Raw genomic sequence first — 72,089 nt, forward strand, 5'->3', positions numbered from 1 at the left:
AAGTTTTGAAGGGGACGTATTAGGGGTTACGTAAGTGCTTCCCTAGGCGCGTGTTTGGGGATGTATTCATGGGTGTGCGAGTACAGTGTTTTATGTAGTGGTGTATGTGTCTGTACGTCTACCATGTAATCAAAAAATAGTGTGAAACACTTTCATAGGAACGCCAAAAACCTTTGTACATTCTTGAATTATACGACATATTGAGTATGGAACCCTTTGGAAATAGTAAATAAATAAAATATCATGTTTATAGTTGGATGACATGGAAAATGAAGATCGGGGAACACTTTACATGTTGTAGACTTACAATTGGTCATGAATGAGAGGAAAATAATGAATTAATTATGGACACAAGTAAAAAGATGAGTAAAGTTAAACTCGATCATGCATGGACATGGAATGGAATGTATGATCGATGAGATAGGCTAGTAATAGGTGTTGATCCTGCGGCAGTTTTGCCTGATCTGTCCGTCCATCCCGGTGAGCGGGCTGATGTTCCCCATCTTGATCATCGACGCCGCGAAGCTCCTGAAGAAGCTCTTCTGGCTGCCAGCGAAGCGGCGGACGAAGGGCGCGGTGGTGGCGGCGGCGTAGGGGTCGTCGGAGAGCATGACCTGGTCGGAGGGGAGCTTGGCGGTGCCGCGGAGGAGGCTGCCGTAGTAGTTGTTGTCGAACACGTCGGGGGTGACCGGGTCCAGGTTCTCCAGCGCGTCGTCCGGCTGCCCCGCCGTGCAGTTCTCCCGCGTGAACAGGCACTGCGCCCGCCCGAACGTGTGGGCGCCCTGGAGCGCCACGAGGTCGCCGTGGTCGAGGCCGACGGCGTCGAACTTGGCGACGAGGTCCTCGAGCGTGTCGGTGAAGCCGGGGAGGTTGTCGGCGCTGGGGATGTTGGTGGCGGTGGCGTCGCGGCGGCCGAGCTGGACGCGCCAGCGCGGGCCGCCGGCGAGGTCGACGGAGACCTGGGCGGCGATGGCGAGGATGTCGGCGCAGGAGACGACGCCCGGGCATGCCTTGTCGAGCTCGCACTTGATGTCGTCGACGACGTCGAACCCCCGGGCGGAGTTGTCGTTGGCCGGGACGCGCTTCTCGGTGTGGATCCCGGACGGCAGGTCGTCGTCGAGGAGGATGGAGGCGTCGCAGCCGTTGACGAAGCAGTCGTGGAAGTGGAGGCGGATGAGGGAGGCCGGGATGCGCGGGTCGGCGACGCGGGCGTCCTGGATCACGCGCCGCACCACGTCCTGCGCGCTGGGGCACGTCTCGTCGTAGAATCCGGCGCTGAGGCCGCCGCCGCCGCCGCCGGAGCCGGAGCTACTAGCAGGCCAGGCATTGGCTGGTGAGTGGCTGATCAGCGCTGCTGCGAGCAGTATCACCAACACTAGGAGAAGAGACGAGGTGGAGGAAGCTGGTGCAGCCATGGCGCGCAGCTATCGATCTGTTACACTAGCAAGCTAGCCTAGCAGTTTGTGTGGTGCTCAAGCTAGGGTTGGTTGGGTTTGCTAGCAGATGGGATGAAGAAGATGATGAGGAGTGGAGCACAGATTTATAGGGTTTGGATGTGTTCCTTGATCGATGATGCATCACATCATATCAAGGAAGCTGCAGTGTCGCCAGGTTGATGCTGCATGAATTGGTCGGCGCCAGCCGCGTGCTTACGTTTGACACGCTCCTACAAAAAAAAAAAAAACAAACTACTTACATCTTAGTTCTTCACATATTTTTATTTTACAAGTTGATCCCTAAGTAATCTAATTAATTGTAGTCATGAATGCTTGGATCCGCGCTATAATATCTCAGTGCCAATAGCATTATTAATTAGTAAAAGTTAGCATATAAACTCGTCCCGTCTAAAATAACAGCTTATCCTTCATTGTTGATGCTTATAAGCGAAGGATCTATTTCTACATTTAGTTTTATTTACGGATCGATTTGTGAATTGAGAATCTGAAATGGACTCATTTGCAAAAGAATATTAATTTCCTAGGAGTATTCGAAGTTCAGATACATGCATGATGCTGCTGATGCACGTAAATAGACGACACAGCCCATCTCCAGGCGTACGTGCTGACAAGCGTTGAGTTGGTCTAATTAATCATCTTAATGACTAGCTAATTATCTATCTATTATATACTAAAAATCCATTAAACTTCCTCAAAACGCTCTCACATCGCCACTTGGCGCTCTAATAAATTAAAGAAAGTCCTAGAAATTTTAAGAAGAAAGAAAAAGATATGACCATTGATTTTTATTTAAACTGGTGGACCCATAATTTTATACCGTTAGATTAGATTAATCTCTGGGTCCAAAGCTCTCTCCACGCACACGTACCTGCCACCTCCCGTAGGACCCTATTTCTTTTTTTTCCTTTTTATTGGTGGTTAAGATATTTAATGGCCTCTTTTTCTAACGTGAAGGCTGAGAGCGGACTATACACAGGTTGCACCCATGCACTTCGCATGCATTTGTGGTTTATACTTTTGAGTTGGACCTTTTAAAAATAAATAACAATATTTTAAGTGATTATGGCTTTTAAATTGTATATAACCAATTTGTGATCGATTTGAACCATTCTATGTATTTCTTTACTCAAACGATTTCAGGCGCATTGAACTATATTTCAAAGTAAAAGACAAATATTACACGTTGAACCCAAGACCACTAAATTAAAGACTATCATTAAAAATTCTCAAACTTTTATGGAACTGATATTTATCTTTTGAAAGAAAATCATGGGGAAAACATGCAAATTTTCCACCATTAGATATGCTTTAAGATACATGTGTGGAAGAGAGAAAAAATCAAATGGCGCATGGATACCAAGGATCGAACCAGCTATCGACGCGCAAAACGCTAGAGCATGTGTTCACTACCAAGCTTTGTAAATTTTTCTATTTTACAATAATAATTACATCTTTCTTGTACTGCAGTTACATACGAGTTACGAATATAATTACACTGCTATTATACTATAATTACATTTGCCAGAATTTTAGGGGGATTTTCTATCGAATGTTAGATAGACAGTCTCTATTTTTTAATCTAAATGACAACGATATGCCGTTAGAAATATATGCAATGCCTTTCTATCATTAGAAATATACACAATGCCTTTCTGCCAACTGTCCCACCACCCCTCTCCTCACCTCGTCTCATCTCCCCTTTACTCCTTATTTTTAAGTAGTTGAGATATTATTTTTAATTTATCATAATAAATCTCAAAAAAGCAACTTTTAGGTACCCAAACAATTATTATTCGCTCACACCGTTATATTTCTTACAATTAAATGCCGTAGGCTCTCCAGACCTTCCATTATATTTGAGAGATGAAGTGAATAATTAAAGTCATCAAACAAACATAATGAAATATCTGACGCCTCGAGAGAAGAATATTGGAGACATTGCTAGGCCTTTAGCCTGTCAGTCAACTTTGATTAAATTTATGGTGTGAGAAAAAAATCTACTTCGTAAGTATTCTTGAAAACAAAATATTTTGTGTTGGTTCATGTTCTAAAATTTTACTGGTCACTCAAATAATCATAAATATGTAAAATAAAAATAGGAAAGAAATTAGTCCTGCTACTATGAAATCATGCTATGTTAAAATAATTTTACTATATGATTTAACTAAGTATATTTATATTTATGAAGTAATATATTTTGTCTTTATTTCGTAAAAAGTCATACTATGAATGCACACACATATCTACGACTATTTCTAAAAGACTGGGCCGGCATATTTTGTGATTAAAGAAATCACCACGGATGCCTCACTATTGATGGGTACGTCACCTACAACTGAATGCACACACACATACCTACGACTATTTCCGAAAGACTGGGCCGGCATATTTTGAGATTAAAGAAATCACCACGGATGCCTCACTATTGATGGGTACGTCACCTACAACTGAATGCACACACACATACCTACGACTATTTTCGAAAGATTGGGCCGGCATATTTTGAGATTAAAGAAATCACCACGGATGCCTCACTATTGATGGATGGGTACGTCACCTACAACTGAAAGAACAATTAATCGTAAATGCAAGCACCCATATCAAGTAATAGGCAGATCGAGTTTCTTTTAAAGGCAGATCGAGTTGGTGCAGGTATGACGTATTGTACGCGGTAGCTTGCAGAGGTAAATTTGGACTAGAAAACTTAGTTAACCGAGATCGATCGATCGAGCTGAGTCACTAGCTAGCTAGGGAACTCATCTATATATTACACTACCAACTAAATATCACCATATATAATACTCCCTCCGTATTTTAATGTATGACGCCGTTGACTTTTCGACCAACGTTTGACTGTTTATTTTATTCAAAATTTTTGTGCAAATATGAAAATATTTATGTCATGCTTAAAGAATATTTGATGATGAATCAAGTTATAATAAAATAAATGATAATTACATAAATTTTTTGAATAAGACGAATGGTCAAACATTAAACAAAAAGTTAACAGCGTCATAGATTAAAATATGGAGGTTTCTTTCTGTGGAGATTATGGGTGCCCCATACCCACACGGCGTGGTTATCCGACTGGTTATAGGGGATAACTTATATCTATGGAATATGTAACGGATCATGACTTGGGTATTACGTTTCCTTTATATTATGGAATGGCCTAAAGTTCTGGTTTGATTATGTTGTCAAGTAGATTTAGGAAACCGATACCGTATTGGTTAAGGTTTCTATCTTGTAATCCTGCCCCCCATCCTATATAAGGTGGGCAGGAGGCCCTCTAGGGGGCATAAGCACATATGATCGTCATATCTATAATACACCCGGCGGATTCAAATTTCCAAACAGGAGTAGCGTATTACCTCTCATTGAGAGGGCCTGAAACTGTCTAAATCCTTGTCTCCGCATCCATCCACTTTTAGGACTCGTGCGCTACCCCCTTTTATTATTGCCGAATTCATGTTTCGACAGTTGGCGTGCCAGGTAGGGGTGCGCCGAGTTATCTATCAAGAAGTGAGATGGAACCAATTAGAAGTCCCCGAATCAGATTCAATCTAGCAAGGAAAATCAACCTCAGCAAGTGAGATCGCTCCAATCTGCGACGTCACCAATGGTGGTGAATCCTCAAGATTCAACTCGCCAAGATGCCGGTTGGAGCTGCTATACAGTTCGTAGCCAAAAGAATCGTCTGTATCCAAGAGATGTATCCAAGAGATCATCGGCCACGTCTCCAACTACCAGCCTGCACAACCCTGCTCGATCGTGCTGCTCTGCATGGAGGTCGGCCACGGGAGGCACCACTGCTATCTGGATAGGTGCCAATCCAGTTGTCGTCGTCGTCACCGTTTTCTGTTATGCTCGGTGAGATTGATTCCGCTGAGAACAGATCGGACGCTTTGAGTTAGACGCGGACTCGGCGCCTCGCCGGAGGCGTGTAGCAGCGTGTCATCCACCGCAGCCATCTATCAGCCGTGTGAAGACAGCTACTCGCCGGGATAACAATCACCCGTCAGCACATGCACTTGGACATGCATGGATCGGCTTTGCATCTACACGCATAAACACATGCATGCATGGATAAAAACTGCTTTCCGGCATCAGCAGATTTATCGTTCCAATCTATTATTATGATTATGATATTATTTTTAATCATAGATTGATCTGCCTTTTGATTCTTCTTTTTCTCTCGCGTGCATATACTGGCGTTTGATGGCTCCATGATTACCTCCGATGACGGCATCATGCTGAAGGACTGTCGGTTACAGGGGCAGATACACGCACAGTGGCATGCAATACTTTCAGACGCATGGACATGCAAATTAGCATGCGTATATGCTGCATGCATACATCAATATATATAGCATATAATATCTAATTGCTATTCTTAATCAGTCTGATTAATATATTGGGTATTTTTTGCATGTGAGATCATCGTTGGCCTATCCATCCGGCTGACGTCGCCCTGATCTGGCTGGAGCGAGCTGCTCACACGCATAATTTGCACTCTGCCGTATGCACATATATACACGCGTGCGAGCAGATTGGGAGCAAACATGTGTGAGGAAATATCCTAGCGTTTTCCAACCATCGCTGGGCCTCTTCATCTTCACCGACTGGCCGCCTCGTCAGCCGCCGACTAGTGTTTCCGCCTGCACAGCTGGCCTATTATGCCGCCGTTTGTTGGGCTTATATGTCTCCACCGCCGGCTTGCCTTCGCCACCGCCAACTGGTGTTTCTGCCTGCACGGCTGGCCTATTATGCCGCCGTTGTTGGGGGTCTACATCTTCACCGCCGGCTCGCCTCCGTCGCCGCCGACTGGTGTTTCCGCCTACACGGTCACACCATAGTTGTTGGGCGTCTACGTCTTCACAGCCGGCTTGCCTTCGCCGCCGTTGCCTACATGGCTGGTCTATTATGCCGCCGTTGATGGGCGTCTACGTTGTCACCGACCGGTCGTCTCGTCCGCTGCCGACTGGTGTTTCCGCCTACACGGCTGACCTATTATACCGCTGTTGTTGGGTGTCCACATCTTCACCAACCGGCTTGCCTTTGCTGCCGCCGATTGGTGTCTCCGCCTACACGGCTGGCCTATTATGTCACCGTTATTGGGCGTCTACGACTTCATTGCTGGCTTGCCTCTGTCGCCACCGACTGATGTTTCCGCCTATACGGATGGTGGACTCCGTCTCCGTTGATGGGCCTGGTCATCTACACCACCGGCTTGCTTCCGCCGCCGCTGACTGGTGTTTTCATTGCCATTGATGGACGACTTTGTTCCCACATCAGCCACCTCTGCCATCATCAAGAGGAATATTACAAAGCTAAGTCATCATTTTTTCTTATATGATATTTTCCTTTTCCTCTGCCTCACTACATCAAATGGTTCACCGTTGACTAGTGAGTCGGGAGCTACAGATATTATATCATATTTTTCAACAATTTTCATAATATTTATCTTGATTGCTTGCGAAATAATACGAGTAACAATAAAGTGCCTATCGAGTTATGGAGTTCTATCTTCCTATGCTTTCCGTTTGGTTTGTCAATGGATAGATAATTTATTTTCTACTCTTAATAATTGCAAAAGTACCTGAGTAGTAAACGTCAATCCATGAAACTTTGTTCCATTAATGGCGAACTCATGTCACTCATATGCATCTTTGGGAAGTGCCTAGGTTGACTCCCGATGCTTGGGGTCTATGACTAGTCGGGCAGAGTGTTTAAACGTACGGAGTCATCTGCTCAGGGAAATCAAAATTGACAAGAGGAGAAATACATATTTATAAATATTTTAAAATACTTGAATTTTTCTCGAGTATTATATTTACATCATATACTACTTATCCTATATGTTTGTTCTGTAGGATCCAGATCCAAATATGCATAAAAGGGATTCATGGCTTTAAGCTTATCTCTTACGCTCAAGGAATGGATCAGTCAGAACATCACCAACGGCTTGCCTTCGCCGCGGCCGACTAGTGTCACCGCCTGCACGGCTGGCCTATTGTGCCGCCGTTGTTGGGCGTTTACGTCTTCACCGTCGGCTTGCCTTCGCCACACACGACTGGTGTCACTACCTGCACGGCTGGCCTATTCTGCCGCCGTTGTCGGGCGTCTACGTCTTCACCGACCGGCTTGCCTTCGCCGCCGCCGACTGGTGTCTTCGCCTACACGGCTGGCCTATTATGCCGCCGTTGTTGGGCGTCTACGTCTTCACCGCCGGCTTGCCTTCGCCGCCACCGACTGGTATTTTCGCCTACACGGCTGGCCTATTATGCCGCCGTTATTGGGCGTCTACGTCTTCACCGCCGCTGACTGGTGTCACCGCCTGCACGGCTAGCCTATTATGCCGCCGTTGTTGGGCGTCTACGTCTTCACCGACTGGCTTGGCTTCGCCGCCGCCGACTAGTGTCTTCGCCTACACGGCTGGCCTATTATGCCGCCGTTGTTGGGCGTCTACGTCTTCACCGCCGGCTTGCCTTCGCTGCCGCCGACTAGTGTCTTCAGCTACACGGCTGGCCTATTATGCCGCCGTTGTTGGGTGTCTATGTCTTCACCGACTGGCCGCCTCATATGACGCCAACTGGAGTTATCGTCTTCACGGTTGGCCACCTCGTCGTCATCATTCTACTTCTTCCATCGCCGACTGGTCATGCCGCCGCCGGCTGGTGTTTTTATCTTCACAACTACGCGTCTTCGCTACCGATTTGCTTCTGTTGCTGCCGACTCATCTTCATTTCATCACGGCTATGCAACTTTATCACCATTATGGGGCGACTTCATCTTCATTATCTTCGGCACAGGCAAATTCTATTGCCTCTACTTTGCAAGATTTGCTACTTCACCAACCAAGACGTCTACAAGAGCTCCGACATCTCGGCATGCATCACGAAATATGATGCCGTGTTATTTTACTACAACAAGTGGTGTTCCAATATTCAATATTTCTACTCGGACATCTTCAACACGTATCTTCACTCAAGCAATGACTACTCGACGACAAGAAGCTACAGTTCTCGACTGTATATTCAGTTGTTTTCCAACTAACCAAAGAGTCGGGGGCTACACAAATACAAGACGAATACAAGACTCAAAATTCGACAAGTTTTTTTTGTCAAGCTGAAGCAATCAATTAATCAGCCTACGAGTCAACTCCAGAAGTCATTATCTTCATCTTTGCTTCGGAGCAAACATTCTACTTCAGCAACTCTTATTATTTCACCGGCAATTTTGGCTTCTGGATGACAGCAGATCTGCCAGGGCAGTGTGTGTTTTTCACGTCAATACTTAGCCTACTTGGGTAGATTACAACTTGATAGGTAGATTCCAAGGATGAAGCAGGAGGCAAGGAGTGTTCAAACTTTCAAGATGAAGAAGGCGGACCAAAACGGAAAAGTCACTCTTCCTAAAAGCTCGAGGAAGTACACCATTCGAGTGGGGGAAGATGCCAAGAAAAGATTCTGTGGGGACCACCTTCAACCACTCTTGCCAGCTGGTGCCCAAAAGACTATAATGACCTCCAAAATATACCAAAATGCCCCTATGTTTGCAAATGTGGCAAAGGCATTATAGTAAACTCACAAAGGCCCGTAGGGGCATAGATGTAATCTCACATGTATGACCGTGGATTAGAAAAGCCGGTCAAAATCCCGTAGCAGATAAGACATTTTTAATACAAAAGTAATCAGCAAAAAGTTGTGTGTACTGTTCGAGCTCATTTCTAAGTATAGGCGGGAGAGTTCACTTTTCCCGCCTATCCCCAAACTTGTCCGTAACCCAAGGTCACGACAAAATTCTTTCCTAGTGACCATCTTATTTGGTCATTACTTGACTTTGGTTTTTGGTTCATCCTTTATTTTACTCGATCGTATGTCAGGTAAGATTCTTAAGGTGCTATCAAACATATTTCTCGCATGGTACATGACATCAGTAGCCTAACGAATCTCGAAGTCTTTTTCAGTAAGTACTTATTGAGTAGTTCTTGAACGGCACATTTGGCACGTTCGTATTTTTCTTCCTCTTTCTTTCCTTCTTCTCTCAAAAAGAAAACTTTGCGTTTGCAAGACCAATTATATGAGTCTTGGCTTATCGACTAATGTTAATTGTTTAACTTTTAGCTAGGCTGTGTTCATTTGTGTGTGTTGGAAACAAATCTCCGATGCATGACGAAAAATAGAGTGGTCCATTAGCGCGTGATTATTCAAGTATTTGCTATTTTTTTGGATCAATATAATTTTTAAGCAACTTTTGAATAGAAACTTTTTGTAAAAAAACCATCATTTAGCAGTTTGAAAAGCGTATGCGTGGAACACGAGAGAGAGAGAGTTGAAAACACAGGCTGCCTAACATAACCTTAATGTTATATTCTAGAGTAAATTGCGTCTACGGTACATAAACATGATAGGTGGGTGTGATCTAGTGCAAAAACTTGAAAAATGAGCATATAGGTGCAACAACTTGACTAGCGCGTTCATTACTTTTTATTCCATATAAAAAAAGCCACCACTCTGGCTATCTCAAAAAGGATCTACATGTATTATATATTGCTTTCAATTAGTTAGTTATAATAATAAAATAATATGTCAATTTAAAACCGAAAGATATATGGTTATCAAAAATAAGTGCATGACTAATCAACATATTTATTATCTCAGGTTATGAACATGGTGAAACACGGAAATGAATCATGAGCCAACGATCTAGCAAAGCGTATAATTCCAGGATTAATCAACGTATGCATTAGTGTTTTGGAATAAAATATACATGATTGTAAAGTTTACTAGAGCGGGAGCGCGCTTTGCGCGCTGCACCAGCTTATCTGGATCAAAATGCGTTTGTTCTTTTTTGGGAAATTATCTGTGTTTTTCCTTTTTTGGAAAATTGGTTGTGTTTTTTTTTCCTGTTTTAGGTGGTGAAAAAGAATGAATTAGTTTGAAGCATTGAATTGTGAGCATTTGTGAATAAGGGTATCAAGATGGATAGCTTATTACTGTAACGGCAGGCATTTTACTCGAACTACTTAGATAGTATAAAGGCATGTCATTCAGCTAGACTGCATGCATATACATACTATGTTCTACAGCATTGGTAGCAGATGCAGTAGCATCTTAGATCATACAATGCTAAGGAAGGTAGATAAGGCAACACTTATATACAATGATAATCATGACAAAAAGCCATGAATAAAAGATCTTGGTTCCTTAGTCCTGGGTAATTTCACAACTGCCATCTGTCTTCTAGCTGGGACATAGCTTTGTACATATATATAAGAAAAAGTCTTGAGATGGATTGCACGTCGACAACTCATTCACTGTGTAGATGAATTAAGAGCTGTGAGATTAGGAATGCCTTTAAATTGCTAATTTGTTATGTGTAGATAGGTGAGTTTGTGTTTGAGGAGTAACCTGTCATTGCCTTTTTGCTGGGCATCATCCTTAAACAATTTCTTAGCAACCGGAGGTGTTGCTGTAGGTGTAGGCCTTCCTCTGTTTATTGAAACGATGTGTTAGTTACAATGGAAGAAATCTTTATTATTGGAATGCACCTAGGAGTGATCAAAGCACCTTTTTTTGGCTGGGGTATCTGTAGGGAAGGATGGGGTTGCTTGTTTGGCTTCTTCAGCAGTTTCTGGTAGTCCCTTTCCCTTGTAAAAGAAGTGGCAGTTAAGTCTTAATGAATGAGATGAAAGGAAAGAGATGTAGTAGTACCTTATTTTCAACAGTATCAGGCAGTACAACAATTGAAGATTTATCATGTGAGATGTTTTCTTTAGCTTTTGTGTCAGTTTTGGGCTTGCAAAATTAGGAAAGAAGTGAGAGTGGATGTAATTCAGTATGAGTGACTATAAGTTTAAGGGTGGCTATAAAGTGGTTACCTTATCATCAGTTTTAGGTTTGGTCTTGCTAGACTGCATGTGAGACACTGAGACAACAATGCTTTTCTTGGTAGGTGTTGAAGAACTTGATTTGCTAGTTGGGGTGTCCTGTGTTCCCTGAGCGATGATGAACTTGGTTGGTGTTGAGATGGTTTGTCTTGGTTGAATGGGCTGCTGTGATTCATTGCTTGTTTCATTTGGTGTTGGTGCTGTTTGGACAGAGCTGCTTGAGCTTGCTGAGACAATAGCTGATGTCACTTGTGAAGCATCTGGGGACATAAGGAGTAGTGGCTGGTTTGAAGCACCAGCGGATATAATGCTATTAACTTGTAGGCACTCTTGACTTCTCATAACAGTATCCCGCGTAAAGCTAACATTCCATGCAAAATTGTTGCCAATAAGTGACGTGATTTCACTTGGAATGTATTCACTGTTTGGTGGTTTTTCTTCAATGAGAGATTCTACGGGCCTGCGTAGTAGCCGTTGTGCGATCCTTCCGAAAATGATAAATGTAGCATTAGCATCATCATCGCCGGCAATTAATACTACTTTGTACCTGCATGAAAAATGGATATGGCTATAGCAATGTGTGGATGATAATTGCTAAAGATGTAAGAGGACAGAGCGTGTTCTGTTATGAACCTTGGATCTGGTATTCCGATGCTAGAACAGCTGGAGCATCTGTAGCTAGAGCCATATGGTTTTGAAGTTTTGTAGCATATTCGACATGAATTGTACCACCAAGAATATTCATTACATATCCTTCTGACAGTCACATTTACTATAAAACATGTTCCCTGCATAAGAAGACAATGAAAATATCATATTGGTAATTTTATAATCAAAAAGTGGATAGATGTAGTTAAGATGTGTTCTAGAGATAGTGTCAACCTTGTGTTTGTGAGGGTTGATATTAAGGATTTCTGCAATACTCTTTTCTTCTGGTACATCCTGGTTGTATCCTGTAACAGGCTCATCAACCCACTTGATTGGCTGAAAGTTTGTGCTAAAGCTACATAGAAGAATTGTATCTTAGATTAATGGATACTGTGAAAACCTTGAAGAATACAGTGGTGCACATAGATTGTAAGAATAACGTTAAATAAATTAAATTACCTCTCATTTAGTTCTGCTACTTCAGGAATATTTAGATTAATATACCATTTCCATGGTAAGCTTCCAGTTAGTGTAAGGCCTATATATGTGGAGGAAATTATTAGATATTGTTAGTTGCATGTAGTCAATACTACAGTAATTGAAAGTTTAGAAAGAAATGTACCTAATCCTCTGTAATCTTTCACAAGTGTTCCAACAAACACAGCAACTTGAGCTTGAGTTTGACCAGCATTGTATATGTCATCAGCATCAAAAGAGGTTGCTCTTTCTCCCCGGAGTGTGACAGGAAGAGTTGAATTGCTAGTTTTGTAGATTTGGAGGGGAAAAAGTGATTTAATTTTAATTGGAAGAGATGACTTAGTGTTAAGAATATGTGAGATAGTTTGTGTGAATGCTAGCGAAAAAGATTAAGTAAATAATAAACATGTAAATATTTAGTTGTACTAAACTAACCTTGCATCGCGGATCTGTAATGTCCTTTTTAAGCTCTTAGCGTTTCTGGACTTAGGACGTATTGTAGTGACTGCACCAACTTCAGTGATCACACCCATAATGTATGTTTGCATTGCATATAAATTTAATAAAATGATATGGCATTGGAGAAGATGTATATAACAATAATTGCAACATAATAAAAGTATGTTATTACCAACGTAGAATGATTTTTTCTCGACAAGGGAAGGAACATCTTCGAATGGTGTCAGTGAAAATGTAATACCAGGGAAATGAGGAGGGACATTAATGTGTTCTTCAAGTGTTGTCCATTTACTGAAGAGGATCATTAGGTTGTTTGCAACTAGCCTGTATGTTCTGTTTGTAGCCCTAACAGTGAATGAGTCAATGTAGTAAACCTTTTCTTCCTTAAGGAGAGGTTTCATCTTTTCTGTTATAGGGGGGTAAATTTGGGCATGTATGCTAGTCCCATGCAGATTATAAATACAAATCATGTTATCAAGAGAATTATTGGTATAGTAAGGCAAATATAGAAAATGGATTTGGCACGTAAATTATTACCATTTCATCGAGTAAGACAAGATCAGTGTGGAAAATTTTTGTATCATCGTTGAGATCAGTAAAGTTCCATAGCCTGGAGACCCTTGCAAGGATTCTTTTGTTTGAATCTCCAAACGATAGCTGTGAAATCAGTACATTCGCCATATGGAATCTGCAATAAGCACAAAATACTTTTAGTATAGACAAAACAACACTACTATATATGTACAAGAAAATGTTACTAAGAAGAACAGTACATATAACTGCAGCGGACAAATCATATACTATGTATATAGTATATGGTACATGTGAAGGAGGTATATTTATTCCAAAATATATGTACAAAATTGCTTCTTTTTTAGGGTAAAAGAGGTTAAGCATGGAGCGGCAAAGCCTGCAACAGAAAGGTATTTCAATTATTATTGATAATTTAAGAGAACACATAAACATGATATATGGAACAGTGTGTTGAAAAGCACCGCTGGCAATGTAGCGCTAAGCACTTCGGTGTAAACAATATTTCTTGTTTGTGTACCACATGATTCATCGTCATTCTCAATTAATATTTTTAAACCTAATCGGCTTGTTGCTCTTGAAATAGCAACGTACAATTGCCCATGTGTGAAAACAGGTTTTCTGAGATATACACCTACTCGTTGAAGTGTTTGACCTTGGCTTTTATTGATAGTCATTGAATAACAAACACGAACAGGGAATTGTCTTCTTTGTAATGTAAAAGGCCATTTCATTTTGGTAGTACTCAGTGTTATCCGAGGTATGTAAACAGTTTCACCGATGTTTGATCCAGTTAGTATGATACATTGAAGAATTCTTTCACCCAAACCTGTAACTAATAATCTTGTTCCATTACATAGCCCAATTGATTGATTCAGACTTCGAAGTAGCATGACCACAGCAGCTTCTTTAAGAATAAGTCTATGTGTAGGGAAGTTAGTGGCGTCTATTGAGTTAAGAAACTCAGGTGGATATAGCAAGTCAAAATCTGGTATTTGTTCAGAGCATTTTGATATTGTATCACAACTTGAGTATATTTTTGCATCTCCAGGAAGCAAACCAATAATATAGTCATTTATTTCATCAATTGTTGTATTATTAGGGCAAACAATTGCACGTGAAGCTAGGTATTCAGGATTTTTGTATGATGCAAGGAAATCAGGGTATACTTCGCTGACAATGGCATTTATTTTATCACCATCAGTTATAATGAGTAAATCATCAGGAATTGTGATCCATGTAGGATAGCTTTCACCTTCCTTTGCTATCATAGGTAAAGTGCCATCACCATCAGCCAAAACCCACTGGCTAAAATCATCCATGTCCTTTTTTTCATTTTCAGGTAGCATTGGATTAAGTAATCTCATGTTTATATTCATAGTTAATATTGTCACATGTTTCCATAAGTCTGAGTTTGTGACCGATGCATTGATTATAGCACGATGGGAGCCTTTAGGAACAACTGGCAATATTTGTCTGAAGTCACCACCCAGGACAACAGGTTTTCCTCCAAAAGGTATAATAGAATTCAAAGGGCATGTCTCAGAAAGTATATCACGTAATGTGCGGTCTAGTGCTTCAAAGCATCGCCTATGTGTCATTGGAGCTTCATCCCATATAATTAATGCAGTCTCAATTAAAAGCTCAGCAAGCATAGTTCCTCGTTTTACATTGCAAATACCTATTTCATCAATGTCAATTGGTATTTTAAATCGAGAATGAGCTGTTCTGCCTCTAGGTAATAGCAGTGACGCTACGCCCGATGAAGCGACGGCAAGAACAATTTTATTATGTGATCTAAGTTTTGCAATAATAGCATTCCACAGGAATGTTTTTTCAGTTCCACCATGGCCACACACAAAGAAAAAACCAGGTTGATTCGCAACAATACGAGAAGTTATGATGTCGAAAATGTTTTTTTGATCATTGTTCAATTGGTGTATCAAAGAATTTGCATGCATGCTTAACATAAGTGGATCAAGTGCAAGTTCTTCAATCAATCTATTATTACCAGGAATATGAGGTACAGACGATGGATGTGGCAGGTTAAAATCCTTTATATTACCACCACTATTCGCAAACACATTAGCAAGTTCATGGAGAAGAAGATTAAGCAAATGGTCAGGTGGAATGATACAATTCGGGTTATCCAATGCTTTTTTTAGTTTGCTATGTATATCATCTGTCATATATAACCAATACTTGTCAAACAATGATCGCACATCACTAACAGAGCAGTAAAGAAGTATAGTCACAAAAAGTTGTCTAAGCTGCTGTGAAGATGCAGAGACTATTGCTTCATCGAAAAGTAGATACCATTCATTGTCCCCCTCAAGGAGCCCTCGTGCCTCACATGCTTCTCTAAATGTGGCATAGACAATATTATTAAATGTACGCACATCAACATAACTTTGAGCGCCTTTAACAATCATTAACAACATGCGTAGGTAGTAAAGTTCACCAGCAGTTGGATGCACATAATATATTCTACCAATTTTTGCAGCAGGTGTTCGCTGGCACCATACTCTAGATGATGACTCCCATGATCACTCTTTCGGAAATTCACAGTATGTTAATGAACGGGCTTTAGAATATTTTTTGTTAGCTTCAAACCATTCAGTTAACATTGAACGCTTCGTAGCAGGACTTTCAAGCACTGCTCGTAAGTCCGATCCTTTCTCATATCTAACATAGTTTTTCCCAGGTAAGTGGACAACCAATCGTTCAACAGGAGGTACTCTATAATGTATATCAAATTCAAACAATCAATGAAGTGCCTCACAGGTCGAAACAAATCTTGCATCCATGTATTCTAATATTTCATCACGTGGAGCAAGGTCATGATTTGGTGATGCATTTGTTGTCTTAGCTGTTGTTTTGAAGTAGATTTTAGCTCGGTCTTGGCCTTTCGTGATATATTTAAATAAATATTTATCAAATTTGATTTGTTACACCACTCAACATTTATGTGTGCCTCGTATTTTTTAAGTAATTTCATGTTATAGGGGACAACAGATCTATTATCCAAGGGAATTCCATTTTTTATAATACATCGTCCATCATTTCTTCGTCTATAAATTGTAAAACTAGCTTCATCAATAATGGTTTCATCTTGAAAATCTTTAGGGTAGTTTTTTGAGCATTTATCGTTTTTTATGCAAGGACAACTTTTGTTTGCATCACCACAGGGACCATGCATCATGAACTCGCTAACCAATTCATATCCTAGTCGATCAGTGTCATAATCGGGTATTTCAGCACATATGAAGCCATCTATGATAGATGCTGACACGTCAGCAGTGGGAGCTGCAAGCCAAACCAAGCAATGTATGTGCGGAAGCCCACGTTTCTGGAACTCAACAATGTAGAGGACTATAATAACTTAAGAGAGAATACTATGAGTGTGCTATCCTTAATTCAATATATTCTATGGACCAAGAGGGTATAAGAATACCTACAAGAACTTTACCAAAAGTTCTGCCCTCTCTAATATCAGCTATGAATTCATTAACCTTCATATTAAATACACGAACAATGATATCGGCTCTATCAGATGGTTGTTGACCAGGCTCAAATCGAATCGCTTCAGCAATTTCTTTCCATTTTGAATTACATGTATATGTCACAAAGAGGTCAGGTGATCCATAAACACGGCATATTGCCATTGCATCTTGATAGTTCATCACCATATACCTTCTCCCTCCAGTGAAACTGGCAAGAAGTATGACACGCTTTCCAATTGAATCACCATCAGTGACACCTTTATCAATCGCATCTACGATCCCATCTACAGACTCACCACGTAACTCTTTTTGATGGTCAATGAAAAATTGTAGTCTATTAGCTTCAATTGTAGAAAATATATCAACATCAATTTGATCACTTAATCGACCATAACATGTCAAAGGATTTGGTTCATTTAGTCTATAGTGCATCATATATCTATAATATTCTGGTATTGTGACGTATTTTCTTCCAACTCCATCATAATTATTATATTTAATGCCAAGATGGAATCCGCGTTCACCATATGGGAATAACAAAGGGTATTGCAAGGCCATATAAGATGGGTGCAATGGAGAAATCTGGTGCAGTCCATGGTTTTTATCATACACAAGCATATCAAATTTGTATTCTTTTGTAGAAAATTCACCTACTATTATTCCACGATTTCACCACTTGTTGGTAGGTTATACTGAACATCGTCTTTTGCGTTGCAACCTAAAAGGCGAAGGGTTATTTGCTGATCACCATGTTCAGAAAGACGTTCTTTAGCATATCTTAAGTTTTGGACAAGGGCATTCTCAGCATCAAACATCGATGACAGGGCAGCAAGTATTTCAGGATCTGCTTTATCTACATTATCACCATCATTTTCAAATATATTTAGCCTGTTTTGTATTTCATTTTCTGCATCATAGATGTATAATTGAGCGAATTTTGGAGGTGAACCACGAGATGGCACAAGAGTACCAATTCGGTGGTGCACAACTCCATTGATCTTGAAAACATAAGGTGCATTCCCAGTATTAATCTATTTGTCAACAGTAGCACCCATTGAAGTGAAAGCAAACATTGAGTTATATGATCGTATTTGTCTCAAAAATCTTTTTGATCGTGCATCACCATTAAAGTTTAATAATGTTGCAAGTGGTTCAGGAGGAGGACGTAACTTAGGTAATTGTATTTGACCACCTTTGCAACATAGATTGTAAACTATTTTTCTTTTCGTGATAGCAGAAGTGCTTTTGACTCTTTCTTGGTACCAAAACATGGCACCACAATATGGGCATTCATATGTTGGAGGACCGTAGTATGATCTGTCTGGGTACAATGCTGCAATGCGTGTATTTAAGAATGTCAGAAAGTTTTTTTTCGGAACAAAAATAGCATAGTTTGTATTTAGTATAGTGTGCAAACTCTTTAGTGATTGAATATATTCTTTATCGGCCCGTGATGAACTACCGATGCTCTTAGTGTTGATAGCTGCAGTGTACAAATATAGGGGAAATGATGAACCTAGATACGAAGAATAACACGGTCCACATCTAAGAAAATTGAAATAGCATACCATGTCTACGGCCTTCAGTCAGCGACGAAGGTATTTTTGAACGCAAGAAGCAACGCCTTTGTCTATTTAATTTAGTCAATTCAGGTGTAAAATCCATGAGTGATCTCTTACGGTCACTTTGTTCACTCGCTTGATTTGGTATGATTATAGCATGTTCTATATGCATCACAGGTTGCCGAGAAAGAATATTTGCAACCCGTCTTTGTCGGCTAGCACGAACTCTGCGTACTCTATTGGTACTTTCTTCATTCATCTGTGAAAACATTTCACGCATACAGATTGAAGGAATTGAGGGAAGAAAATACAGGCCCCAACTTAAATCAAGAGATAAAACAACACATGGTCCGTTGTTCCATATTACATTATAGATGTTCATGATATTAAGTTAAGCATAGCTGCAGTCCTGCAGAAGGGCCTATATGGATTTAAAGTACGCACACATAGGAACAATAAAAAAAACTACAATGATATGAATCCGAGCTTACTATTGTCAATAAAATAACTAAACTATATTGAACAACATGCGCAAGTGATATCGTTAGAAAGTGATTGTCTGTATGATCGGCATGATTTAAACCGTCAAATACAACCTAGAAGCAGATTAAAGGGCAGATCGTCCTAACTTTCTGTGCACTACCATTGACTGAAAACTATAATCGTGCTCTACAAAATCATATAGTCAGTAGCTACAGGCTCGTGCGTAGTTTCAATGAGATCTGTCGTTTCACCAAAAAAAATAATGGCTACAACTCAACTGGGACAACAATGGATGGAACAAGTAGTTCTATGGCTGCAAGCAACCTATCATCATAATGAAATTCCCAAAGAAAAGAAGGGGTCGGAAGCATGAGCTGTCGTACAGCAATATTCAGTAGGGAAACATGAGAGACATCTATGGCTAACTACAAAGGAAGAAAGATGGCCATGGAAAGTTGGAAACATAAGCTTTGACCATATATCTAATGACGAAATACCGAGGAGAAGGTAAGAAGTATGTATATAAAAGAAGGCGACATACTATCATCGCAAGATAAAGTTGAGAAGAAAGCTATGCACACCCATCGACTTAACAGATAGTAAAAGGAACAAATTGATCGTTATAACAATTGTGACAATTGTAACTTGTAGCGTCTCTCTTTTGCTACTAATACCCAAAACTATAAGGGGAAGAAGGGATCACTTTCACTATATGCACACAGCATAGAACCATCTAATTATATAAAAAAAATGACAAAGCTAGGGAGGAACTGCAGTTGCACACACATAAACTTACTGGGGCACACATATACCATATAATATCATGCAAAGAATTAAACTACCAGAGAAATATAGTAATGTATTACAATAAAGAAGAAAATACCTTCAGCACAAAGGCAAACCGAACTGACAGGAAGGGGAAAAGGCAGGGAAACAAGAGCAATATCAACCCCTAATTAAACAATAGACTGAAACAGCAAGCTTCGCAGCAAGGAAAGAGAACCAACACTATCTTGAGCGAATAAACAACCAGAGCTGCATGGTACAAACATCATGGTTAGACACTAACAAGTTTAAATCTAACGTGTAACAGTAGAAGAACTCCTCAGAGAAATGCCAGACTGAACAGAAGGATGAACTGAAATTACCTGCCAAGTATTTTGTCACATCCTGATTTTCGTCTTAGGATTTATAAATTATTTAATAAATCATTATTAGAATTTATATTAAATGTTCATTAATTTACAAGTGAAGTTAAATGTGGGAAATAAAATTTCCTAAATATAAAGCACGGCTAGATTTAATTTTTATTAAATTCTCCATGGTTAATTATACTCTCTGGAATTTTCTCGGATTTTTCGGAGCTCAATTCCTAATTTTAATCATACAAAGAACATTTCAGTAATTATCCACATATTAAATTAATCATTAAATGGTCTGATTATAATTTTGTTAAATACTTTGAGGGTCCAAGTATTTTCAAGATTTTTCTTGAAATTATTTGAGCAATAGAAGTATTTTTAACAATTCAAAGATCATTTCAGTGATTAATTTAATTGGAAAAGTAATTAAAATTCACCTTTTCCTTTTCGGGCCGAATTAGGAAAAGTCCTCTCACTCTCGGCCCAGTCTCCTCTCAGCCTGCAGTCCTTTCCCTCTCTTTCCCGAAGTCTGCTTTTTGTCCCTCCTTTAATCAGTCCTTGGAAGTGGAAGCCTAGGAGAAGTCTGTTTTACATCCCCTCGCTACAGTACCTTCTTCTTCCTCCAGCCGGCCGGCTGCCAAGCCCGAGCCGCCGCCTCTCTCCGCCAAATCCGCCTCAATCGGTCGCCCTCGAGTCCGATTGCTTGAGGGGAAATCATCTCCTCCTTATCCTCTTCCTTTCCCCTAAGGTTTCGGAGATCAATTTTGCCCGGATAAACCAAATCGAATTAGTTTTGAGTTTATCTCTCCAAACTAACCCTAGTTTTTCCCGGCTTGATTTCTCGCGGTTGGAGTCCGATCTCTTCAATCCAAGCCTATAAATAGCATCTCCTTGGCGTCCCCTTTCGTTTGCCCCAACTCCCGAGTTCCCTCGTCGCTCGTAGTGCCGCCGCCGCGTCGTCTTAGTCGCCGCCGCCGCCGGCCGTCGTGCAGCCGCGTCGCGCCGCCGCCAGTGCCGTCGCCGACGCCTCTTTTCGCTGCCGTTGGGTGCGCACGGAGGAGGAGCAACCCGGCCGCCCCTTCGCAGCCGCCGAAGACCGCTGGAGCGCCGCCGTCGACGTTGACCCGAGCCGTGCCGCCGCTAGAGCTCGCCGCCGGCCACCATTCGTCGTCGTCTATCGCGTTTGCTAGTACAGGTGAGTTCGCGTCGTCGTCCTCTACGTGTAGATGCCTTTAGATAGCCCTGCCGACCTCTCTATCGCCGGCGAGGTCGTCGCCCGTGTCATGCCGGCGATGATGACGTCAGCATGACGTCATATTTCCTTTTTCCAGTTTATTTTCTAGATGCAAATAGATTAAAACTTCAGAAATTCATAACTAATTCATCGTAACTCCGATTCGAGTGGTTCAAGTTGCTAAATTTTTCTAAAATCGAGATCTACATGTTAAAAATATCCACATGTACTGTTTGTGCTTTTTTTTGTACTGCTTATTTGGTTTTTATTAGTCTTTTTCTTCGTTTTGCGTGTTAGCTTGTTGTTTCCGTCGTTGCGAAGGTTCGTGAGTGTGTCGGAAGTGTTCAAGAAGATTAATTGAAGACCGATTATTGCAAGGCAAGTCACACAGATCCTAAACACAATACTTTGAGCATGTTGATCCTATATTTAAATTCTCTATTTATTTCAACTGTGCATTTATTTTTGAATGTCACCGGGTGGTGTGAACCTATTCCTTTGTATTGGCAATTTGCATTGAATGCCCTATTCCTTGATACCTTGGGTAATAAATTGATTAGCTTGAACCTTATGTATTGGTTTGGTTCAGCTAAATGTTATATATATAATTGCTTAGCCATGCTTAGAAACATTAGCTCACTAATGGGATGAATCATATATACTACATTATTATTTATGGTTATATTTAATGTAGCTCACGATGGTTAATCGTGTTATGATAATTAATTGATAATTAAAACTTGTCAATGGTGGGTTGTGAGCACATGGTTGTGAAGGTCGTGCTCATGGCAATTAAGGACCGGTTCGCGAGCTACTGTTGTGAAACATTAACCGTACCAACCACAAGCCAGCGTGGGCAACGGCTTTATCTTTTGTATAGCATGATTCATTACGGGGTGCCAGACTGAGAAGCTGCGAGAAGTCCGTGGGGGTCGCTGGGGAGTCCATTGCCTCTCGTTTTGAGGGGGAGATTATGATCCAGGAATGGTGCACTGTGGTGAGTTGTGTTGTGCGAAGGGTATTGTCACGATTTCCCCCTTTGCAGTGCCGTGGTGGTACTTCGGGGCATGGCAACATGTGTGGAATCGTGTCTTGTGGGTACAGTGGTACACCTCTGGCCAGAGTAAAACTTTTCGAATAGCCGTGCCCGCGGTTATGGGCGGGTTGAGCAATGTTTTTCGTGATTAGTCTCACACCTCTCACAAATAATTATTGATGCAATAACTGGTAATAATTTGTTTAGCTCCTGGTTTGGAGTTAGATCTGTACAGCCGAGTATGGTTGTTCAGGATGGTTGGGCCTGTGCAGCATTGGGGTTCTGTTCAGTGTTGATTAAAATTGATGATTAATTACTCTACTGTTTTACTTCTCTTAAATGTTTGCTAAATGCTGCTTTTGCAAATGAGCCTATATTATGCCATCCTTTGGTATCCTTGTGCACTTGCATATTTGCTGTGTGGCTTGTTGAGTATTTCATATGCTCATTCTTGCAATAATCAATCAACCTCAGTTGAAGAAAAAGGATCCAGAAGGAGAAGACGTTTGGCTTATACCCCAGTTGAGCTGCCTGTGGGAGTGGAGCTGAAGCCATCGCTAGACCGTTATTCTGCTGCTGTTTTCTTTTCTTTTGTAAGTATGTAACGTTATTATTATGATGGATTTGTATATTGAATTGTCAGTTTGTGTACCTCGGCTGATTCCTGGACGAGGGTTTTATGCACAAATAAGTTCGGAAATTACTAGTGAATTTCCGAGCGTGACATATTTCCAGCAGCTCTTGCACGTCTAACTAAAAGTAATTAAGAACCTTTGAAGCTCCGATGCAACCCATGCAGATCTTCTCCCCTAACAAAATGGAAAGATCAAAGCAAATCAATAAGCAAATCAAGATTGAACACCATCGAAAGGAAGAGCAGCAATGAATCTTAATTTTTGAGGATTTTACTTTAAAAAAATATGCTCTAATAGATTTCCTACTCGGATGCTAAACTTGTGGAGTTTCTATCCCGTAATATTCGCTCTCAATACTGAGGCTGAGTGAGGGCTCCTCTCCCATTCCCAATCCTACGCTCCTACGTCTTCTCAGCCTGCGAGGAGCGAAAAATCATCTTTTTCACGTGGCTACGTCAAGCCGTCTCCAACCACCGCCGCTGACTCGATCTGGTCAGATCGAGCGCCCTCCGTCCAGGTCTCCACTGCTAGCATGGAGCCTCATCTTGTCGGCCCTCTCTTCCATGTCCACTGGGCCTGCGCCGATCTGGACCCGCCTTTTTCCCTAACGTCACGCTAGCCTCCTCCGCCTCGTCTCTTGATTTTCACCGCCGCCTGGGCTGCTACTACCTTCGTCTGCAGGCCTTCACCCCGCCGCCGAGGGGACGGCGCCTCCTCGCCGTCGGCCGGGGAACACGCCTTCTTCCTCGTCACTACTGGTCGAGACCCACCGCATACAGTCGTCACCATCAAATCGACTCCGCCGCCAGCAACCATGTCCCCTTCGCTGCCTCACTCCTAGTGGCAAGCACTCCAAGCTAGACACCTCAAGCGAACAGGCCTCCTGCCGTCCTGCCTCGTTGGTTCCTATGCTATGAGACCTTTTCTTTCTCTGTTTATCTGGTAGGAATGAGGAGGAAGAGAGGGTCTAGCAGCCTTGCAGGGTGAGAACTGAGAAGGGGTTGACCTGTTTGTGTGGTTATGCTAGCTTGGAACCTCCTATGCGTTGGACATATATCAAAGTATTGGTACTGTATCATTTTTTTTCTTGCTCAGAGAGAATTAAGTCACCCATGGTCTCACTCTCATGGACCTCTACACGTCAACAACATCGTCGGCACGCAGCAGGACAAATAAGTTGATTTCTTTTGGTAGCTTTACATCGGACTCACTTTTTTGTTTTAGGGATTTAATTTTACCTAATCTCTTGGAGGAATAAAAAATTTTACACATTAAATTTCATTTAGGATTCCCAAGATTATTTTTTTGAATGGAATTTAGAAAAAACTTTTGGTGATGCATATGTGCAAGAATGAAAGAATACACATCGAACGAACTTTTACCTTGCAATGATGGATGGACGATTGAGTAGAGGCAAAATGGATAGAGCTTTGGCAGGAAATAAACGGAGAACAGCAAATGTGAAGAAACCGATGAGACTGGAAAAGCAAAAGGGAAGGGAAAAAATGAAAAGCAAAGCAACAATTTTGTAGTGCTGTGGAGCAAGGGGAAAAAAATTAATTCAGACCCTACAAATTTACATCCACCAATAAGCAACAAGCACCTAAGCGTCTAATGGCAGACCGGCCCACTAATCAGCCAAACAGCTGTGTCTACTCAACTGTAGCACCGAATAAAATCGATAACATACACTGTAGCATATATCATCGCTAGACCAACACCAATGGAGTAGAACATAGCTCGGGCCCACAATACAGAGATGAAGGATGTGTAGGCAATGTCCACCATATAGGAACGATATGACCGAGGAGACCAGGAGTAATCTAGCCAATGGCATCTTGCATACTCTTGCAGTAGTGGAGTGGGCGCACAGTGCTCCCACTACAGACGTGGTCTTCGAAGCACGCATTAAAATCCACCCATAAACAAAAAAAAATGCTGTCACACAAGGACAAGGGAACGGCATGGACATATTCTACCACTGTGTGCATCAAACACTGGCTGGCTGTACACAGCAACAGCGAGAGAGAGCCATACACCACGCCTACCCAAAAACAAAGCAGCAACTTAGTATTAGCTGCTTGTGTTTTTCGTCGCCTGCTTGCGTTCTCTTTCGTCAACCATCCGCCTGTCAAGGTGGGCCTTGCTGAGTCTGTCTGCCATTGGTCCATTGCGGTGCCCGTATCGATGATTGCCAGAGCCACACGATGATGATCGAACGGTGTATGAACCAAGCAACCACATGACTCGAAACCCAGCCAAAATCCAGCGCCGGATGACGTGTCGGCACCAGCGAGGGCCACGCCAGGGCAAAAGCCATTTTGAGCCGCTAATCCAGCTGGTTTGAAGTATTTAAATAAATGTACCAGTCTACCCACGTGGCAAGCTCTTGTATAATAAAATGGCGATGTACGGACTCCATAAAATTAATGTCCATGAAGCCATAAAATAGGAACGCTTTAATTGTACCAGCCACCAAACAGAAACAAATAGATAAACTTTCCAATAATTTTTATTCCTTGCAAGGCACAGCCGCTTTCCTAGCCCATACTATACCAATTACTAATATTCTATGGAAAGCCTCTAATTACGTGTATGTAATCACATATGGAAATCAGCAACATGATATTTTGCGACAATCATAATTACACATGATCTTCTCTCTAGCATTTTATAAAATATATATATAAACTTTTTGTTTTGAGAATTACACAGTACAACGCAGACACTCACAACACACACTCACCCTTACGAACGCACGTACGCAAACCCTACCCCTATGAGCATCTTCACACACTCACCTCTATGAACGCACGTACGCAAACCCTACTCCTATTAGCATTTTTGAAGACTGGACCAGCAAATCATGGAGATTGACGAAGTCACCACAGGCGTCTCGCTGTCAACGAATACGTTGCTTACCACTGAAAGCACAATGTCGTTAAATTCTGGAAAATTCGCTCCCCATGGGAGTGAACCCAGGACATAAGGTGCTACTGAGGCTCTTTTAACCAATAGGCTAGATGCCCTTTCGCAAAATATATTGAAAAGCTAATTAACATAAAAATCCTACAAGTAAAAATCCAAAGTTGATGTCAAAATATCAATTTCCAAATGATATAAGCAATGTTTTCTAGTTCAAACATACATTTAAAATGCTGAAAGAATCTAGATATTGAAATTAGGGATGAGAAGACTGCTCTGAAACATGTGGAAACTACATATTTTTGCTTCCATATTTTTTGGAATCAGAATTGGAAATTCTGAAATCCGTCCCTAAATATTTAATACCGTTGACTTTTTTAAACTTGTTTGACCGTTCGTCTAATTCAAAAACTTTTGTGAAATATGTAAAACTATGTGTACATAAAATGATGAGGATGTAGGTCCCGATCTTCCGATAGGTATTGATAAACAACGATTTGGGCGAAGTCGCGACACAACTCGATCTGGCTTCTGAACGAACACGCTATTGAGCCCCGCAATTGCAGCACCACGTCTCCTCTGGTTATCAACCGTGCCGAAACCCAGTTGACCTCACCGAGAAGGTTAATCCCTGCATGCGAATCGAAGAACACAAGCAAGAATAAGATAGATTGCAACACAATTGCATATGAACGATTAAGCACTCGAATTTGGGGTTCCACAAACCGATCTAGCGGCGAAACTGTTCTTGACAGAATAATCTAAGCAAAACCCAACTCTAAACGATGACGGCTACTGAACAAATGTGATTAGGGACGTCCTAGGGTTGCCCTAGGGCGCACACCCCCTTGGGCTAAGCCCACAACACAATTACAAGGCCCAAAACACAAATCAGATTCGGACTGGATGAGGCACGTGGCTTGTTTTGCAAATTCCCGGCAGCTCGGTAGGAATTTTGACGTGGGACCAAAACCATCTGAAAGTACACTTCATAAGCTTTCTAACAAGTACTTATGGGCCCCGAAATTCCTTCTAGATCAGCAGCTAGATCCGTTTGAAGTTGATGCTGTCAAGAGGCCCGAATCCGAATCCAAAACGTGTAGAACTTCATTTCTTGTCTTCTATGGACCAAAAGTGACGTGGTTAGATGAAAGAAGAATTGGAGAAGGTCTTGGTTTGGTACCCAATCAACTTCTTCAATCATCCATGCTTTCCTTAAGCTCGGTCTCTTTTCTTTCGCCCAAGCAAGTACCTCTGCAAACGAAAACACACAAAACTCATTGTGTAGCAACATTTGTTCAAATATATAACAAGTAAATGTAATGTAGAACATATGCACCTTTGGTTTATTAATACATAAGGTAGTCATGGTTATATCCGAGCTAGTTGTGTCATCATCATAAATAAAGTATATTTAACAATGAATCAAATGACGAATTAATAATTATTTAAATTTTTTAAATAAGACGAATGGTCAAATATGTTTAAAAAAATCAACGGCGTCAAACATTTAGGGATGGAGTATCAAACACAAACACAAAGCAAACATGAATCAAAGCGAACATGGTAATGAATATTTATAGGAATATAAAACCCCATAAACTGAGCTTCGAAATTTTGTCTAAAGCAATAGATAAAAATTCCAAAACTTAGCAACTAACGATACTACGAGACCACTTTATCATAAGGAAATATCACAGATCACAGTTGACTTTGCCAAGTCCAAATTTTCATCTTTTGAGATAGTAAACACTTTCCTTAAAAAAATCTCAAAGTGAGAACACCACATCTCATACTGATATTTATAGGGCAGAAGTGCACATCTCAGTATCACGTATCACATTTATAAGTTATTAACAATACAACATCTCACGGAGGACAACTGACATTTATAGAGTAGGAAATGCACAACACACACTGGTGGAGAAACCATCTTTCGTCGGTCGGCCGATTTCCACAATAGTCCCGGATGCAATAAAAACCGGGGCTAAAGATGATCTTTAGTCCCGGTTCAAAAGGGTAACGGGCATATTTGATAACACCAACCGGGACTAAAGATTTAGTCCCGATTCGAATGCTGTCAGGGCATGTCAGGCCCCCCCGGGATCTTTAGTCCCGGTTGGTATTACCAACCGGGGCTAAAGATCCTGGTGTTCTTTAGGGACTAAAGTCCCACCCCTATATATATGTCTTCTTCCTCCTCCAGCTGCCCGAGCAAGCTTCAAAATTTCTTCAAAAACGAGGGGAGGTCATGCCAAAATTTTTATTGAATTTATTTTGGTGATTACATACAAATCGGAGGTGCCTAAAAGGTTTGCAACTTCATCCTCCAATGTTTTTTTTTGTCATACTACATTTGCACCTATGTTTTGCACACTTTTTTTGTCTCCAAAATTTAGTTGTAAGTTGATGAGAGAGAAAATGTGTGTGGGGAAGAAAGAATATATAGAAATTTAGTTCATTTGCTAAACAAGGTTTTATAAAATAGTTGAGAAGGAAAACTCTAGTGAAAGTTAATCTTAAATAATAGAAAACAAACTAAAATGAAAATTAAAAGAAGTAAAACACATTAAAATTAGTTTAAAACTTTACAAATAGTTTTTAAGAATTATTTGGTGTAATATTTTATGATTTTTGTATGAATAAAGATATCTTATAATTATTGTATGACTGTCATTATTGTAAGAATAATTATTTGTGTACGGTTTTTTTTGACTCATGTAGATGGATCGGCAATGGATGTACGCTGACCGGCGGTCCAAAGAGTTTATTGACGGCGTGCACTATTTTTTGAGAGTGGCCGAAGCTAACAGGCAAAGGGGTTTTATTTGTTGTCCATGCAATAAGTGTAAGAATCAGAAGGAGTATTCTGCATCTAGGACTATTCATTTCCACTTGTTTGTGTCGGGGTTCATGCCAAGCTATAATTGTTGGACATCCCACGAAGAGCAAGGTGTTGAAATGGAAGAAGATGAAGTGGAAGACGACAATATTCCGGACTTTGCTCAGTATGTTGGATTTGAAGAAAATCAAACGGGGGAGGAGGAAATAGCTGCTAATGGTAACGACGTTGCGGATGATCTTGGTCAGATGTTGCAGGACGCCAGGGAGGACTGCGAAAGTGAAAAGGAGGCCCATAAATTGGACAAGATGTTGGAGGACCACAGAACTTCGTTGTACCCAGGTTGCGAGCAGAGGCACAAAAAGTTTGATACCACTCTGGAGTTCTTGCCATGGAAGGCAAAAAATGGGGTTAGTGACAAGGCATTTGGCGATTTATTGAAACTCGTCAAGAACATTCTTCCGGGGGGAAACAAATTGCCCGAGACAACGTACGAGGCTAAGAAGATAGTCTGCCCGTTAGGACTGGAAGTTCATAAGATTCACGCATGTCCGAACGATTGTATCCTATATCGCGGTGAGGAGTATGAGAACCTAGAAGCATGCCCTGTTTGCAAAGCACTACGATACAAGATTAGACGAGACGATCCAGGAGAAGTTGACGGGCAGCTAACAAAGAAGAGAATTCCTGCTAAGGTGATGTGGTATTTCCCTATAATACCACGGCTAAGGCGTTTGTTCAGGAACAAGGGGAATGCTAGAATGTTGCGATGGCACGCTGAAGAGCGTCAACAGGACGGGATGCTGAGACACCCCGCCGATGGTTCGCAGTGGCGAAACATCGACAGAAAATTTAAAGAATTTGGAAAGGACGCACGAAACATACGGTTTGGTTTGAGTACGGATGGCATGAATCCTTTTGGAGAGATGAGCAGCGGCCATAGCACTTGGCCCGTTACGATGTGTATCTACAACCTCCCCCCTGGCTATGCATGAAGAGGAAGTACATAATGATGCCGATTATTATTCAATGCCCCAAGCAACCTGGTAACGACATCGATGTGTACCTAAGACCACTGGTCGAAGATCTTAAACAGTTGTGGAAGAAGGAAGGTGTCCCCGTGTAGGACGAGGACAAACAGGAGGAGTTTAACCTACGAGCGCTGCTGTTCGTAACCATCAACGATTGGCCTGCACTTAGCAACCTATCCGGACAGTCCAAAAAGGGGTACAAGGCTTGCACTCACTGTATGGATGAAACAGAAAGTACGTATCTTAAGTACTGTAGGAAGGTTGTATACATGGGTCATCGTCGATTCCTTGCAGCAAACCACCCGGTACGGAAGAAAGGCAAGCACTTCGAACATAAGGCCGACCACCGTACGAAGCCTAAACATCGTAGCGGGAAAACAGTGTTTGCTATGGTTAAAGATCTTAAAGTAGTGTTCGGAAAGGGGCTTGGAAGCCAGCCTATAGAGAGCGAAGATGGTCACGCGGTGATGTGGAAAAAGAACTCTATATTTTGGGAGTTACCATATTGGGAATTCTTGGACGTACGCCACGCAATCGACGTGATGCACCTCACTAAGAACCTTTGCGTAAACCTTCTTGGCTTCCTAGGTGTATACGGAAAGTCGAAAGATACACTGGAAGCACGTAATGATCTGAAGCATATGGAACAACACGGCGACCTTCACCCGGAACCAAAGGAGAAAGGAAGCCATTACTTGAGTCCAGCCAGCTACACTCTTAGCAAGGCAGAGAAGGAAAGTATGTTTGAATGCTTGGAGAGCATAAATGTACCGTCTGGATACTCCACGAATATCAAGCGAATAATAAGCACGAAGGAGAAGAAGTTCACAAAACTAAAGTCTCATGACTGTCACCTGTTGATGACACAACTGCTACCAGTTGTAATAAGGGGTATCCTTCCAGACAATGTCCGGGCAACAATAACAAAGCTATGTGCATTCATGAACGCAATTTCGCAGAAGGTCATCGATCCGGATAGATTAGAAGCCCTTCAGAATGAAGTGGTGCAATGTCTCGTCAGTTTTGAGTTGATATTTCCACCTTCATTTTTCAATATAATGACGCATCTGCTTTGTCACCTTGTGAAAGAGATCCATATTCTCGGGCCTGTGTACCTACACAACATGTTTCCTTTCGAGAGGTATATGGGCGTTCTGAAGAAATATGTTCGTAACCGTGCTCGTCCAGAGGCAAGCATCGCCAAGGGTTATGGAACAGAGGAGGTCATCGAATTTTGCGTAGAATTTATCGAAGACCTTCGCCCAATCGGGGTACCTGAATCACGCCATGAAGGGAGACTACGGGGAAAGGGAACTCTCGGAAGGAAAGCAATAATGATGGTAGACAACAATTTATTCCGTAAAGCCCATTTCACTGTTCTGCAACACTCTTCATTGGTAGCTCCTTACATCGAGGAGCACTTGGCTCTAGTTCGTGTCAGGAACATCGGTAAGTCCGATGCATGGATTACACGGCATCACATTGATACTTTCCCTACGTGGCTACGACAACATCTCATGGGTAACGAGTCGATCAACCAACAACTTGCCTTCCTGGCGAGGGGACCGTCTGGGTCGATCGCGACATTCCAGGGTTATGAGATCAATGGGTACACATTCTACACGAGAGCCCAAGACATGAAGAGCACGAACCAAAACAGCGCTGTTCGTGTCGATGCCATGGGACACGATGGAACAACTGCCACGTATTACGGTGCCATCGAGGATATATGGGAACTTGACTATGGTCCTCTCAAGGTTCCTCTGTTCCGGTGCCAATGGGTTAGGTTGACTGGTGGAGGCGTAATGATTGATGACAGTGGTATGACAACTGTTGACCTTAACAAGGTTGGATACACGGACGAACCTTTTGTCCTTGCCAATGATGTAACGCAAGTCTTTTTCGTGAAGGACATGTCTAGCAAAGGAAAGAAGGGCAGAGGGCCTGACGAGCCTAAGCGTCAAGTGGTTCTCCCAGGCAAAAGAAAAATCGTCGGAGTTGAGGACAAGACTGACGAGGATTACGATCAGTTGGATGGGCAACCCCCTTTCACGGTGACGATTGACCCTAGCATCCTCCTATCAAATGAAGACACCCCTTACTCACGCAGCGATCACAAGGAGGGAACAATAGTGAGGAGAAAGTACGTGCGGTCAACCGTCACCACCGATGTAATGCCGTAATTATTGTGTGCACGATGTAAACTATTTTGGATGTATTGATTATCCATATAAATCAATTGATGTATGGCATAATTTACTATCATTCATATGCTACATTTAATTGAATATCATTCATATGCTAATTATAATTGACTAGAGAATTTTTAAAAGTATTAAATCATTCATGTGGCATTTACAGATGTTAATTAGAGTTTTTCACAATTTAATTTACTATCTTTCATATGCTACTTATATATGACTATTCGAATTTTTAAAAGGTTTAAATCATGCATGTGGCATTTACATATGTTAATTAGAGTTTTTAACATTTAATTTTATATAATTCCTACGCTAAGTATATATGATGATTACAATTTTTATTAATTTTAAATCATGCAGTATGTACATACATATCTTAATTAGAGTTTTTACCAATTTAATAATATCATTCATATGCTAAGTATATATGATTATTGGAATTTTTATTAATTTTAAGTCATATATTTGCTTATTACGATTTATCCACTTAATTTATTACAGACAAAAATAATTTTTCGAAGTAATTGTCATTAATCTTTGTACTTTAAATAATGTTAATGCATTAACTTCTATTTTAGAAACACATATGTAAGCGAAAATAATATGCAGTGCTATAATCTTTAGTCTTGGTTCTTAACCCTAACCGGGTTTAAAAAGAATTTGGAAATAGCGGGGAAATATCTTTAGTCCCGGTTGATGAGAACAACCGGGACTAAAGATCGAGGGCTATATATATTCCCGATGCGCGCCCTCGTCTTCTCCACCAACACTTAACGTTTTCGGCCGATCGATCTCTCTCGGCCTCTCTCCTTTGCCGCCACTGCCTAGGGCAAATCCCCGCGCCGACGCCGCCGTATCTCGCCGTCGTCTCGAGCTTGTCGTCCTCGCCACCGCCTCCGCCTCCTCCGCCGCCGCCGCATCTCTGGGGTGAGAGCCGCCGCCGCCTCTCCCTTCATCGATCTTCGATCTCGATCTCTCTCTCCGTCGCGCCGCCCGCCACGAGACGCCGCGCCACGACGACGCCGCGCCACGCCGCCGCCTTTGCCGCCGCGCAATGCCGCCGTCGCATGCAACACCACGCCGCCGCCGCCGACGCCACGCCGCCGCCGCCATCGCCACGCCGCCGCGCCAAGCGCCGGCCCGATGCCGCCACACCGCCGTTAACGAACACGTGAACGAGAACGAACACGTCAACGTACGTTGCCACGAGAACGTGAACGAGAACGAGAACGATCGAACGAACGAGAGCGAGAACGAGAACGATCGAACGAATTAATGTGAACGAGAACGACAACGAACGTGAACGAGAACGAATGTGAATGAGAACGAGTGAACGAACGTGAACGTGAAATGCAATATATATATGTTACTTCGCATTTATCCTAATACATATTTTTTTGTATCTTGCAGAAAAGACGTGTTGTCGGAGTCGTCCCTCAAGCCGGAGTGGAAGAGCTAGCCCTAGAAGGAATTCGTGCAGGCAAGTGACGTAATAATATAAATGATTGTTATATTTGTAATGCAATTAAGAATATTAGACTTGTAATTAGATTTAGCATATAAGATTGTGTAGTGTTCTAATATTATTTGAGTTTTAATATAAGATTATTTTATTGCAAATTAGACTTAGTATTTAATTATTGACTACGGAATTGGTGCGACTCCTAGCAATTGACTATTGTAGTCTTAATTAGACTTAGCATATACGCACGAAACACTTAGCATACATGACTATTTTAGTCTTAGCATGTAATATTATTTGAGTTTTAATATAAGATTATTTTATTTGTAATTAGACTTAGTATATAATTATTGACTACGGAATTGGTGCGACTCCTAGCAATTGACAATTTTAGTCTTAATTAGACTTAGCATATACGACAGTTACACTTAGCATACATGACTCTTTCAGTCTTAGCATGTAATATTATTTGAGTTTTAATATAAGATTACTTTATTTGTAATTAGAATTATTATGTAATTATTGACTACGGAATTGGTGCGACTCCTAACAATTGACTAATGTAGTCTTAATTAGACTTAGCATATACGCACGAAACACTTAGCATATACATGACTATTTTAGTCTTAGCATGTAATGTTTTAATATAAGATTATTTTATTTGTAATTAGACTTAGTATATAATTATTTACTAGCTAGGGTTGTATAATATACGTCACCTAGACTTAGCTTATATCACGATTTGTAATTAGACTTAGCACGTAAGGTTGTGTAGGGTTCTAATGTACAACATTTACACTTAGCATACATGACTTAGATTGTTAAAACATAAATGTCTCGTGACTTAGCAGATGTTTCTTGTATCAACAGATGGCTGACCGCGATGAGGAACAGATATTGTACGATACAATCGCGGAGGGAAGCAGCCAGTACTGGAATGAAGAAGAGGGGAATGAGGATCCAAACCAGTACTTGAATGAGGAAGGGAACATGGAGAGGGATGCGGAGGGGAACCAGCAGGGACACGTGGAAAGGGATGTGGAGGGGAACCAGGAGGAGGAGGCTAGTGGTAGTCAACCCTCCATTGGACAGAAGAGGGCACGCGGGCAACGAGGTGCAGCGAAGAAGCTTGAGGGTCGGCACATCATAACGGAAGTGGAAGAAGATGGACGTCCTAGTGCCCCGGCCGAAGCCGCCAAGAACTATGTACGTCACAGCGGTAGGGTTGTGCGGGATAACGTGCCTGTCAGTACGGTGTACTGGCGAAGAACAAGGGCACGCGGACATCATGAGAGCTTTGTCCCAGATTCAGAGAAAGAGATGCTGTGGACCACAATGCTCGAGACATTCACCCTTCCCGCGGGTACAGAGGACAAAGTGAAAAGGTGGACTCTGAAGAAAATGGCAGAACAGTTTCAGAGCTTCAAGGGAGAGCTGTACAAGAAATATATCCTGAAGGGGCAGACACCGAACTTCGACACATTCCCGAAGCTAAGGGATCACTGGGACGAGTTTGTTGCATATAAGACAGGTGAACAAGGGCATGCGATGATGAAAAGAAACAAAGAAAATGCCGCCAAGAAGAAGTACCATCACCACTTGGGGTCAGGAGGCTATAGCGTCGCGATGCCGAAGTGGGAGGAGATGGAGGCTAGCTTGATTGAGAGGGGTATCGAACCGGCAACCGCCAATTGGCCGGAACGATCGAAGTTCTGCTACTATGCTCACGGTGGAACGCTCAACCCAGCTGATGGCTCACTGGTCTTCGGCGATCAGATACGAGAGGCTGCGCGACGACTAACAGATGCAGTGGAAGCCTCCTCTCAGGGCACGTTCTGACCGGATAGAGATAGGGACGAGCTGACACTCGCCCTGCAGACTCCAGAGCATCCAGGACGAACACGAGGGAAATGGGTGATTCCTTGGAAGATTGGTTTCAAGGAGGACATTCACACGTTCAGGAGTCAGGTGAGGAGTAAGAGAGATACCGAGGCGAAGATTGCAGATCTAGAGTTCCAGGTATCGAGCTACGAACTCAGCATGCAAGAGGAGGTGGCAAGGAAGGTTGATGAACGCATGGCCGCACATCGGTCCCATGATCCCTAGCCGACCATTCCTCCTGCAATGGTGAGCCTGTCAGGAAACCGTAGCAGCTGCGCCTCAACGGGGCAGGTAGGATCATAGAGCATGGACGCCATGCAAACACAGGACGAATCGACCTGTCCCGTTGATGACATCACTCAGCGGACACCATGTGAGCTGCATATTCCTTACAAGAACTTATCAATAAAGGTAAGCTCGTAGTTTATATATTTTAGATTTAGCCATTCCGCTAGTTGCTGCTTATATATGTTGATTACTAATAAATAATCTCTCACAGCATGAAGGTGGCGTCGGGAATGGCCATCCCAACGGACCCTTCAGGTACTTACCACTGCAGGCCGATTCCAGTAGGATACTCGAAGGTCGAAGTTGAGTTGGTCAAAGGCGCGTACGAGGACCTCGAGCTGGATTACCCAGGAGGAGACGGTGAGACGCATCTACGAGACACAAGCCATGCCATTATTCTATGGCGCAGGCGGTACATCATCCTCCCTGGGCGACAAGCGGCGTCTCGTGCACCATCTCCTCCGGCTCCGCCATCTCCTCCTCAGGATCCTGCACCGTCTCCTCCTCATGATCTGCCAGCACCGTCTCCACCTCAGGCTCCAGCACCGACTCCTCCTCAGGATCCTGCACCGACTCCTCCTCGGGCTCCTACACCTACTCCTCCGCAAGCTCCTCTTCCGGCACCTTCAAAGTCAAGGGCCCCCCCAGCTCCACCGCCTACCCACACAAGGGCAACGAAGAAGGCGAAAGTTGACGCCGCCAAGAACAAGGACCCGGGGTACGATTGCACGCCAGAGGAGCTTGACGCTTACGTTGCATCAGAAGTCAAGAGACAATTCAAGCCTCGAAGTCCAGAAAAGAAGATTCCTATAGACCCCAGTGTCAGGAACTTCTTCAGGGGTATGTCTGCATCTGTCAAGGAGGCCATCAAGCTATCGGACTATGAGCGAACGCTGAAGAAAGCATCTTCTGGAAAGTCCAAACCAGTCCCTCAGCTTGGAGAGCAACCAAACCAGGAGATCGAGCCGTTGGGTGACCGGTAAAGAAATGACGATAGAACAATTTATTACTGACAGCGGTCTAACTACAGATCAATTGCTAGGAGTCGCACCAATCGAAAAGGCGGAAGTGAAATACATGTACGAACTCGGTAAACCGCTTGTCAAGCCTGAGCTGCTGCAGTCCCTACCCACACAAATGTACAAGTTCCATTAGCTGTACATGGAGATGAGCGCCACCGGTAGAGAGATGATCGGAGCGAGGATCAGGGACACGGACTTCTTGTAAGGAGATGACATTCTCTGGATCAATTTCAGGGGAATCTACGAACTATACCAGCTGGACGCCCTCGACGTCTCTATTATGAGTTGCTGGATTTTGTAAGTATATCGTTCAGTTAGATTTCTTACTATACGTCTCCTTTAATTAATTAGGTCCTTGTATATAAATAAACTATAGAAAATAATATACTCCCTTTTATCGTTGTAGAATGGAGATTCAAAGGGCCCGACGGCGGAGGGTTTTCGATACTGGATTCATCGACCCTCGGAGAGTAAACGTCGCAATGCTCGACCAATATCCACAAGAAACAGAGGACAATCTCGTCCATCTCCTGAAGGCGCAGCATTACAAGACATTCATACTGTTGCCGTACAACACAGAGTTAGTTTAATTTTACTGTCTTCCTACATACCAAATTTCATTCCCGTACGAACTTGCTAAGTGTTTCATATGTAATGCATCCCACGCACATTGTAGATTCCACTGGGTGCTTTTACTCTTCGACCTGTCGGCCTGCACCGTCAACGTATATGACTCAATGGATAAAAAAGAGTCTACGTTTGACAAGGTTTTCGAACTTATAGACAGGTACCGTCATAAGTTCCTCTGTTAATTAAGAAAATCTTGTTATGTTAATTGCTACTACGAATCATAGCTTTAAACTCCATGTAGGGCTTGGTATCGGTTCCGTCATTTGGTCCACGGCAAATGGAGAGAAAGACTTAGGCGGAAGTTCAAATTTCCTGTGAGTACACATGCTCTACATTTATATTTCTCCGATTCAAATACATACAAGTGTATATTAATTAGATCTCTCGTTGTTTGTCATTTATTTGTAGTGCGCAAAGCAAAAGCAGGGAACTAACTTGTGCGGCTATTACGTTTGCGAGTATTGCCACTGCCTTGCAGACCAAATCATCACCACAAGAGAGCTCGATGTACGTACAAATAAATTCAAAATTTCATTACGTAACGATTTCTTGTTTAATTACTAATCAATTTCATACATTCATATAGTTTATTCGCATGAGGGATAACCTGACCACACACAAGGAATTTATCGCGGCGGTTCAAGAACAACTCATGGGATTCATCAACGAAGAAATCCTTGATCCCAAAGGTGAATTCTACTACGACAGAAACACAATTCACCGGTCCTTAGCTTCTGAGCTAGCAGCGAGTACTACTACTACGTCAAAATCGTAGCTAGCTAGGACATATAATGGATTGTAATTAATACATGACTACATATGTTTCTATATGCATGTGTACACATTTTCTATAATGTAAATATATTTTGGTCATATATATATATATATATATGTATATATGTATATATATGTATTGAATCATATATATGCATGGTTAGCAATAGGGCCATGCCAAAAAAAAAAGGTCAGCTCGATCTTTAGTCCCGATTGGTAACACCAACCGGGACTAAAGATGGCTCAGCCGGCCACGTGGCTGAGGCATCTTTAGTCCCGGTTATTTCACCCGGGACTAAAGATAGCGATCTTTAGTCCCGGATTGGTACTCCCGGTTTGGAAACCGGGACTAAAGAGGGTTACAAACCGGGGCTATAGAGGGTTTCTCCACCAGTGACAAACACAGTCATTCACTGACTCACACCACAGACTTAGTTCATTTCCGTTTCCAATAAAAAAAATTGAATTTGTTTCGGTGAAATTTTCTGGAAAGTTTTTGCTTTCCGACAGATAGTGCCCTTCTTGTGTCTCTGTTGTCGAGAAAAAATAAATCCAAATTCGTTTTCGATGATTTGTGAAAATATTCTGATAGACCCTTTTCTTTCTTTTTCGAAAACAGGTCTGGCATCAAAAAAACTTTCTGAACCTTTTTCAACCAATTTCAAATATACACTTATTGCAATTTTTTATGGGAAAAGCTCAGGTATTGCAAATTTGAGAATTTAAAATGACATGAAAAGCTATCTTTCTGAAAAACATGCATGACGTGGAATAACTAGTTCCCTAATTAATTCCCGCCGTGCATGATTAATTTGGCATGCATGTTACGTGTAATGCTCCTCTCCTTTCAAGCAATTAATTTTTTAATTGAACCATGAAAATACATATTTTAAATTAGAAAAAGAATTACGTATTAATGGTTAGGGGTAAGATGGAGCTCCTTTAAAAGGGGATCATAGCTCATACCGTCTCGGCATTGCTCCACTCCCTCGTCAGGCAACAGCAGCTGGTTCGTAACTGAAGTGAGGCAAGAGTCAACTACTGTCTACTGGTACGATGATTTTGTTCATATAATTTTTTTTAAATAGAGTACAAATCTAGACGTCCACAATGTGCATACACTTCTCTCTATTAACACACACAATCACACTCTATTCTTATGAGCAATTTCAAAAATCTGTACCGACATATATAAAGATTGACAAAGTAACTAAGACGTCTCGTTAATTCTTATGGACGGATACGCCGCCTACCACAAAAAAATTAGTCGTAAATACGAACACTTATGTTAAGTCTAGAACTTAAACTCTAGTAGATTGGTTGCACCACAATAAACGTAACAAGTTGATGCTTTTGTTTATATTTTTGCTTACGAGATGCTGACTTATTGTTAGAGCTAGATATAGAGAAGTATGAGCACTGTGGTGAGCAAGTCGGCGCCGGTAGTCGTCCGACCATCGGAGCCGCCGGTGAAGACTTCCAGCAGCAAGATCGTTCTCTCTCCACTGGACATGCCTCTTGCCATGGTGCCAATGACAGTGCTGCTTGCGTTCGAGCATCCCATCATCCATCACCATCAGCCCACGGCGGACACCATCAAGATGGCTCTCGCTCAAGCACTCGTCCACTACTATCCTATCGCCGGCCGTCTTTCCTGCAACGATGACGAAGACGGTGGCGGCGATTTCTACATCGACTGCACCAGCGAGCTCGGAGTCATGTTCGTGGCCGCGTCCGCCGACTGCACCATGGAGGAGCTCATGCGTGTCGCCGACAACCAACCTACCGACGACGAGACGGCGGTGGTGCAGCAGCTCGCCTTCAACTGCACGCCCGACGTCGGCGACGACGGCCCTCCTCCTCTGCTGTGGGTGCAGGTGACCACGCTATCCTGTGGAGGCTTCGTCGTCGGGGTGACATGGAGCCATGGCCTGGCTGACGGTGTCGGCATAGCACAGTTCATACAAGCCGTCGGCGAGCTTGCCCGTGGGCTGCCCTCGCCGTCCATCGTCCCGGTCAGGCAAGACGACATCGTCGCAACCCAAGTCGTACCTCCCTTCACCATGGCCCTTCTCCAGTTTCTACCCGGCCTCAAGCCATTAGACCTCACCTTCAACAACGTCACCGTCCCGACAAGCTTGATCAACCACATCCGACGATTCCGAGGACGACGAACCAACGACGATGGTGGGCAGCACTCCACCACCACCATCACGGCGTTCGAGGCAGTCGCCGCCGTGCTTTGGAAGTGCCGTACACGAGCGGTGATGGCGAGTCCAGAGGCTCCCGCCATACTAGTCTTCGTAGTGAACGCACGAAAGTACCTAGCAGGCGTCAACGACGGCTACTACGGGAACTGCAGCATGATGCACATGGCCATGGCGAAGAGCGGCGCGGTGGCGAACGGCGACATCATGGACGTTGTGGAGATCATACGGCGAGCCAAGGAGCGCATACCGGAGCAGTTCGGAGAAGGCAGCGACAGGATGGTACGGGAGCTCAGCGATGGGCAGCAGGTGGATGGATACGAGAGCTTGCTTTACTTGACATCATGGCGAAACATCGGGTTGGAGGAGGTGGATTTCGGCAGCGGGAAGACGGCGAGGGTGATGACTTACCCGCAGAGGATGCTCTTCTCTCTACTGGAGAAAACTACACCCATCTGCTTCATGCTCATGCCCATAAAGAAAGGGGCTAGGGTGATGTCTGGCGACCACGTCGACGCCTTCCAACAACAAATACTCAAGCTCAACGCCAATTATACCGCCACCTGATTAATTAGACACGCCAGCTACCTCTATATGTGTCTAGGATCATAAATAAAATAATTTGGTCAAAGGTAGTACTTGTGTTGTTGTTATGTACCTTCTTCATGTCATTTACCTTTACAATAAAATTATAAATGTATCGTGTGAGAATGGAAAATTTAATGGCCTCTCCAATCGGTATCCATCAATTGTATATATACTCCCTCCGTTTCAGGTTATAAGACGTTTTCACTTTGGTCAAAGTCAAACTGCTTTAAGTTTTACCAAGTTTGTAGAAAAAAATATTAACATTTTTAACCCAAGATAAATTTATTATAAAAATATACTTAATTATTGATTTGATTAAACTAATTTAGTATTATAAATATTACTATATTTGACTATAAACTTAGTCAAACTTTAAATAGTTTAACTTTAAACAAAGTCAAAATATCTTATAACCTGAAACGGATGGAGTATAACATTGTAACGAGTCATCTGTAATGGGTTACATACCACATATTTGTAACGGGCGACATTCGGGCCATTAGGGATTAGCACTCATCTACAATAACAACACTAGTTGATAAGCTGTTACAGATGTCAGCCATCTCATGTGTGCCGTTACAGATGTGTGCACCTTATCTGTAATGACTCTATTTTAGGAGCCGTTACATCTGTATCCCTCCTGTATAATTGCTCAACATTGGAAGCCGTTGCATATGATTTCTAGTTATAATCAACTCCAACTTACTCAAACTTCTTCTACCCGCCCACTCCCCCTGAATTCTCATTTCCCCTCCCCTCCTTCCCCATATCCGTCACCAGCTTGCAACTCTCTCCTTATCTCTGTTAACGGTCCTCACGTTGGTTGCCCCCTCCTCCCTCCCTCTTTTTCCTGTTTACGGCGATTGGCGCAGGTGGCGGTGGGGCCCAGAGCGACAACAGTGGCTGTGGGTGCAGCAGAGGTGAGCGGATCCACCGACGCCACTGCCTTGGGAGCTCCCTCTCCCCGTAGCCGGGATGGCATATATATCAACGGCTAAACTCGGCGACGGCGGTGAGCTGGCCTTGGAACCGCCATATCATGCGACAATGGGCGGCAGTGGCGAGCCTCGGCTGACGAAGGGCGTGGGCGTCGGCATGGTGATGGCTAGCGTGAGGGCTACGATGACGTTGACTACACGGTCACTAGGGTCCAACTAAGGTGAGCCACCTCCCTCAAGCTCGTGGCGCCTAGTGGTGGTTTGGATGACGAAGGGATGACACGGCTCACGGTGGTGTGGCAGCATCGCAGAGAGGAGATGGTAGTCGGGCTGAATGTCAATTCTCTGTGAGGATTCTGGGGGGCAAGGTGATTCTCATGTTCATGTTGTAGTGTTGATTCTCTGTGATGAATTCTTGTTCAGGTTCAACAAGTTTTTTGATGAGTTATGTGTTCTAAATGTTTCTAATGATGCTTTGCATTATCTGGTTAATTGGATCTTTTTTTAAAAAAGAAAATGTGCCACATCTATAACGGCTCTAGAGTAGCAACCGTGACATATATTTGTTTACTTAAAACCGTGTGGGAATGGCTGAGGATTAGGGCGCCACGTCATCATTTTTTTTTCAGAAAATCCCTTGTTCTTTTCGCTAATAGCGTGTACATCCCCGTTAACGTGGCCCGTTGGATCACATGCTAAGGTCGATCTGGCCGTCCACGTGTCCCAGCCTGACTACCCTTCCACCATCGTCAGATCGTTGGATTGGAAACGGACGGTCTGGATTCGCCAGCCCGTACAAACCCTAGCCGCCCGTCCTCTCCTCCCCACGCGCGCCGCCTTGCCCACCTCCTCCAATCGTGCCGCAGCCTCGCTGTCCTCCTTCCCTCGCGTGCGTCGTCGCCGCCGCCAACTCCCTCCTCCTCCACTCCCTCAACCTACTTGCGGTGCCGCCATTGCTGCCTCACTCCTCCTCCACTCCCTCAACCTACTCGCCGTGCCACCATTGCCGCTCCCTACCAATGAGCCGCCTGATCTCCCAGTGAGGAGGCCTTGGCCGCTGGATCCGGTGACCCCGTTCTCCTCGCCGGCGGATCCGGCGCTCCAGAGAAAGGAATGAGAACCGCCGGTACCGGCGGATCCGGCGTCCTAAAGAGGAACGAGAGCCGCCGTTGCCGCCCGGACGGGGTCAGCAGGCCACCGCCACCACCCTGTGTAGGCTCGAGCACGACCATGACGAAGACAACCGCGGCTCGGCGACGATGGTTGTCTGGTCATTCGTGCTTTCCTTTTTCCTTTGTCTCACGTTTTCCCCTCCCAGAAATCCTCCGCCGTCTGCTCATGGTCTCATGGAGCCTATGGCCAGCCGCCGCCTTCCCCTCGAGCTCGCGAAGCCGGAGCCGCTGCCTTCCTCTCAAGCTCGCTGAGCCAGCCGTTGCTGCCGCGGTGCGGAGCCAGTGGTTACCGTCGTTGTCTTCCCAGCGAGCTAGTGGCGGCTGCTGCCCCCTTCTTGCGAGTTCGATGTCCACTGTCGCCGCCATTTCGTCTCTTTCTCCATCCCACGAGAACTTGGTTCTGCAAGATCTGTGCCACATCGAGCGCCTACAAGCACGCGGCAACCAACAGGTGAAACTCGACATGGGTGGCAGCAGCCAAATCTCCTCCTGCTGATACTACTCCTCAAATTGATTTCTCAGTTCTCTTTACAGTCCTGCATCTCATGCTTTCTTCATATCAGGCTTATATGACTGGTGGAAATCTCTACTTGATTTTTCTGTGGTGCATGGTCAATCAAGTCTGAAGATATGAGGTTACAAATGCTTTACCTGCATTATGCTTCTGAAATTTCACTGTTAGAAGACCATATTTCGTTGATTCAAAACTCATTTTTATGTGCAGGCCTGCATCTATTTTTGGAACCACAGATTTCGCTGTTAGAAGGCCATATTCCGTTGATTCAAAACTTTTTTTTTTATGTGCAGCCTGCATTTATTTTTGGAAGCATAAACGAAAGGATCACATATGTATGTCTGTTTGCTAATTAATACCTTTTCCTGCAAATACACATACACCACTTGGATGTAGATACCCATTCTGCCTTGCTTTACATGTTAATTAACTTGATTGGGTAAATGTTTACTTCATTGATCGACCGGTATCTCAAAGTACAATCAGTAAGTGACTGAAGCTAATTCATTAGCCTTTTATGTCTATATATGATCATAAAAATATCTGTAGAGTGCATCAGACAAGCAAAAAGTATATGGCAAGAAGTGATAGCACATTTCTTAGGGAAGGGATTTATGAGTTCAATGTCAAAATCCTCTCTATCAGTCGCCTCGCATTTTTAACTTACCTAGGTTGCTTCCCTATTTTTTGCTACATAAGAACTATATGTATGTCACCACATCAGAGTTATTTATATTCACATGTTATATTCTAAATCCATATGTTGTTGAGATGTGTTCTTTAATTGATCTCTTCATCTCTATGCAGAGTATCCTATCATAACATTAACAATGTTAGATCATACTTTTAGTGGGAGTTGCATGGAGTTATTATTATCAAAGCTGTTATTATTATCAAAGCTATTGAAGGTATTGTACATTGTTACATCTCCTTCACCCTTTATAGGTTTCTATATTACAGATGCTCCTGCTATTGTTTTAATTCTTTTTCGACCAGTACAACCTGATTAGCTATTCTTACTAATTCTTTTTATACAAAAAAAATATTTAGACATGGATATTTACACCATCAAGTGTAAAATGTTACTTACACTGCTTGCATATGTAAGGGAAAAATACTGCCAGCTCCGTTCAAGTTCCCCAGAGCCATATAGACTATATTGCTATTTTGCTTGATCTTTAATCTTATGATAATGATTCTATGATTAAGGTTAATTATGTATATCGTCGTCATGTATCTTGCATTTCATTTGCTGAATAATACACAAATTGTTGTATAACAACATAACTACATAATTGAGCTTAATTTTTGTAAAGACCATCCAGTACAACTTCTGAGTTACATTGGTAACATAACAACCGGCGTTATTATACTGCTCTCATATGCTCTGATGAAATTTCTTCCATATATACATTGTACTTTGATAGCCTTTGTGTCTCTACTATTTGATCTCACCAATTCGTTTTTAAAGCTTTCTCCTGCTTGCATGAAGAGATTTTTTCTGTTGGTGTTGCTGAGTACGAAGAATTTGTTCATCCATGTGTTGCCAGTGCCTCTTCCAGTGTGATATGATGTGAATTGAGTATTCATGCTCTGTTAGCCTCTTTTAAGTAGCTAATGGAGGAAATGATTCTCACCATTTCAGTAGCTCCATTATGTCATTGATGATTGAGTTACACCCATTTAAAATATTTAGTTTCTACTTTAGTTACCTCATCAAGGTATATTGTTTCCACTGAGATTCACTTGAGATGGAATTTTAAACTAGCATTGATGTGTATCTTTCATGCCATCTCTACAAAACATGAAGGGCGCCAAAAGAATGTTATCAGTTGATTATGACTATATACACTGTTAGGATATGTCTTCAATCATTTTCTTTAAAAGAAGGATGGCTCCATTTTTGAGTCATGAAAACATTAGCAGTCTCGAGAATGACCTTCATTTATTCATGCTTCATCACATATTTCTATATTCTTTTTTTATTAGGTCGAAAAAGACATGGATGGATTGGATCCATCACGGAAAGCTGATTTCCTGTTCATATCTGAGACGAACGTAAATTTCTTTTGAAGGTACATTTCAATTTAGTTTGTGCATCAACTGTTCAATGGGAATGTTTTGCTAGACATATCCTAACCGTTACGATGCAAAGGTAAAGCAATATCATGAGTCCATTTTTTTTTTATATTTTGTCTTTCAGTTGGTTTGCTTTTACATGTCTGTGCTCAGATAGATTATTTCACTGTTTAGTTCACCAGTCTATTTTACACATGTTTTTTTCATTATTTGTGAAAGCACACTTTTAAATCCTAAAAGTTGTGCAGTCGATCTGTTTCGTCAAACTGTAGTGTAGCCTGCTACCACTGTGCTTTTACAAGCTCTTTGTTTCCGCATTGTATATTTTGCCGGCTACTTAAAAGGAACAGGGAAGAAAAAAATGGAACCTAACCTGAAGAAGTATATATGCATTGTAGAACTATAAGGCTTATGTTATTGCATCCATACTTTGGTTAAGTGATTATGCATGCTTTCGCTCATAAACTTTGCCACGTGGCCACATGGTAGCAGCACTTTGTACTACTCCACTCCAAAAAAGATAGAACTTTTGGTAGAAAAATTGGTTGCATGTGTTTAGAATTGTGATGCCAAGCGAAAATATTATCTCTCTATATAAGTGGTTGATACTATACTGTTTTAGCTGTACTAACATTACTATTAAAACTTTCTACTACCTTTGTCCCAAAATGTAAAAACTTCTGGCCCTATATCTTGAAAGGTATGTTTAGGTACACAGCTCAAAATTGCGATATATTTTGGGACGGAGGTAGTATAGTTTTTTTTAGGTGTACCGATGTCACTAACCGCACATAACGGAGGATTGTTGTTGACTAGGGCACTTGCATGTTGCACTTAAAAAACATCATTTTCTATCCGTTCATTTTAGCTTTGCATATGTTTAATATGGACCAACAGTAGGCATTTAGGTCTTCTGTTTTTAGCATCCAATAGTCCAATGTGATTCTAGCATATAGAGAAAAAAGGGGTAGCATTGAAACCTCTGTAAACTCATTGTAATTGACATGTAATTTGCCCCTTTTTTCTATTTATTCAAACTTCCGATACCTTTTGGTTTTCTCCTTTAGCCTATACACTATATTTTTGTATGTGCAATTTTTTTATAAGGGTAGTTTATGGGATATAGACGAAAAATAAACCAATGCTATGGGTGAATAGTATATGCATATTATTCCTCGAACATATTGGACTTCAATTGATTCAGGCGGTGCAGCGTAGCGTGCTTCTATTGCTAGTGAGTTTTATCTTTAACCAAGAGGAAGACCCTAGAACTGTCCCCTCTATGTGTAACGGCTGCTAATTTTAAGCTGTTATAGATGAGTTTTATCCTTAAGGGTCTCCGGCCGTTACAGATGATTGGACACATGTGTAACCAATTGTTTGTAATGCCTGCTGAGCCGTTACAGATAGATAGGTCTGTGCTATATGTTTCTTAATTTTTGGATGTTGAAAAATAATTTTAAATGTCTTGACCGTCAAGTGCACATATTCTACATTTTGTAATATATAAGCCACATTTGTACAAACTACGGTTAATTGGATCATGCTATTACAACTTCTTCGAATTAAAAAATACCATTACTATTCGTCTGTGTAGGGTTATGCTATTACAATTTGACAAAAATTAGAGATATGCTACTACTTACCTGCTCAATGCATTTAACAGAAAAACTATTGATCAGATCCACGATTTGATTGTATTATTAATTATATTTGTTGCAAATAAATCTTCAAAATAAGATCACACGTGGCTATATTTAGAATGAAAAAAATATATTTCTAACTGAAACATTTTCAATTTATACATGAATCATCTATCTATAACTATTGAAAGCGAAATCTTTACTGGATCATTAAAAAGTATGGCATGCAACTCTTACAAAGGAACTAATGAAACATAAAAATAATTACTCATTGAAATATCTAACTAATACTATATATGTGCAACATTTTTAAAGTCCATTGCACTATGGGAAAGATAAATCAAATCGGGAAGAAAGAGGAGGCGTCCAAAGTAGCGTCTGATTGGACGCTCGATGGAAAGCATTTCCGATTTCTTTTGGGCTGGTTTATTGTGGGCCAACTACTGTTGATAACTGGTTACTGTTTAGGGGGCCTCGTACTGTTTATGTGGTTGGCTGGTTACTGACGATGACCGTCTATTCACATGAGCAGGTCTTGTTCAATTTAGCTGGTGCCAAAGTCAGTTAAATTGTGTGCGGTGAGGACAACAGCGGGTTAAATACGTTGATGGATTCAACGGGTTTGTTTGATAATATCAAAAATATTCAGAATCTATGGGATTTGCATAAGAGAGATATATAAAATCTACGTTACTAAAAAGAAAGAGCAAACATTATGGTGATAATTTCTTCGAGTTATTCAAGGCAACGGTGAATTTTCTTGCAGTATCATGGGTTTACTCTACAGATGCGAGAAGCGGGAATATTGGATTTATTAGCTCAGTTCATAGGACAGAAGGAAGAAAGGTTTCTCTTAATTAATGTCTGATGAGTTTGATTTATCTATTTATTGATGACATATGTTATCTAGCCATAGATTAGATCAAGAAAAATTTAAGACGAAAGATGAAGGTGAAAATAGTCTTCAGGAAGTTTATAATGTGACACCTTGAAAGGATCAATTAAATTTCTATTGACAAGATGACTGTGGTGATAGGTGGGAAGGTGAGATACTATTAAAGGTGGAGTCAAGAGAAAAAGGTTGCATATATTGATAGGCGGAGTCTCTTGTTACGATGAGCCTATTGAACGCTTGTTGGGACGGCTTAATGTGAGCAGCAAAAGGACCAACTCAAGTCCGATTGTACACCGAAGTTCGAGTGTACGGGATAAATTTAGGTTGGTGTGTCATATTCGTTAAGGTGGGGTTTGTTACAATTTTTGTTAAATATGTGTATGTTATCGATTACAATTTAGGACTTGTGTTCTACTAGCTATAGAGCAATGGAGCAAGAGTTGGACTTTATCCTAGGCTCTTTCCTAAATAGAGATGCACACCTATTGTACCCGCATAGCGACCTAGCATAGGCGAGAAGGAGCGGCTACCTGTCGAAACATAAATTCGGCAATAATAAAAGGGGGTAGCGCATGAGACGTAAAGGTGGATGGATGCAGAGACAAAGGATTTAGACAGGTTCAGGCCCTCTCAATGAGAGGTAATACCCTACTCCTGTTTGGGGATTTGAATCCGCCGGGTATAGTATAGATCTGACGATCAGGTTGTCTCATGCCCCCTAGAGGGCCTCCTGCCCACCTTATATAGGATGGGGGCAGGATTATAATATAGAAACCTTAACAAATACGGTATCGGTTTCCTAAATCTACTTTACAATATTATCAAACTAGGACTTTAGGCCGTTCCGTAATATAAAGGAAACGTAATACCCAAGTCATGATCTGTTACATATTCCATAGATATAAGTTATCTCCTATAACTAGTCGGATAACCACGCTGTGTGGGTATGGGGTACCCATAATCTCCACAGTAGCCCCTGAGACCTTCACAGTCGAAAAGATAATCTTCTCTCGAACTAGATTACCCCAAAGCCGAGTGCTTCAATCATCTTCGCCATGGTCTCCCGAGTACTTTTACCAAATATGAAGACTGTGGAGGGCTGAAAAATAAAGTCAGGTGCATCGACTAGATGCACCTAATAGATGTAGCCCCGACTATGTGGTTAATTGAACAAACCAAGCATACAGTCAAGGAATAAATGATCCAACCAACCGAGTGGTTTCGATAATTATAGTCAACCAAGCGACTTGATATTAATATGTAGCATATGCGGTGTGAATCCCTGAATAATATGATCCGAGTGATATACCGACTGTTTGTAAAATATGATGAGTGTAATCTAAAGTTAGCTACATCATTGAAAACTCACATAGCAAAACAGCTATAAAGAAGCTTGTATGTTGTGAATAAAGAAATTTCCAAAGTATTGGGCATACGCCATGCGCACACTGGTTTAACAGATGTGCTTAAGTCCCTAAAAGACACATGGTTTCACCACACCCGGAAATATACAACATATGTGGTGTAAAATCCGAGTAAATAAACTCATAAAGGATTTACCAACCGCCTAGAAAATATCCAAGATATATAATCAGCCTAAGCCATAGTATTGGTCAATAAAAATGCACACTTACGTGGCGAAAAGCAATGATATTGTATCCAATCAATTGCTTGATAAACCCAAACAGCGCCATGACTATATAAAAAAGTCAGCGGGGCAGCTATATAAAGCTTTACTATTTGACACCTTTTAAGATGCATTGTACCAACTCCTAAAAAAGTTGAGTAACTGCGGTATAAAAGGATTTTAAGGTATTGGACACTTGATCACGCGCACTTTGGCCTAAGCAAAAAGTGCCTAAGTCCCTAAAAGAACGTGACAGGCCACACCTGAAAATATCGGCTGCAGACATATTAGGCCTAGGCCAAAAAATATGCCTTCGACACCCTTTAAAGGATGACGCATGTAACATGCTCCCGAGTAATATATCTTCCGGGTGATATAGACCAAGTGTAGGTCATATGAATAGCTTCTGATCTGAGTGATTATCCCTTATGGGATACTTCAAAATAGATATAAAAATTGAATCCCGACTGGCGCAAGTATTCGGTTGATAACCCTTACGGGTAATAATAAATAGTCCAGTCTTTGAGCATAGAAAATAGACCCATGATCATGAATTCATGTTGCATATATCCGGAACAAGTCCAAATTGAAGGTATGATACTTGTGTTTGAACTAGTAAGCCCCTGAGCATATAGCTTGTCCTTCTGTCGTAGTCACAATTGTCCATTGATGGTAGCTGACGCAGTTGGCATAGAGACAAGACGACCAATATAGAGATAATATTGCCCACCAGATGTGGCAAAAATATTGGTGGTAGTGAAGATAGTGATACTAATCAAAAGTGATGAAGTTGCACAGCCGTGGAGGCGAAGAAACCAGTCGGCAGCAGTCAGGTCAGCCATCAATGAAGATGAAGGCGCCCAGCGATAAAGTTGTGTAGCCATGGCAGCGAAATAATCAGTCGGTGACAGATGAGGCAAATCAAAGGCGATGACGAAATCCACCAATCATGAAGATGAAGAAAATAGTCGGCGACGACAAACATAACCGACAGTAATGATGATAAGCAGCAACAGAGATGATCAAATATGATGACGAAGTTGCCTATCAATAGCAGTAGAGTAAGCTATGATGAAGAGGCTTGACAGGATGTTGATGAAGATGACGATGTCGGTAATCCAGTCAATAGCGGTGTAGCAGCCAATGATAATGACGAAGACGCTCATCAGCATTTGCATAGTAGGTCAACCGTGAAGGTGAAATAATAAGTCGTCGAAGACACAGTCATCCATTAGCAACAGCGGAGATGTCAAGGCCGATGAAGCAGAGGTGCTGGTGATGATGCCAGTGACAATAATCTATTAAATTAATGTTATAGCTGTTGTAGATGCTTCACTTGGAGGAGAGTTGATGCTGTTGTCCAACTCGTCTAAACCGAAATATTTGAAGTTGTTGAAGTAGAATGTCTGCTCCGAAGCAAAGATGAAGATAATGACTCCTGGAGTTGACTCGTTGGTTGATTAATTGATTTCTTCAGCTTGACATAAAATTTGTCAAATTTTGAGCCTTGTATTTGTGTAGCCCCCCGACTCTTTGATTAGTTGGGAAACAACTGAACATAGAGTCGAGAACTGTAGCTTCTTGTCGTCGAATAGTCATTGCTTGATTGAAGATATGTGTTGAAGATTTCCAAGTAGAAATCCTGAATATTGGAGAGCCACTTGTTGTAGTAAAATAACACGGCATCGCATGCCGAGATGTCGAGGTTCACAAAGACATCGTGGTTAGTGAAGTAGCAAAACTTGCAAGGAAGCAGCAATAGAGTTTGCCGGTGCCGAAGATAATAAAGATGAAGTCACTTCACCATGATGACAAAGTTGCATTGCCGTGATAAAGTGAACACGAGTCGGAGGCAACAGAAGCAAACCGGTAGCGAAGATGCATAGTTGTGAAGATAAAAACACCAGTCGGCGGCGCCATAATAGAATGATGATGAAAACGCGCAGCCATGGAGGTGAACAAGCTAGTCAGCGTCAGACAAGGCGGCCAGCAATGAAAACGATGACATTCATCAGTAGTGGTAGTAGTATAAACCAGCCGTAGAGGCGAGGGCACTAGTCAGCAACAGACGAGATGACCGGCGGTGAAGACGATAAGGCCAATCAACACTGGCAGAATCATGCAGCCATGGAAGTGAAGAAACCAGTCGGTAGCAGACGTAGACAGCTTGCGTTGAAGATGATGACGCCTATTAGTGGTGGCGGCGACGTGGGCAACCGTGAAGACGATAGCACCAGTAGGCATCATACGAGGCGGTCGGTCGGTGAAGATGTAGACGTCCAACAACGGCGAACAGCCGTGCAGGCGGAGACACCAGTCGGCGGCGACGAAGGCAAGCCGGTGGTGATGTTCTGACTGATCCATTCCTGAAGCGTAGGAGATAAGCTTAAAGCCATGAATCCCTTTTATGCATATCTGGATCTGGATCCTACAGAACAAACATATAGGATGAGTAGTATCTGATGTAAATATAATACTCGAGAAAAATTCAAGCATTTTAAAATGTTAATAAATATGTATTTCTACTCTTGTCAATTTTGATTTCCCCGAGCAGATGACTCATTACGTTTAAACACTCTGCCCGACTAGTCATAGCCCCCAAGCACCAGGAGTCGGCTTAGGCACTTCCCAAATATGCATATGAGTGACATGAGTTCGTTATTAATGGAGCAAAGTTTCACAGATCAGAGTTTACTACTCGGGTACTTTTGCAATTGTTAAGAGCAGAAAATAAATTATCTTATCTCTATGGTTTTGAATTTTTCCGAGTAATACTTAGCACCTTGCGTTAATCGGTCCATCCAACGAGCCCCCGGGTGCTAGGAATCGGTCCGAAGGCAACTATCCATCGACAAACCAAACGGAAAGCATAGGAAGATAGAACTCCATAACTCAATAGGCACTTTTGTACTCAGATTATATCGCAAGCAATTAAGATAAATATTATGAAAATTGTTAAAAAATATGATATAACCTATGTAGCCCCCGACTCACTAGTCAACGGTGAACCAGTTGATGTAGTGAGGCAGAGGAAAAGGAAAATATCATATAAAGAAAATTAATGATGACTTAGCTTTGTAATATTCCTCCTGATGACGGCAGAGGTGGCTGATGTGGGAACAAAGTCGTCCATCAATGGCAATGAAAACACCAGTCAGCGGCGGCGGAAGCAAGCCGGTGGTGTAGATGACGAGGCCCATCAACGGCGGCGGAGTCCGCCAACCGTATAGGCGAAAACACCAGTCGACAGCGACGGAGGCAGGCCGGCGGTGAGGTCATAGACGCCCAACAACGGCGACATAATATGTCAGCCGTGCAGCCTGAAACACCAGTCGGCGGCGGCAGAGGCCAGCCGGTCGGTGAAGACGTGGACGCCCATGAACGGTGGTGTGACCAACCAACCGTATAGGCGAGGACACCAGTCGGCGGCGACGGAGGCAGGCCGGCGGTGAAGTCGTAGATGCCCAACAACAGCGACATAATATGTCAGCGTGCAGGCGGAAACACCAGTCAGCGGCGACGAAGCAAGCTAGTCGGTGAAGACGTAGATGCCCAACAACAGCGGCATAATAGGCCAGTCGTTCAGCCAGAGACACCAGTCGGCGGCGGCGAAGGCGAGCCGGTCGGTGAAGACGTAGACGCCCAACAATGGCGGCATAATATGCCAGCCGTGTAGGCGAGACACCAGTCGGCGGCGGCGAAGGCAAGCCGGCGGTGATGATGAAGATGCCCATCAACGGCGGCATAATAGGCCAGCCGTGTAGACGAAGACACCAGTCGGCGGCGGCGAAGGCGAGCCGGTCGGTGAAGACATAGACGCCCAACAATGGCGGCATAATATGCCAGCCGTGCAGGCGGAAACACCAGTCGGCGGCGACGAAGGCAAGCCGGTCGCGCAGGCGGAAACACCAGTCGGTGGCGGCGAAGGCAAGCCGGTCGGTGAAGACGTAGATGCCCAACAACGGCGGCAGAATAGGCCAGCCGTGTAGGCAGAGACACCAATCGACGACGGTGAAGGTAAGCCGGCGGTGATGATGAAGATGTCCATCAACGGTGGAGGTGACGTACCCGTCGACAGAGAAAACGGGTCCTCTGCGTCAAACCATGGTAGGTGCAGGTCATTGCCGTGGCCGTGTATATCATCCGCTCGACTCAACCTCAATCCAACCAATATATGCAAACACAGAAACACCAGGAAGAGTTGATTAGCGATCAAAAATATAAATGCTTAATATCTCATATGCATGGCATGATTAGATGAATCGTGAACGTTGATCCATGCACGTGTTTTGATGGCATGATTTTGCTAGCCACGGGAGCAGATAAGGCCGTGTCAATTGCTTGTCGATCAAATGCTGGTGCTTTTTCTTTGTCCGAGTCACAGCCAGGCTGAAAGCTTGACGATACATGATCGGACTCGCCAACAATCGACATAAAACAAAAGACAAAGGAAAGTCATCCATTAACCCGTGATTAGTCATCAAGAATAAAATATTGATAATCAATAGACAAGAAGGATTAAATTAACCAGGGAAGGGAAAAACAGACTCGGACTAATCCGGTCAGTATATCCATCCGGTGGCTTACGCAGCCTTCAACATCAGACACCCGGTGGGCGAGATTTGCCCAGCTAGTTGGCTCGGTTTCGCCGACTATACCTCCCGGCGACATGTCTATGTGAATTAAATCCCAGTCGCCGGCAGTCCCGAGTGCAATCAACAACAATTGATCTGATGTCCTGGTTGCTGGTCGCCTCGATCTCAGCCGGCATATAAAAACAAGAGATTAACAGTAGATTAATCAACAATTAAAAAATCAATCTAATGAAAGTTAAATTGGAACGACAAACCAGGATTAGGGATTTGAGCTATGAAACTCATTGAGATTAATCTCTGACACTTCTGAAGTGGAATCCATCGTACTTTTCGACATTTAATTCGACGCAACCCCTACCTGGCGCGCCAACTATCGAAATATAAATTCGGCAATAATAAAAGGGGTAGCGCACGAGACCTAAAAGTGGATGGATGCAGAGACAAAGGATTTAGACAGGTTCAGGCCCTCTCAATGAGAGGTAATACCCTACTCCTGTTTGGGGATTTGAATCCGCCGGGTATAGTATAAATCTGACGATCAGGTTGTCTCATGCCCCCTAGAGGGCCTCCTGCCCAGCTTATATAGGATGGGGGGCAGGATTACAAGATAGAAACCTTACCCAATACGGTATCGGTTTCCTAAATCTACTTTACAATATTATCAAACTAGGACTTTAGGCCGTTCCGTAATATAAAGGAAACGTAATATCCAAGTCATGATCTATTACATATTCCACAGATATAAGTTATCTCCTATAACTAGTCAGATAACCACGCCGTGTGGGTATGGGGTACCCATAATCTCCACACTACCCGCGGTGTCTGGACAAAGGTCGTTGTAACTCTGATACGCTGTAATATGCTGGATCAGGGAGGAACATCTGTTTATGCCATAATTTGGCTAGTAATTAGTTCATTTAGGCATGCCAGATTGTGTAGTTTAGCTTCACGATTCATTGAATGGCTTGCTTGAGAGTTGGTCAAATGTGTGTGCAGTTTGTTGGGTGGCTGTAGAATTTTACCTATTTTGGAGATATGCATATATGTATACAGACCATGCAGGTGCAGCCGGATGATTAGGAGTTTTGGATAGCCACAGCGGTGAATCGGGTGGACTGGTACGTGGTGAAGATTATAGAAGATCATCATTAGCCTGATTACATGCCTACGGTATCGACTCGAATAGGAAGGAAGGATGGACCCACCGAACATGAAGGGAGACCTATGGTGCCGGGTGTGGTGCCAGTATAAATTTACAGCTCCGACGTTGGCGAGAGGTCCGAACAATTTCAATCTACTATTTATCAATCTACTGTTTCCTATTCTTTACTTTCTGATCTTTTCTATTTTGTTAATCTTTACCGTTTTGCGCTGAAAAACGGTCGTGCTTCTTCACGAAAGCGAGAAGGTTATCCTTTACTAGTTTGCTCGGAAACTAGTCGTTCGTCGTCACGTAAGTACGATATTTATCTTTCTTGCTAATTTGCTTGTAAATTAGTCACTTGATTCCGTGAAAGTGAATTAATCTTGAAATCGGCTCTGCTAGCCGGTTTTGATCTATCGATTTTGGCGACTCTATTGATTGCACCTTAAATCGTTAGGTGATCTTGTGTTGACTAAAAAGCGTCAATATATTTTGGCGACTCCGCTGGGGACAAGTTTTGGCCGTAAACTTTTTGGCCGAAATCAGCCGATCTACCGCGGCATAGTTTCTCTATTTAATTTTTTTAATCTTCTCTGTAGATCGATTTTTGCCGTCGCCGGCGGTCTGTTCTGCCGAATTGTTTAATTCGGTGGGGAGGTAGCATGCAGGGCTAACAAATATTAAACAGTGCTTGATCAGGAAATTCAGGAGAGCTTTCACGGCTACACAGCAACCAAACCCAGGCATATAGGAGTAACACTTGATCTGTAAGTGCAAATTAATCTCTTTTGGATTTTGCTAGGTGTACGTATCAATTGCACCAGGAAAAGGCCAAGGCTTGCTGAAAATACATGGATGGGTACTGGAGTGCTACACCGCTACCTCACTACGTCAACTGCGAGGTAAATACTTTGTCTATTCCTTCAAATAATTTTGCAAGTCCTATAAATTCTCATATAAATGTTGCTAGATCTACTTTTAATGAATATATACTGCATCGGCTAATGATAGTTAAAATAATTATTTGAGCTCTTTAAATTATGAACACAGCATGTCACAGTCTATGCAAAGTAATTCATATACTATAAATTTTAATAATGCTAGCAATGTACGTGCACCTTTTGATTCACCGGTGATTATTTTGCAACCTATTACTACACAACAAATTTTGCCGATGAAAGAAATGTATGGACATGGTAATATTAGTTATCCAGTTGATTCTATTAATCCATTACATGCCATACCAAATATTTCTCAATCGGAGATTTCTTCTCGTGCTCATGGTTCATCTTGTATAATATCCAACGCTTATAATTCGGCCTCATGTGTTATTTATGATTATGGCCGAATTAATGAAAATTCAACGAGTATACATACAACTCTGTCTGATTTTGTGGCATATAGTGCATCACGTGAATCTCTCCAGACTTTCGGCAATTCTCATAGTTCATTGCCGAAAGAACGTGTTGATGTCCCCCCATTGCATATGTCGTATGAAGAGCCCTCTATATCATATTCTTATGATACATCACACTTCAATGCTTTTAGTCTACAGCAAATTGATTGTGCATATACTGGGATCATGGCCGAGCAGAATTCAGATACTAAGAGCATTGGGGGGCAATTTGTAGAGGAATTCAATGTAAAGATAGATAGTCTTACAGAAAAAATCTGTAGAGATGTGGAGGAAAAATTCAATTCTTATATTTTAAGTAAAGGGTCAAAACCAATTTTTTCACAAGAACAAAAGCCGATAAATCCAGAATTATTGGCTAATGAAGACAAGGTAATTTCCGAAATAATTTGTGCATAAAATCCTCGTCCAAGAATCAGCCGAGGTACACAAACTGACAATTTAATATACAAATCCATCATAATAATAACGTTACATACTTAAAAAAAAAAGAAAAACAGCAGCAGAATAATGGTCTAGCGAAGCTCCGGCTCCACTCCCACAGGCAGCTCAACAGGGGTATAAGCCAAACGTCTTCTCCTTCTGGATCATTTTTCTTCCACTGAGGTTTGATTGATTATTGCAAGGTGAGTACATGGAATACTCCGCAAGCCACACAGCAAATATGCAAGTGCACAAGAATACCAAAGAAAGGCATAATATAGAGCTCATTTGCAAAAGCAACATTTAACAAACATTCGAGAATTGTAAAACAGTAGAGTAATTAATCATCAATATTAATCAACACTGAACAGCATACCCATGCTGCACAGGCCCAACCAAACCTGAACAACCAACCCCGGTTGTACAGATCTATCTCCAAACCAGGAATGTACCATTCGAAACCAGGAGCTAAATTAATTACCATCAATTACCACATTATTGTTAATGAGTAGTGTGGGACTAATCATGAAAGACATTGTTCGACCCCACCCATAACCGCGGGCACGGCTATTCGAATAGTTTTACTCTGGCCAGAGATGTACCACTGTACCCACAAGACACAGCCCTAGAACATGTCACCATGCGCCTCAATACCACCACGGTACCTCGGAAAGGAGCTGTGAGAGTACCCCTCGCACAACACAACTCAAAGCAGTGCACCATTCCTGGATCATAATCACCCCCTTACAAACAAGGCATGGACTCCCCAGCGACCCCCGTGGGCTTATCTCCGCCACTTTTCAGTCTGGTGCCCCGCAATGAACCATGCTATACAAAAGGTAAAGCCGTTGCCCATGATGGCTTGTGGTTGGCACGATTAATGTTTCACAACCGAAACTCGTGAACCGGTCCTTAATTGTCATGAGCACGACCATCAAAACCATGTGCTCACAACCCATCATTATCAAGTTTTAGTAGGCACATTAATTAATTAACCAATCACGATTAGCCATCATGAGCTACCATTATCATGTCCATCATCAAGTAGTAGTGAAACATTAGTTATCCTAATCGTGTGCTAATGTTTCTAAGCATGGCTAAGCAATTATATCTAATATCTAGCTGAACCAATATATAAGTCCAACTAGTCAAATTATCACCCAATGTATCAAAGAATAGAGTAAGCAATGCAAAGTGGTCATAACAAAGGAATAGGTTCACACCACCCGGTGACATTCCAAAATAAATGCACAGTTGAAATAAATAGAGAATTTAAATATAGGATCAACATGCTCAAAGGAATTGTGTTTGGGATCTGTGTGACTTGCCATGCAATAATGGGTCTTCAATTAATCTTCTTGAATACTTATGGCGCACTCGCGAACCTTCGAAACGACGGAAACGACAAGCTAAAACGCAAAACGAGGAAAAAGACTAATAAAAACCAAATAAAAAATACATATAAATTAAACAAACATGTAGATCATAATTTTAGATGAATTATGAGACTTGAACGGCCTCATTCGTTTTCATATGAATTAATTATGAATTTTACAAGATTAATTATAATTAAAGCCTATTAAAGAAAAGATTATTCCAAATTAATTAAACCATTTACAAATGATTTATAACTGAGACAAAAGATTAAAACAACCTCCGGAAAAGATTAGATCATATTTGGTAGATGACATATATTAAAAAGAAATAATATGCCACTGAAAAGAGAGAACGGATTTATATCAATTTTGGACGGCTGAGATTAATCTTGACTGAGTCGACCAAGATTGGATGGCTTGGATTGATCTAGCAAGCGGGCCTCACGAGATACCAACTCAACGAGTCAATTCTACGTGACACGGGATCACCCAAATGATCAACCGAAACCGGCGAACGGAACCGGCGGCTCTGAACAGCTCTAAACTAAAGGACGACTCCACACGGATGAACGAACGAAGCACGGGGAACACCTCGTTCGATCGAACGAGCGAACGACTCAACAACGCTGCGGCTAAACCGGTGGGGTAGAAATGATTCACAGGAAAGTCCCGGTACGGCAAACGATAGGCCGGTAGGAATTAAGGGATGCACCTACGGCTAGACAACTTGGCTACCGAGCAACTGCTAAAGCGGCGGGTAGGTTAAAGCGGCACACAGCTGTGACACGGCGGCACTAGGGCGACTTGGCTCGGCCAGGCGGCGGCGACTCGGTGGAGGCACGCGGCTAGGGTTAGGGGAACGGCACAGCGACGACGACACACAGCTATGGCAGATGGTGGCTACGGTAGCGGGACGGCAGCAACTTGGCATGCACGAGTAGCAGCAGCATGGCTGTAGCAGGTAGCGGCACAGCGACGGCTACTCAACTAGCGCAGCGGCGACGGCAAGCAACAACGGCACAACCGGTAGCGACGGTGCACAGGCTAGGGCAGCAGCGCAGCGAACAACAATGCAACAGGCACGGCTGCGGCAAAGCGGCTTGGCAAGCGCAGCCGATGGGTTGAAATCTAAACCAAGGAGACACGGACAGATGTCTCACCGATCAAAAACGATCGGAGAGGGAGGGATGATGACAACGTTCAGCAACACACGGAGACGACAATGCTAGACAAACCACGGATTAGATTAGATTGGATTAAGGAAAACCTGACAGGTGAACAGCATAGGAGCGGCGGTTGCCGGCGAACCACGACACAATAATGCAAACGGAGGGCACCGGGAGGAAGAGGAGGCAACGACGATGCTCACCAGCACTTACGCAGCGATGAACGGCGACGGAAGATGGCCGGCAACGAGCTTCGAAGGGCGGCGAGGTACTGTCCACGGCGGCGACGACTTTCCGGCGATGTGCGACGACAACGGAGGGGTGGCTGGGCTTCACTTCGCAGCTGCGCATCCAATGGAGGCAGCGGCGAAGCTTGGCGATGACGGGAGGAGCAACAGGGCTTCGGCGGAGATCAAAATGCGACGGCGAGCTTCGGGTTGACGGCGACGATGGAGCTCCGGTGGATTTTGGTGGTGACGAAGGGGCAGACGGGGTGCAGCTCCTTCTTGCGAACCCGACACCATTATTGCAACGACCGAAGTGTTCAAGAAGATTAATTGAAGACCCATTATTGCAAGGCAAGTCACACAGATCCCAAACACAATTCCTTTGAGCATGTTGAACCTATATTTAAATTCTCTATTTATTTCAACTGTGCATTTATTTTGGAATGTCACCGGGTGGTGTGAACCTATTCCTTTGTTATGACCACTTTGCATTGCTTACTCTATTCTTTGATACATTGGGTGATAATTTGACTAGTTGGACTTATATATTGGACTGGTACGTGGTGAAGATTATATGTAAACCCCCGTTTTTATAACAGGAATCACTCGTGTTAATAGTACTATTTCCCTGGATCAAATAGTCTGGTACTCACAATTATATTGCTGAAATATCAAGTGCACATACAAAGATTGTCTAGCGCGAATTATTACATCATAGGCCCGCAGGCATAGACCAGAACATAGGCCCGAACGGTCTGGAATACATGTAAAAGCAAAAATAGATAAGGCAGCGGAATTTAAGCAGCGGCCTTGCCATTGCCATAGGCAACGACCGTAACTATGACCTACGGGGCGCCGTCATCCTCCGCATCCTCCTGAAGATAAGCATAGGGATCCTCCTCGACTTCATTGCCATCCACTGATTAAATTTGTAATAGCAAGAGTGAATACCAACCGTACTCAGCAAGCTACCACAACAACAATGCGTATGATAGAGGTATTCAAGGTGTGCCCTTTGGTTTATTTGCGTGAAGCTAGTTTCACAATTCTTTTCACAAGCCTAAGATCTAGCATAAACTAGTCAAGTTTTAATTCCAGTGGTTATTACACAGCAACGGTTCTGTTCACCATCCATTGTCTTCCCAAAGATGGCTTCCCGTTACTGGCCGTCATGGTTTTCTGGGGTTTACCCCTTCTCGCCTCTCGAGAAGTTGATCCACTAGCTCAAAATCATCATGCAGATCCCATCCCTTTCATATTTAGGAAATTTGAGTCTAGCCAAGTGTAATACATGTCCCGGTGCTCAATAACCGCGAGCACAGCTATTCGAATAGATTGGTTTACTCACACTGCAGTGGATGTACACTTTACCCGTACTCAGTGACTTGCCCAACACATGAGCCTACGTCCCAACAATGAGAATTGCCACGGCAAAGCCTTTCAACCACCTCACTTTGGCAGTACTCGCTCCATGAACTTGAGTCCTCATGCACTCTAGGCGTACACGGTTTCTAGCAGCGAGAGGAGTTCTGGCGCTCCTGGGAAGGGAAGACTCACACATGCATTAAGTTATAGTTAAGTTTAGGTTTACACATGGCAGTCCTACCGATGGTGACACCACTGTAGGCACCCGTTCCTCGCGGTCCTACTAATGGCTGCCCCACCGTAGGCCCTGCCTCACACACATCAAGAAAACCACTATGTAGGGATACTGCCTCCGCTCAGCTATTTACTCCGCTAGGTCTATACCCATACGAGAAGTACGGTTGTACTGGGGTCGTTTCATGCTTAACTTCATGGCTCGGTTCTTAATTGACTAGGGATGGCACTAGCCTTTACCGGACTCCACCCAAGTCACCCAGCCGCCCCAGTCGAAAACAGTTGTTTAGTTTTATTTTTCCTTTCACAAATCCTGTCACAAATGTCATGGCAATATGGCGCTCATGTCTCCACATGCCGCATCTCAACCACCTTCCCAAAGGTAGTTGCCCAAGCATAAAGCATTTTGATAAATATGAATATTCATGATTCTAAAGTAGCATGGCTAAGCATTTACCAAATATTGAGTAAAGACATACGATATCATGGATTATAAGGATTGCATGGATCATCAATATCAAAGGCATGGCATATAACAAAGTAGGGCATTCACATATATCCATATAGCATGCAACTTTATTTTAAATCCAAAATAAGTTCACAATGGGTTCAACATGCTCAAAGATTAGTGATGACTTGCCTGGATCACAGTCTTGCTGTCCCTGCTCCTCAGTCAACTCAGCTACTCCCTCGGAATCTATATTTACGTGCGAAGGATTTGATTTGAATTCAATTAGAATTCAAATTAAATCACTAAAAATTCAAACAGTACAAATTATTTTGAGAAAATGGTACCATTAGATAGATCTTGATTTTACATGAATTTAGGTTCAAGTTTCATTCAAATCCGAGTTAAAATGAGTGAGTTATGAGGGTTTAAAGATTCAAATTTGAATTAATTCGAGAAATTATGAAAAGTTACTGTTCCTAATTCATTTATTTTTATTCCTAACACAAATCCATAAACCACAGAGGCTGACATGTGGGCCGTTCTCCTATGTCCATTTCTCGGTTTTATTTTCCTAAAGGAAATGCGATGTATCACTGACAGGTGGGGCCGACCCCTTTGTTGACTGAGGTCAAGCCAGCCCTTTAATCACCGGTGGGACCCACATGTCATTGATACATTTAATTAAAACCTCATTTAATTAAATTTCTAAGCATCCTGGCCTACATGTCATAGACTCATAATAATACCATTAGTTTAGGGATTACTGTGCACTAATGAAGTGGGGTCCACATGTCATAATCTCTCCCTCTCTCGTTCTTTCTCTCTCTCCCGTCGTCTTCTTCCTCGCGCACGCGGCTGGACAGAGGAGTGGCGCGCGGCGGTGCGACGGCCCGAGCCGGGATGGCTCGGCGCGTGGTGGGGCGAGCGGCAGGGCACCACCGAATGCTCGCCGGCGGCGACGGCGAAACGCGGCGAATGCCCGGCGCGCGACGCGACGGCGCGTGGCGGCGCCGAGATCTCAAAATCGGCGGCGGCACAATGGGGACCAATACGAGCGCAACCGACGACGATTTAACCATCTCAGGTCCACATGGAGCATATAGAAGCAAAAACCTAGTCTAGGTTGCATTGGAACGAGGTCCCTCCACGGTGAGCTCGGCCATGGCGCGGTGGCGGTCGGAGGCGGCATGGCTACGGCGGCTCACACCCTAAATCGAGGGGGCCGATAGCTTCTAGGTGTCCAGGCAATACTACGGGCGCGAGGGCTTACCACGGAGTGGTGGAACGGCGGAGTTCGACGGCGTGCGGCGCGATGCGGCCGAAATAGGGGCAGATGGCGGTCGGCGAGGCTTGAAGGTGTTCGACGCCCGGTCCTCTTCGTCCAACGGCTCCCGGCTCCCTCCAATGGCGGCAACAGCAGCGCGAGCACCTCCTCTCCACACCCCGCCACCCACATCGGCCGAGAGGCCCTGCGGCGGCGGTGCAACCCCCGCTCACCAGGTGTTCGACACCCGGCGGGCGGCGCGGTTTTGCTCCTTTTCGGAGGAGCAAGAGTTTTAGGAAGGGAAAGAGCTAATGGAAGGTTGGGTTAGGACAAGAACGAGCTATGAATGAGTTTATACAAGCGAGAGGGAGGGCGATTCCTACTGGATAAGGTCAATCGATGACTCAGCCACGTTTCGATCTCTCCTAGGTTTAGTTCAATGCACTGTGCCGGCATGATTGCCTAGATGATAGGGTTCCAGGAGAGGGATCATTAGCTAGGGAAGGAGCACCCTAATATCCAGCGGTCTCAGTTGGGGGCGACAGGATGGCGACGCGACGGCGACAAGAGCGACGGCGACGGACAGTGATATCGGCCTCGATAGGGAAGACGCAGGGCTATGCCCTAGGGTGACGCGGGGTCGTCGTGGCGGCCGTTATCACTCAATCCCGAAGGCGATGCGCGAGGGGACGGGATGACGCGGGCACTCGTGGCAGCGCAGCTTTGGCGCGGGTTTTTGGTGGCTCGGTCGGCGGCGGGCCCACGTGGCGTGGCGTGACGCGGTGTGGCGCACGAGCACGACTAGTGCGGCGCATGGGTCGGAAGGCACACGCGCGGCACGGCAGTGATTGGAGAGGGCTGCGTCGGGTGTTCGGTCAGGTTAGGCGCAGATCGAACACCTGGCGCGCAATGAACAGTAGCGACCCGAGAAAAATCACAATTAGGGCTTTTTCTAGACTTTTTGTGTGAATAATTTTTAGATGGTTTAATCTTCTTATTTCTTTCAGATATTTATCTATATTTTAACACGTCCAATTTCATGATTTATTGAATCCCAAAAATTAAGAATTAATATTATCACAACTAACCTAGATTTCTTTTATTCCCAACATTATAGATTCTAACCTTAGTTTTCCCATATTCTAGGTTCTATCATTTGTCTTTCCATATTCATCAATTAAAACAACCCGTTTTGCAACAGAGAAACGAATAACACCAGCATGATGCAAAAGTTTTAAAAAGTTTAAAATTTTAGTGATTTTTGTTATTAGGGATTTTTAGGATGTTACATTATAGAAGATCATCATCAGCCTGATTACATGCCTACGGTATCGACTCGGATAGGAAGGAAGGATGGATCCACCGAACATGAAGGGAGACCTATGGTGCCGGGTGTGGTGCCAGTACAAATTTACAGCTCCGACGTTGGCGAGAGGCCCGAACAATTTCAATCTACCATTTATCAATCTACCGTTTCCTATTCTTTAATTTCTGTTCTTTTCTATTTTGTTTTCATGGCCAAGTCATTTGGTTAATCTTTACCGTTTTACGCTGAAAAACGGTCGTGCTTCTCCACGAAAGCGAGAATGTTATCCTTTGTTAGTTTGCTCGGAAACTAGTCGTTCGTCGTCATGTAAGTACGATATTTATCTTCTTTGCTAATTTGCTTGTAAATTAGTCGCTTGATTCCACGAAAGTGAATTAATCTTAAAATCAACTCTGCTAGCCGGTTTTGATCTATCAATTTTGGCGACTCTATTGATTGCATCGCAAATCGTTAGGTGATATTGTGTTGACCTAAAAAAGCGTTAACAACATCCATAATCAGTGCTAGGTGATGTAGGATTCAGTTGAACTCTATTACCAAATATCGTATCTCGGTGTCGCCATCAGTTTTGGATTTCCTATGGTGTTTCTTCTGGGTTTGCGGTGGTGATTTCGGGGACAAACTTAAAGGATTTAAATACTCAAAGCACCAAACTATTTCAGTATTGTGAATCATTTCCTGGAAGCCGAGAATAATATTCTTAACATAGTGCCCAATTTGCCACTCTCTAAAAATTTATCTGTAGGATCAATTTTAACCAAGTTTTACTCTATATATCAAGTTATCAACTAGTAGGTTGTCCTAGTAAAATATATGAAGAAACCACATGAGCTGATAACACAAAACCCCCTAAAGAATACTCTCTCCGTCCCACTCACTAACGAGCACACACATTTTAAGATTTAACTATTTAAATATTTGACCAATAAATATATTATTATAAATTAAATATTATTTGACGATAATAATGTAATTTGATTATCATTTAATTTTACTTTCATATAAGATTATGGTATGTTGCTACAAACGTTATAGTGTATATATATATATATATATATATATATATATATATGTGTGTGTGTATAATCTGCACGCGAGCACACATGTACCCTAGATAGTTGGGTGACACCTGTACCAACTTTGGTGATTGTTTTCAACGAAGCAGTGGTTGCATTGTGCATCATTTGGTTATATGGGAGACCGAGCGATGAGGATACGTACCTATTCTGATTGGCTTGACATTTCTACCCTCTTACATAGGACACGATTTGATATTTTGGCGTGTACCCTCCGGTGACACGGAAAATCAAATCAACTGAAACAATGCCATACCAGGGAAGAAATAAAATTGTTAGGACATCACCAATGTATATAACTAAAGTGATCCATATAAATGGAACCATATAAAGAGACTTTAACTATAGCAATCTTCATAATATATATAGATATAAGGTAGCATTTGGAGATGAGAGAGAAATAGCGATAAATAGTATTATTTATTTCATATGGGTAGTGCATATGCTTATGGATACTTTTTGTTATTTTGTCTATACGGACTAGTTGCACAATGTTAATATGTAGCTGAATAGAATATTATGGGCTTGTTCACTTTGCTACCTTTTTAACCTTACCAAGTTTTGGCATTGCCAAATTTTAGTAAGTACATATGAAATCTTGCCAAAATTTTGACAATCTTACTAAAATTTGATAACAAACTAAACGTAGCCAAAATTTTAGTAACTTTGCAAAAGAATGGTATGGTTGAAAATGACATCGAAATGAGCAGGCCTTATAATACCTATGGAGTACTTTTGCATCACAATGATGGCGTATCGTACAATCGTTTTTTCAAAGAGCCAGTGCAATGTAGGCTGTGCTTAGCTCCCTTTAAACTTACAACTTTTTTGTCATATCAAATGTTTAGATATATGTATGGAGGATTAAATATGTAGAAAAAAAATGTTTGGTCACCAGGTCGGGCAAAAGCGTGGTAGGAATAACAAAAAATTTAATTTTACTGGTAGAGGAGACGTACAGTGCAATAGTGTCCAAGGGCAAATGGTGGTGTCAGAATGCCCGAAATGATTTCTTTCAGCTGCTGCATCTCTGTCCACGGGAGCACCGAGCAGAAGTTACGCTTCCGGGACAATGCTACTCGCCCCAATAACGCAGTCAATCTGTCTAGAGCCCAATCGGTCTTCGTCAAAAGGTTTGTCAAAAAGGCTACGTGGAGTACTACATGTTCGAGTGTTTCCGATAAAATATGCTGCAATGAGTCAAATCAAGTTACTCTCTGCTGTGTGTTGTCTGCATCAAGCAATACAGTCCTATGACCTATCTAATCCACTAAAATGAATCCGCTGCCATCTCTATAGGCAATACTCCCATAGCCCTATAAAATCCAACATAATACTAAATGTGATATATTTTTGTGACACATTTTAGTAATACGAATCTAGACCTATCTCTATCTAAATTTATTATACTAAAATGTGTCATGTCCAGTACTAGAATTGTTTTTCTAACCAGAGATACCGAACGCAGAGTCATTTTATATTCCCCATATATATCATGACATATAAACATAGTGAAAGGCTCGTGGAACGAATAATTCAGTAACTACTCGTAATAACAACGAGTTAATTCATAATTAACTTGACTCGAACAGTGGAGTAAAACAACATTCGCATGCATCCTTGGCGAAGTGGAGATGCAGTGCCTCCTACACAAGACACACGCATGGACCAATGGGACAATGGGTGCATTAAATAATCTGAACGCCTCCGATCCAAGAAGGAAGGGCATTGTCGACATTCTGCTATGTAGCAGTGTTGATCCATATGTATACGACATAGGCAGCTCTACTTTCAAAGCTTGTGTCCCAGTTTCTACGCACCACACAAAGCTGCATCGTGGGAACCTTCAGCACACAAATCTCAACATGGTCGGACGGCAGAGAGCGTGGGTACATATGTACCCGAGAGCAGATTTGCATTTTCGGAGATGGAAAATCTGCACGCGAGCACACATGTATCCTAGATAGTTGGGTGACACCTATACCAACTTTGGTGATTGTTTTCAACGAAGCAGTGGTTGCATTGTACATCATTTGGTTATATGGGAGACCGAGCGATGAGGGTACGTACCCATTCTGATTGGCTTGACATTTCTACCCTCTTATATAGGACACGATTTGATATGTTGGTGTGTACCCTCCGGTGACACGGGAAATCAAATCAACTGAAACAATGCCATACCAGGGAAGAAAAAAAATTGTTAGGACATCACCAATGTATATAGCTAAAGTGATCTATATAAATGGAATCCATATAAAGAGACTTTAACTATAGCAATCTCCACAATATATATATAGATACAAGGTACCATTTGGAGATGAGAGAGAAATAGCGATAAATAGTATTATTTATTTCATATGGGTAGTACATATGTGTTGACAGAAAACACGAGGCCTGGGAGATCTGCTTACCTCCAGTGCAGGTCCAAAACTCGCCTTCGGATGTATGAGTATGCCAGTTGATTTGATCCTACAATCAACAAGAAACAAAGACAAAAAAACCGTGATTAAATCCATAAATGATAGCCGATCGGCTAGGTGCTGATGACATATCATTTATCTATAGGCCGATGTCATATGTACATCAATCGGCAAGTGTTAATAAGCAAATCAAAACTAAATCTACCCGATCGGCTGTAGATATTAATGATATATAATCCTTATATCGATATATACTTAAATCAAGTGATTGGGATAGATCGGTCATCTTGCCGAGACAGTATAAATCACTTAGATCGAAATATATATTAATAGTGAGATTATATATATTCATAGCATAGCCGATCAGATAAATCTAGCATGTATCGGCTAGTACTCTGATACCACTCTATATTAAGATACTAAAATAACCAGAATATACCAAACAGAAGCTTAATATACTTAAATACAACAAGATCTTAACATAAAGGGGCAGATTTAACATATCGATCAAGCACATAGGATGACAGTAGTTAAATCAGGTAAGATCGGCTGAAACTCCGATACTACTCTAATCGGCAACCAGAAGGCATGCTAGATATTATGGTTCTAAGCACGATTTAATAGGTTAAACTCAACTGATGCAGCATTAAGTATGAAAAGAAGAACAATATCTAGACAATCAAGCTGTTGGATGTTTCATGGAGTGGTAGATATATCACATAATTCAAGTCAACGTCGTTATTTAACCTAATCAGCTACCTTCTATTGACAGATACTAGCCGAATATAGGTTAGATGACGATATTATCAAGGATTATGTGAAATATATGATAACTCGACGAATTACATAAACAAGATTAGAGTATCATAAAGATGGAAGCACTAATCTTGAGAACACAAGTCGTCATAACAAGTTTTACCTCTTGTTGAAGATCGAAACCGATGCAGCTCAACCCGAAAGCAAGAGCTCGTCTAAACAAAATGAAAGTAAAAGGGTGGCGATGCTCCGAGATTGTATTGAACGTGTGTTAATAATTACATAGGGTTCGGGATCTATTTATACCTGAGAATTACAAGATATGTCCATACCGGACACGACTATTATCTCTAACAAACTCTAAGATACCATAAGTCTTTGCGGCAGACTTTTGCCCATATTTATCTCTAAGGAATTTACATAAAATATCCTAATTAATAGATACAATTGCCTTCTCAGGACTCTATCCATATATGGCAATCATCTTGAAGCACACCAACTCAAACCCGATGTTGGATACGAGTCATATTGTCGAAATCGGCTGTATTACCTAACCCAGTCTGACTCAAACTTAGCCGATCCTAGTCGTAGCCGATCCAGACTCCAGCTGATTCTTGCTCTGCTTCCGCGATAATCCTCATCTTCGATTCCGCTTCGATCTATCCTTCATCTCCGATGCTGATATTACGAAATTTGGTCATTAACAATATGCTTATGGATACTTTTGGTTATTTTGTCTATATGGACTAGTTGCACAATGGTAATAGGTAGCTGAATAGAATATTATGGGCTTGTTCACTTTGCTACCATTTTTAACCTTACCAAGTTTTGGCATTTCCAAATTTTAGTAAGATTGCCAAAATTTTGGCAAGATTTCATATGTACTTACTAAAATTTGGCAACAAACTAAACATAGCCAAAATTTTAGTAACTTTGCCAAAAAAATGGTATGGTTGAAAATGACATCAAAGTGAGCAGGCCCTATAATACCTATGGAGTACTTTTGTATCACATTGTGGATGGCGTATCGTACAGTCGTTTATATATATATATATATATTATTTTAAGCTATAATGTAGTTTTAAAGACCGTTCCAAGTTTAATCGTGTCTTAGTAAGTGAGACGAAGGGAGTAGCTAATACGAACAAACCACTTAGTTGACTTGAACGTTGTAAATCGATAGCGCTTTTAACCATGGCACCTAGCACATCTCTACTTCCTGAAGCTTGGACATATTTTTAAACTCCCTGGATATGATGTAGCTGAAAAGGAGGATGGGAAAACTGCTCATGCCCATAGTTTGTGACTTAGCTGTTTATGTGATTTCCTAGCTTATATTTTTCTTTTTAGACGAAGGCGCTCAGCCCAGCTTTTCATAAAAAGCATACGAGGTTCATACAACAAGAAAAGAAAAAACAAAAACTGGGGAAGCCAGTTCGAGAGAGGGAAGCCAGAGAGATTACATCTGATCACACTAAGAGAAAAAGAAACTAGATTAAGCCTGGACCACGCCTACCCCTGTCCTGGAGCTTGCCGCATCCCCTTGGACCCCCAACAAGTGAATGCTGGCACGCAGTAATACCTGAACCATATCCAACTCCCCATCAGCTTCTGTTGCACCAAACTTCTCCACTGCATCAAGAACGACATCACCTTATGAGGTAATTGCGTCACGTCTTTTAACAATTTATCATTCAAAACCCAATCATTACGAACAAGCCAAATAGCCCAAAAACAAGCTGCAAAGAGGCAAAGTATAGCCCTCCTGTTGCTCACACTCTTAGTAATATCCAATAGTTCAACTCTAGAAGTTGGAATTTCCTTCCACAGTAAAGCATCCCTTACACAACACCAAAGGAACTTAGCTAGGGCACAAGTAAACATTAAATGATCTACATCTTCAACAACCCGCACAATTTGCAAAAATGCTCCCCTTTCCAATTCATTTTCTTCAACTGCGCAGCCACCTGGATTCTACCTTTAACCACTAGCCAACTGAAGATTCTGACTTTAAGAGGCGCAGGGATTTTCCAGAGATCTTGCATCAAAACATCTCTTACCCCACCAAACAAAATTTCCCTGTATAAAGATTTAGTTGTAAACTTCCTAGATTTTGTTAGATTCCAGACCATAATATCATTTTCATTTGTTAAATGAACTCCTCAAAAACTTGTCCTGGAGATCATTCCACTCCCCTAAAAGATCAGGGCCCAAAGATCTTCTTAATTGAATCTCCCACTCCCCATCTGAACAACATTGCCCTACTGTCCAATCCTTGTCTCCATAGATGTTGTATAAGTTAGGGTACTGAGTCTTTATAGGTGTATCTCCCAACCAAACATCTTCCCAAAACCTCACTGACTTACCATTACCCAGTTCGTAGGCACTGCCTAGACTTAACCACTTTTTGATTTCGTATAACCCCTTCCAGAACCGTGAAGCTCCCCTAGCATTTGATTGGAAAAACCCCCCTTCCTGCATGTACTTATTCCTTAGCAACTTGCAGCAAGCATCATTACAACCCGACTCCAGCTTAATAATCCATTTGCTCAAAAGTGCAATGTTCATCACTCTAGTATTTGAGAAGCCCAGGCCCCCAAACTCCTTTGGTCTGCAGAGATCCTCCCATCTGACCATGTGGTACTTCCTTTTCGTCTCCAGTCCTTCCCAAAAGAACCTGGATTTGATAGAGTTCATCTTATGATGTGTAGACTCAGGCAGCAAGAAGAAACCCATCATGTACATGGGGATACTACTGAGGCAAGAGTTGATCAGAACATCTTTTCGTCCATATGATAAGTGTCCACATTTCCATGTGCCCAACCTTTTCTCAATTTTGCTTGGTACGACTTCCATATCCACCACTGTCAGTCTCCCCTCATGAATATGAATACCTAGGTATGTCATTGGGAGTGACCCCACTTTACAGTAAAACAAATCAGCCACCCTTTTTGTTTCCTCAGGCCCTCCCCCCAGTACGATCACCTCACTCTTTTGGTAATTAATCTTCAACCCCGACATTTCTTCAAAGCAAAACAGCAAGAACTTTGCCGTGCAAATATTTTCATCTGAC

The 72,089-nt window shown here is 42.4% G+C and overlaps 3 protein-coding genes, 1 long non-coding RNA gene and 1 pseudogene across 6 annotated transcripts; 3 read left to right on the top strand and 2 right to left on the bottom strand.

Moving 5' to 3' along the window:
- Positions 1 to 425: 425 nt before the first annotated feature.
- Positions 426 to 1,415, bottom strand: LOC127752589 (peroxidase 2-like). Its single transcript, XM_052277999.1, has one exon. It carries the CDS (start codon positions 1,413 to 1,415, stop codon positions 426 to 428), a length of 990 nt encoding a protein of 329 aa, XP_052133959.1.
- Positions 1,416 to 12,093: 10,678 nt separating this feature from the next.
- On the bottom strand, positions 12,094 to 13,614 carry LOC127752590 (uncharacterized). Its single transcript, XM_052278000.1, has 7 exons — positions 13,473 to 13,614; positions 13,106 to 13,381; positions 12,910 to 13,012; positions 12,620 to 12,756; positions 12,457 to 12,535; positions 12,273 to 12,352; positions 12,094 to 12,137 (listed from the first exon to the last, which is right to left on the bottom strand). The coding sequence occupies exons 1-7, from the start codon at positions 13,612 to 13,614 to the stop codon at positions 12,094 to 12,096; spliced, it is 861 nt and encodes a 286-aa protein (XP_052133960.1).
- A 15,109-nt stretch (positions 13,615 to 28,723) lies between these two features.
- LOC127785703 (uncharacterized) lies at positions 28,724 to 31,998 on the top strand (annotated as a pseudogene).
- A 7,529-nt stretch (positions 31,999 to 39,527) lies between these two features.
- LOC127785729 (acyl transferase 15-like) lies at positions 39,528 to 40,889 on the top strand. The gene has a single exon (XM_052313129.1). It carries the CDS (start codon positions 39,528 to 39,530, stop codon positions 40,887 to 40,889), a length of 1,362 nt encoding a protein of 453 aa, XP_052169089.1.
- A 1,814-nt stretch (positions 40,890 to 42,703) lies between these two features.
- LOC127753519 (uncharacterized) lies at positions 42,704 to 48,599 on the top strand. Of its 3 annotated transcripts, none has more exons than XR_008012588.1 (5): positions 42,704 to 43,471; positions 43,584 to 43,655; positions 43,745 to 44,442; positions 45,524 to 45,609; positions 47,789 to 48,599. It is a non-coding gene; the product is annotated as an uncharacterized LOC127753519 (long non-coding RNA). The 3 variants fall into 3 exon arrangements; XR_008012587.1 differs by having other exon boundaries at positions 43,745 to 43,869; positions 44,342 to 44,442; positions 45,524 to 48,599; XR_008012586.1 differs by having other exon boundaries at positions 45,524 to 48,599.
- Positions 48,600 to 72,089: the final 23,490 nt, after the last annotated feature.

This window comes from Oryza glaberrima, chromosome 10 (assembly GCF_000147395.1).
Source record: "Oryza glaberrima chromosome 10, OglaRS2, whole genome shotgun sequence".
NCBI classification, from domain to species: Eukaryota; Viridiplantae; Streptophyta; class Magnoliopsida; order Poales; family Poaceae; genus Oryza; species Oryza glaberrima.

Excerpts from the sequence above, each read along its gene's own strand:
- LOC127785729 (XM_052313129.1), top strand. The coding sequence starts at position 39,528 with ATGAGCACTGTGGTGAGCAAGTCGGCGCCGGTAGTCGTCCGACCATCG.
- LOC127752589 (XM_052277999.1), bottom strand. The coding sequence starts at position 1,415 with ATGGCTGCACCAGCTTCCTCCACCTCGTCTCTTCTCCTAGTGTTGGTG.
- LOC127752590 (XM_052278000.1), bottom strand. The coding sequence starts at position 13,614 with ATGGCGAATGTACTGATTTCACAGCTATCGTTTGGAGATTCAAACAAA. Across the intron at positions 13,013-13,105 it reads GAAAAAATCATTCTACGTTG|ACATTATGGGTGTGATCACT; the intron begins GTAATAACATAC and ends CAATGCAAACAT. Across the intron at positions 12,757-12,909 it reads TTACAGATCCGCGATGCAAG|CAATTCAACTCTTCCTGTCA; the intron begins GTTAGTTTAGTA and ends CTACAAAACTAG.